The sequence below is a fragment of the Coregonus lavaretus genome, assembly GCF_964263955.1.
Source record: "Coregonus lavaretus genome assembly, contig: HAP1_SCAFFOLD_819, whole genome shotgun sequence".
Taxonomy (NCBI): Eukaryota; Metazoa; Chordata; class Actinopteri; order Salmoniformes; family Salmonidae; genus Coregonus; species Coregonus lavaretus.
In genome coordinates this window covers 136719-207456 of record NW_028160043.1, presented here as the reverse complement: position 1 = coordinate 207456, position 70738 = coordinate 136719, and the positions used below count along the sequence as shown (strand labels likewise).

The following is a 70738-nucleotide window of genomic DNA, read 5'->3' as shown; positions in this document are numbered from 1 at the left end:
GAGACTGTATTGAGACTGTACTGAGACTGTATTGAGACTGTATTGAGACTGTACTGAGACTGCATTGAGACTGCATTGAGACTGTATTGAGACTGTACTGGGACTGTATTGAGACTGTACTGAGACTGTATTGAGACTGCATTGAGACTGTATTGAGACTGTACTGAGACTGCATTTGAGACTGTACTGAGACTGTATTGAGACTGTACTGAGACTGTATTGAGACTGTATTGAGACTGTACTGAGACTGTATTGAGACTGTATTGAGACTGTACTAAGACTGCATTGAGACTGTATTGAGACTGCATTGAGACTGTATTGAGACTGTATTGAGACTGTACTGAGACTGCATTGAGACTGTATTGAGACTGTATTGAGACTGTACTGAGACTGTATTGAGACTGTACTGAGACTGTACTGAGACTGCATTTAGACTGTATTGAGACTGTACTGAGACTGTACTGAGACTGTATTGAGACTGCATTGAGACTGTATTGAGACTGTACTGAGACTGTATTGAGACTGTATTGAGACTTTATTGAGACTGTATTGAGACTGTACTGAGACTGTACTGAGACTGCATTGAGACTGCATTGAGACTGCATTGAGACTGCATTGAGACTGCATTGAGACTGTACTGAGACTGCATTGAGACTGTACTGAGACTGTATTGAGACTGTACTGAGACTGTATTGAGACTGTATTGAGACTGTACTGAGACTGCATTGAGACTGCATTGAGACTGTATTGAGACTGTACTGGGACTGTATTGAGACTGTACTGAGACTGTATTGAGACTGCATTGAGACTGTATTGAGACTGTACTGAGACTGCATTTGAGACTGTACTGAGACTGTATTGAGACTGTACTGAGACTGTATTGAGACTGTATTGAGACTGTACTGAGACTGTACTGAGACTGCATTGAGACTGTACTGAGACTGCATTGAGACTGTACTGAGACTGTACTGAGACTGTATTGAGACTGTACTGAGACTGCATTGAGACTGTATTGAGACTGTACTGAGACTGTATTGAGACTGTATTGAGACTGTATTGAGACTGTACTGAGACTGCATTGAGACTGTATTGAGACTGTACTGAGACTGTACTGAGACTGTATTGAGACTGTATTGAGACTGCATTGAGACTGCATTGAGACTGTATTGAGACTGTACTGAGACTGCATTGAGACTGTACTGAGACTGCATTGAGACTGCATTGAGACGGTATTGAGACTGCATTGAGACTGTACTGAGACTGTATTGAGACTGTATTGAGACTGCATTGAGACTGTACTGAGACTCTATTGAGACTGTACTGAGACTGCATTGAGACTGCATTGAGACTGTATTGAGACTGTACTGAGACTGTACTGAGACTGCATTGAGACTGTACTGAGACTGCATTGAGACTGTACTGAGACTGTACTGAGACTGTACTGAGACTGTATTGAGACTGTACTGAGACTGCATTGAGACTGTATTGAGACTGTACTGAGACTGTATTGAGACTGTATTGAGACTGTACTGAGACTGCATTGAGACTGTATTGAGACTGTACTGAGACTGTACTGAGACTGTACTGAGACTGTATTGAGACTGTATTGAGACTGTATTGAGACTGCATTGAGACTGTATTGAGACTGTACTGAGACTGCATTGAGACTGTACTGAGACTGCATTGAGACTGCATTGAGACGGTATTGAGACTGCATTGAGACTGTACTGAGACTGTATTGAGACTGTATTGAGACTGCATTGAGACTGTACTGAGACTCTATTGAGACTGTACTGAGACTGCATTGAGACTGCATTGAGACTGTACTGAGACTGCATTGAGACTGTATTGAGACTGCATTGAGACTGTATTGAGACTGTATTGAGACTGTACTGAGACTGCATTGAGACTGTATTGAGACTGTACTGAGACTGTACTGAGACTGTATTGAGACTGCATTGAGACTGTATTGAGACTGTACTGAGACTGTATTGAGACTGTATTGAGACTTTATTGAGACTGTATTGAGACTGTACTGAGACTGTACTGAGACTGCATTGAGACTGCATTGAGACTGCATTGAGACTGCATTGAGACTGCATTGAGACTGTACTGAGACTGCATTGAGATTGTACTGAGACTGTATTGAGACTGTACTGAGACTGTATTGAGACTGTATTGAGACTGTACTGAGACTGCATTGAGACTGCATTGAGACTGTACTGAGACTGCATTTGAGACTGTACTGAGACTGTATTGAGACTGTACTGAGACTGTATTGAGACTGTATTGAGACTGTACTGAGACTGTACTGAGACTGCATTGAGACTGTACTGAGACTGCATTGAGACTGTACTGAGACTGTACTGAGACTGTACTGAGACTGTATTGAGACTGTACTGAGACTGCACTGAGACTGTATTGAGACTGTACTGAGACTGTATTGAGACTGTATTGAGACTGTATTGAGACTGTACTGAGACTGCATTGAGACTGTATTGAGACTGTACTGAGACTGTACTGAGACTGTATTGAGACTGTATTGAGACTGCATTGAGACTGCATTGAGACTGTATTGAGACTGTACTGAGACTGCATTGAGACTGTACTGAGACTGCATTGAGACTGCATTGAGACGGTATTGAGACTGCATTGAGACTGTACTGAGACTGTATTGAGACTGTATTGAGACTGTATTGAGACTGTATTGAGACTGTATTGAAACTGTACTGAGACTGTACTGAGACTGTACTGAGAATGCATTGAGACTGTACTGAGACTGCATCGAAACTGCATTGAAACTGTATTGAGACTGCATTGAGACTGTACTGAGACTGTATTGAGACTGTATTGAGACTGTATTGAGACTGTACTGAGACTGCATTGAGACTGTATTGAGACTGCATTGAGACTGTATTGAGACTGTATTGAGACTGTACTGAGACTGCATTGAGACTGCATTGAGACTGTATTGAGACTGTACTGAGACTGTACTGAGACTGTACTGAGAATGTATTGAGACTGCATTGAGACTGTATTGAGACTGTATTGAGACTGTACTGAGACTGTATTGAGACTGTATTGAGACTGTACTGAGACTGCATTGAGACTGTATTGAGACTGCATTGAGACTGTACTGAGACTGTATTGAGACTGTATTGAGACTGCATTGAGACTGCATTGAGACTGTACTGAGACTATATTGAGACTGCATTGAGACTGTATTGAGACTGTACTGAGACTGTATTGAGACTGCATTGAGACTGTACTGAGACTGCATTGAGACTGTACTGAGACTGTATTGAGACTGTATTGAGACTGTATTGAGACTGTTCTGAGACTGCATTGAGACTGTACTGAGACTGTATTGAGACTGTATTGAGACTGTACTGAGACTGCATCGAGACTGTATTGAGACTGTACTGAGACTGTACTGAGACTGCATTGAGACTGCATTGAGACTGCATTGAGGCTGTACTGAGACTGCATTGAGACTGCATTGAGACTGTATTGAGACTGTACTGAGACTGTATTGAGACTGCATTGAGACTGTACTGAGACTGCATTGAGACTGTACTGAGACTGCATTGAGACTGTATTGAGACTGTATTGAGACTGTACTGAGACTGCATTGAGACTGTATTGAGACTATACTGAGACTGTATTGAGACTGTACTGAGACTGTATTGAGACTGTACTGAGACTGTATTGAGACTGTATTGAGACTGTACTGAGACTGCATTGAGACTGCATTGAGACTGCATTGAGACTGCATTGAGACTGTATTGAGACTGTACTGAGACTGTACTGAGACTGCATTGAGACTGCATTGAGACTGCATTGAGACTGCATTGAGACTGTATTGAGACTGTACTGAGACTGCATTGAGACTGCATTGAGACTGTACTGAGACTGCATTGAGACTGCATTGAGACTGCATTGAGACTGTATTGAGACTGTACTGAGACTGTACTGAGACTGTATTGAGATTGTATTGAGACTGTACTGAGACTGCATTGAGACTGTACTGAGACTGTATTGAGACTGTACTGAGACTGTATTGAGACTGTACTGAGACTGTACTGAGACTGTACTGAGACTGTATTGAGACTGTACTGAGACTGTACTGAGACTGCATTGAGACTGCATTGAGGCTGTACTGAGACTGCATTGAGACTGCATTGAGACTGCATTGAGACTGCATTGAGACTGCATTGAGACTGTATTGAGACTGCATTGAGACTGCATTGAGACTGCATTGAGACTGCATTGAGACTGTACTGAGACTGTATTGAGACTGTACTGAGACTGCATTGAGACTGCATTGAGACTGTATTGAGACTGTACTGAGACTGTATTGAGACTGTACTGAGACTGTACTGAGACTGTACTGAGACTGTATTGAGACTGTACTGAGACTGTACTGAGACTGTATTGAGACTGTATTGAGACTGCATTGAGACTGTATTGAGACTGTACTGAGACTGTACTGAGACTGCATTGAGACTGTACTGAGACTGTACTGAGACTGTATTGAGACTGTACTGAGACTGTACTGAGACTGTATTGAGACTGTACTGAGACTGCATTGAGACTGTACTGAGACTGTATTGAGACTGCATTGAGACTGTATTGAGACTGCATTGAGACTGCATTGAGACTGTACTGAGACTGCATTGAGACTGCATTGAGACTGCATTGAGACTGCATTGAGACTGCATTGAGACTGTACTGAGACTGCATTGAGACTGCATTGAGACTGCATTGAGACTACATTGAGACTGCATTGAGACTGTACTGAGACTGTATTGAGACTGTACTGAGACTGTATTGAGCCTGCATTGAGACTGTATTGAGACTGCATTGAGACTGCATTGAGACTGCATTGAGACTGTACTGAGACTGCATTGAGACTGCATTGAGACTTCATTGAGACTGTACTGAGACTGCATTGAGACTGCATTGAGACTGCATTGAGACTGCATTGAGACTGCATTGAGACTGTACTGAGACTGCATTGAGACTGCATTGAGACTGTACTGAGACTGTATTGAGACTGTATTGAGAGGTTAAGTGACATTCTAGATTTTGTTTCATTATGACACTTTTCTTCCTCCAGGGCTGTCATTTCATTCCTATATTTCGTATCCTTTCCTCTCCACTTCTCTCCTCCTCTCCCTCCCCCACCCGTTCACTCCTCTCCCTACTTTTTCTCTCTTCATTCCACTCCTTTTCTCTCCCCCACTCCTCCCCCCTCTCTCTCAGTTGGCTTCATGTGGGACTGATTGAGCTTGAGGATTCAGCCCTCATCAAAGGCAGTATGTGGTTGAATGCAAGCCACTGGGACTTCAAGCCACTGGGACTCCAAGCCACTGGGACTCCAAGCCACTGGGACGTCAAGCCACTGGGACTTCAAGCCACTGGGACTTCAAGTCACTGGGACTCCAAGCCACTGGGACTCCAAGCCACTGGGACTCCAAGCCACTGGGACGTCAAGCCACTGGGACTCCAAGCCACTGGGACTCCAAGCCACTGGGACTTCAAGCCACTGGGACTCCAAGCCACTGGGACGTCAAGCCACTGGGACTTCAAGCCACTGGGACTTCAAGTCACTGGGACTCCAAGCCACTGGGACTTCAAGCCACTGGGACTTCAAGTCACTGGGACTCCAAGCCACTGGGACGTCAAGCCACTGGGTCTCCAAGCCACTGGGACTCCAAGCCACTGGGACTTCAAGCCACTGGGACTTCAAGCCACTGGGACTCCAAGCCACTGGGACTCCAAGCCACTGGGACTCCAAGCCACTGGGACTCCAAGTCACTGGGACTCCAAGTCACTGGGACTCCAAGTCACTGGGACTCCAAGCCACTGGGACTCCAAGCCACTGAAACTTCAAGCCACTGGGACTCCAAGCCACTGGGACTCCAAGCCACTGGGACGTCAAGCCACTGGGACTCCAAGCCACTGGGTCTCCAAGTCACTGGGACTCCAAGCCACTGGGACTTCAAGCCACTGGGACTTCAAGCCACTGGGACTTCAAGTCACTGGGACTCCAAGCCACTGGGACGTCAAGCCACTGGGACTCCAAGTCACTGGGACTCCAAGCCACTGGGACTCCAAGCCACTGAAACTTCAAGCCACTGGGACTCCAAGCCACTGGGACTCCAAGCCACTGGGACGTCAAGCCACTGGGACTCCAAGCCACTGGGTCTCCAAGTCACTGGGACTCCAAGCCACTGGGACTTCAAGCCACTGGGACTCCAAGCCACTGGGTCTCCAAGTCACTGGGTCTCCAAGTCACTGGGACTCCAAGCCACTGGGACTTCAAGCCACTGGGACTCCAAGCCACTGGGACTCCAAGCCACTGGGACTTCAAGCCACTGGGACTCCAAGCCACTGGGTCTCCAAGTCACTGGGACTCCAAGTCACTGGGACTCCAAGTCACTGGGACTCCAAGCCACTGGGACTCCAAGCCACTGGGACTTCAAGCCACTGGGACTCCAAGCCACTGGGACTCCAAGCCACTGGGACTCAAGCCACTGGGACTTCAAGCCACTGGGACTCAAGCCACTGGGACTCCAAGCCACTGGAACGTCAAGCCACTGGGACTCCAATCTCGCCCTAGTTAATTAGCCCCCACCCCACTCCCCCCAACCTCCTCAACCGTCGTTCCCCCCGGCATCACTCCTCCCTAACCTACCATCCCATCCTCTCTCCCCCTCCCCAGTCCCTCCACACTCCGTCAGCCACAGTCCCTCAACAGGATCTGTTCCAAACCCAGCCTGGCGTCTGTCTCTCTGTGTCGGACCCCCTCCTTCCCACCACCACCATCACCACACTGATCATACATACTCCTTTGCTTTGCACACACACACAGGCACGCATACACACACACACACACACACACACACACAAGGTCGTACACTCTTGCAGACACACAGAGGCACACACACATCTTATACATGCAGAATCATACACACACTTCAGACACATGAGCACAGAAATATTCCCAGTCCTTTCCTTTCCCCTTGTAATTGCTTTAATATGAAACTTTGAAAGGGCTTTCTTGTCACTTCAGGCTTTCTGCAATAGTGATGTGGCGAGTATTTTGATGTTATCCTTGGAGTGGCAGTGGTGGGTACTGTTGGGTTTAGGTAGTCATGCTGTTTCTAAAGAAGATATTCCTAGAGTTTCCTACAGTTGGGTCATAAGAAATTAAATAATAACCAAACACTATAGAGACAGGGAGGACCTAACCTAAAGGAGGTTGTGTTGTGTCTTGTGTTTCTGTTGTGTCTTAGTGTTGTGTCTTAGCGTTGTGTCTTAGCGTTGAGTCTTAGCGTTGTGTCTTAACATTGTGTCTTAGCGTTGTGTCTTAGCATTGAGTCTTAGCGTTGAGTCTTAGCGTTGAGTCTTAGCGTTGAGTCTTAGCGTTGAGTCTCAGCGTTGTGTTTTAGCGTTGTGTCTTAGCATTGTGTCTTAGCGTTGAGTCTTAGCGTTGAGTCTTAGCGTTGAGTCTTAGCGTTGAGTCTCAGCGTTGTGTCTTAGCGTTGTGTCTTAGCATTGTGTCTTAGCGTTGTGTCTTAGCGTTGAGTCTTAACGTTGTGTCTTAGCGTTGAGTCTTAGCGTTGAGTCTTAGTGTTGAGTCTTAGTGTGTCTGGATGTGAGTGTGGAGGAAGAGATGAAATGGTGTTTCTACCTCGCAGTCCAACCAAGGTGCATGGAGGAAGGAAACAACTAGATGTGTGTCTGTGAGACATTCATACACTGAATTGTAAGGCTCAGTGGCCTCTAATGTTTATGTTGTGTGTCTGGATGTGAGTGCAGAGGAAAATAAACTGTTTCTACCAAGGTACTGTATACGTAGACTGGACATATGAGAGACATTCAGACACTGTCTGGACTGGATGTGTAGGAGTGAGTGGCTAAGGCCAGACAGAGGTGGAGGGGCCAGGGAAGAGCAGACAGCACTTAGGCCCATCCATGTGTTTCCAATTCCCCCTAGCCATCCCCTCCCCCTCCCCCTCCCCTCCATCCCCCTCGTCTGACTGTGGTGCTCTCTGCCTGGGCTGGGTTGGGCTGTGGTGACATCCTCACTCACACCTATTACTCCATGGGAGACCACTGCTGATGACATCCATCCCTCCCCCCACTTTACTGCAGGGGATTATATACAGGGGCAGACCAGACATTACAACCTACCCTCTAAATATTTATAATAACACACACCCAACGGTACTACAACCCACTTCAAAATACAACTACAGTTATAACAACTACACACAGCCAATGCAAAAACCCTAGGCACATGTACAGCTGTACACAAAGTATCAATCAAATCATATGTTATTGGTCGCATACACATATTTAGCAAATGTTATTGCGGGTGTAGCGAAATGCTTGTGTTCCTAGCTCCAACAGTGCAGTAATATCTAACAATACACAACAATACACACAAATCTAAAAGTAAAATAATGGAATTAAGAAATATAGAAATATTAGGACGAGCAATGTCGGAGTCTGGAGAATATATATACAGTACCAGTCAAAAGTTTGGACACACCTACTCATTCCAGGGTTTATCTTTATTTGTACTATTTTCTACATTGTTGAATAATAGTGAAGACATCAAAACTATGAAATAACACATTTGGAATCATGTAGTAACCAAAAATGTGTTAAACAAATCAAAATAGATTTGAGATTCTTCAAAGTAGCCACCCTTTGCCTTGATGACAGGTCGGGGGATTGTGGAGGCCAGGTCATCTGATGCAGCATCCATCACTCTCCTTGGTCAAATAGCCCTTACACAGCCTGGAGGTGTGTTGGGTCATTGTCCTGTTGAAAATCAAATTATACTCCCACTAAGCGCAAACCAGATGGGATGGCGTATTGCTGCAGAATGCTGTCGTAGCCATGCTGGTTAAGTGTGCCTTGAATTCTAAATAAATCACTGACAGTGTCACCAGCAAAGCACCCCCACACCATAACAACTCCTCCTCCATGCTTCATGCGTCTCCCAAAGGCATGGCGGTTGGAACCAAAAATCTCACATTTGGACTCATCAGACCAAAGGACAGATTTCCACCGGTCTAATGTCCAATGCTCGTGTTTCTTGGCCCAAGCAAGTCTCTTCTTCTTATTGGTGTCCTTTAGTAGTGGTTTCTTTGCAGCAATTCGACCATGAAGGCCTGATTCACGCAGTCTCCTCTGAACAGTTGATGTTGAGATGTGTCTGTTACTTGAACTCTGTGAAGCATTTATTTGGGCTGCAATCTGAGGTGCAGTTAACTCTGATGAACTTATCCTCTGCAGCAGAGGTAACTCTGGGTCTTCCTTTCCTGTGGCGGTCCTCATGAGAGCCAGTTTTATCATAGCGCTTGATGGTTTTTGCGACTGCACCTGAATAAACTTTCAAAGTTCTTGAAATGTTCCGAATTGACTGACCTTCATGTCTTAAAGTAATTATATACTGCCATTCCTTATTTGAGCTGTTCTTGCCATAATATGGACTTGATCTTTTACCAAATAGGGCTAATTTCTGTATACCACCCCTACCTTGTCACAACACAACTGATTGGCTCAAACGCATTAAGAAGGAAAGAAATTCCACAAATTAATTTTTAACGAGGCACACCTGTTAATTGAAATGCATTCCAGGTGACTACCTCATGAAGCTGGTTGAGAGAATGCCAAGAGTGTGCAAAGCTGTCATCAAGGCATAGGGTGGCTACTTTGAAGAATCTCAAATCTCAAATATATTTTGATTTGTTTAACACTTTTTTGGTTACTACATGATTCCATATGTGTTATTTCACAGTTTTGATATCTTCACTATTATTCTACAATGTAGAAAATAGTTTAAAAAATTTACAAAAATCCTGGAATGAGTAGGTGTGTCCAAACTTTTGACTTTTGACAAAAATATAAATGCAACATGCAACATTTTCAAAGATTTTGCTGAGTTACAGTTCATATAAGGAAATCAGTCGATTTAAATAAATAAATTAGGCCCTAATCTATGGATTTCACAAAACTGGGCAGGGCGACCCACTGGGGAGCCAGGCCCAGCCAATCAGAATAAATGTTTCCTTACAAAATTACAGACAGAAATACTCCTCCGCACCCTCCCTCCCCCCTCTGGCGATCCCGCAGGTGAAGAAGTCGGATGTGGAGGTCCTGGGCTGGTGTGGTTATATGTGGTCTGCGGTTGTGAGGCCGGTTGGACGTACTGCCAAATTCTCTAAAACGATGTTGGAGGCGGCTTATGGTAGAGAAATTAACATGAAATTCTCTGACAACAGCTCTGGTGGACATTCCTGCAGTCAGCATGCCAACTGCACGCTCCCTCAAAACTTGAGACATCTGTGGCATTGTGTTGTGTGACAAAACTACACATTTTAGAGTGGCCTTTTGTTGTCCCCAGCACAAGGTGCACCTGTGTAATGATCATGCTGTTTAATCAGCTTCTTGATATGCCACACCTGTCAGGTGGATGGATTATCTTGACAAAGGGTAAAATGCTCACTAACAGGGATGTAAACAAATTTGTGCACAACATTTTAGTGAAATTAGCTTTTTCTGCATGTGGAGAATTTCTGGGATCTTTTATTTCAGCTCAAACATGGGACCAAATCAAATCAAATCAAATTGTATTTGTCACATGCGCCAAATACAACAGGTGTAGACCTTACAGTGAAATGCTTACTTACAAGCCCTTAACCAACAATGCAAATGTAAGAAAAAAATACCAGAAACCAAAAAAATAAACTAAAAAAATAAAAGTAATTAAAGAGCAGCAGCAAAACAACAATAGCGAGGCTATATACAGGGGGTACCAATACTGAGTCAATGTGTGGGGGCACCAGTTAGTCAAGGTAATATGCACATGTAGGTAGAGTTATTAAAGTGACTATGCGTAAATAATAAACAGAGAGTAGCAGCAGCGTTAAGGGGGGGGGGGGGGGGGCAATGCAAATAGTCTGGGTAGCCATTTGATTAGATGTTCAGCAGTCTCATGGCTTGGGGGTAGAAGCTGTTTAGAAGCCTCTTGGACCTAGACTTGGCGCTCCGGTACCGCTTGCCGTGCGGTAGCAGTGAGAACAGTCTATGACTAGGGTGGCTGGAGTCTTTGACCATTTTTAGGGCCTTCCTCTGACACAGCCTGGTATACAGGTCCTGGATGGCAGGAAGCTTGGCCCCAGTGATGTACCAGCGCTTTACATGTTGCGTTTATATTTTTGTTCAGTGTATATATATAAATATGTATGATGGGATGTATAGACATTATGGACAGTATGTGGATAGAATATGTAGTATATCTGAAGAATACGTAGGATAAAATAGTATACAGCAATAGTTTAATAGGATGGTCTTGACCAGAATACAGTATATACCTATGAAATGGATAAATCAGTATGTAAACATTAATAAAGTGACTAGTGTTCCATTATTAAAGTGACCAGTGTTCCATGTCTATGTAAATAGGGCAGCAGCCTCTAAGGTGCAGGGTTGAGTAACCGGGTGGTAGCCGGGCTAGTGACAGTGACTAAGTTCAGGGCAGGGCACTGGGTGGAGGCCGGCTAGTGATGGCTATTTAACAGTCTGATGGCCTTGAGATAGAAGCTGTTTTTCAGTCTCTCGGTCCCAGCTTTGATGCACCTGTACTGACCTCGCCTTCTGGATGATAGCCGGGTGAACAGGCCGTGGCTCGGGTGGCTAAGGTCCTTGATGATCTTCTTGGCCTTCCTGTGACACCGGGTGCTGTAGATGTCTTGGAGGGCAGGCAGTGTACCCCTGGTGATGCGTTGGGCAGACAGCACCACCCTCTGGAGAGCCCTGAGGTTGCGGATGGTGCAGTTGACGTACCAGGCGGTGATACAGCCCGACAGGATGCTCTCAATGGTGCATCTGTAAAAGTTTGTGAGGGTCTTACGGGCCAAGACGAATTTCTTCAGCCTCCTGAGTTTGAAGAGGCGCTGTTGCTCCTTCTTCACCACAATGTCTGTGTGGGTGGACCATTTCAGATTGTCAGTGATGTGTACGCCGAGGAACTTAAAGCTTTTCACCTTCTCCACTGCGGTCCCGTCGATGTGGATGGGGGCGTGCTCCCTCTGCTGTCTCCTGAAGTCCACAATCAGCTCCTTCGTTTTGTTGATGTTGAGGGAGAGGTTATTTTCCAGGCACCACTCCGCCAGGGCCCTCACCTCCACCCTGAAGGCTGTCTCGTCGTTGTTGGTAATCAGGCCTACCACTGTTGTGTCGTCTGCAAACTTGATGATTGAGTTGGAGGCGTGCGTGGCCACGCAGTCAAGGGTGAACAGGGATGATAGGAGTGGGCTGAGCACGCACCCTTCTGTATCGAGAGGATCCAACGCATGTTCACTATAATATCCTAATCTTATCAGAAAAGAGAGAGAATGAAGAATGTATTTAATTACATGTTTCAAAGGGTGTGAAAGGGGTTCTCATTAGACTCAACTGACTCAATCAACCATGAGAAAGACTGAGAAAGACTGATAGCTTATGGCTTGTATTGTGTCTTTTTTTATATGGTGGTTAGTTTTACTGAATTCAAGTTACAATATATCCTTCCTTTCTTTAGTTCACTCAGTCAGCGAGGATGTCTCTTTGACTCAATCATCATCACTTCCATTCCATGATGTGGGATGAGGAGGAGGAGGAGTGAGAGCCAGAGTTGAAACCACGAGCCCCTGAGGCCCCGAAGGACTGGGGCCGCAAAACACTCGTCCTCGGCTGTAAAGTTCATTAAAATTAAAATAAACGTTTTAACCAGTCTGCTGCCCCCTTGAGGTAAATGTAATATGAGTAAAATTGCATTACCCCCGAAACGGGACACGGCGCCTTGTAAAACGAGCGAACCGTCAATCTCTAGCGGACCAATGAACAGTAGAGATTGAAATTATTCCCGGTGCGCATTGACGACGTCATAAAATTCGCCAAACAGATGCTGTTTTTTTTGGTGGGACAAGGAGAGCGAGGTGTCTCTTCACATGTCGCTGCCTCCACCGACTTGGAAAATATTAGCTAGCTCATGAAATCAAGTGTCTGTATTTGTGGGGGGGATTTGCAATCCTTGGCTTTATCTCTGTCGATAGGGAATGAACGACGAGACAACACCGGGCAGTTGCAAGATAAACTCTGGGTGCTCCAGGTAAGCGTGTAGCGATGGCTAGCTAGCATCTGTAGCTAACTAGGCAGTCCAGCATCTCACCTAGCTTAGCTAGCCAGTTAGCTAAATGTCCTCTAAGCACAACTTGTTAGTTATGTAGCAAAGTAAACCGATAGATTAATTTACCATTCAATGTCAGGCATTTTAATAATTGCATTTTGTAGAATTCTTTTTCAATAAACTAGCTGAGTTAGTTAGCTAACTAGCCAGCAGATCCGACCCGTTTGCTAACAGCTACACTGGGGTCGGACAGCATTCCTGTGTATATTAAGACACTGCGGAGCCGGTGCGACCTCAGAAAACGTACCTCAATCCAGAGGTGAAAAATGCATACTCTGAATTGTCCCAGTATCCCAAAAGTTACTCCAAGAAGATTGAAGGACTGTTAGTTTAAGTAAACAGCCGTTTTCGTCCTCATGCTAGCTAGCAGTAGCAATAGCAGCCATTGTGTTATGTCGCATGGGGCGTTGAACAACAAAGGAGCTGATTGGCTGAAACTGCCATTCCAAAATTGCCACTGGTTTCTCCAGATAAACGAGCAGCTGTTGGCTAACAAACCTCCCAGCTAGCCAACAAGTGTCTCTCTGTCTACCTGCCTGTCAATCACGTCATGTCATAGTTCCTTGGAGAGAGAGACATAACATATCATTCCTCTGAACTGCTGAATGACACATTTTTAATCTCGCTCTCTTTTCATCCTCAGTATTGAGCAAATGCTGGCTGTGAACCCCGGCAAGACACCCATCAGTCTGCTACAGGAGTATGGAACGCGGCTAGGTAAGGCAGAGATGATCTAGGAATGCTTCCTCTTCTGTCTCAGAGTCTGGGTAAGGTTTCATTCTGTTCTGTCTTAGCTAGCTACCTTACAACTATACAGAATGGACTGGTTTAAACTATTTAAGATGCTTATCTGCTCATTTATTAGAATTAACACACTGCATCAATACAGGTACGTGCTGGTCACTAGTCAAATGTATATTTAATACTGTAGTAGCCATAGAATTAGGAATTTGAAAACTAGAATGGGGCAGGACCCATCTTATGATGGGATAAAGGTCAGACATTTTGGTGAGGGAGTTGGTCAGCCATGGTTTGCCAGTGCTGTGATAAGATATTGTGTAAAATAATGAATTTGAAGAATTTATCTGCACTCTGTTTGTTAGCTAGGCAGCCAGTTTCAGAGGAATGATTCCATAGCTTTTTCAAATTAACTGCCAAGATGCCAACATTCCATTCAAACGATGCAGTGAGTCAATAGGCATTTTTCACGCCCCCAACAGACAACTTCCTCCCACGCCATCCGGTTGTCTGTAGTCTTCCGCGAAATTCAAACGTTTGAGTTTACCCAATCACTGCTCAATTTGCCAAAGTTCGGCATTAGTGATGTGGCTAATATCGTTCACGAACATTCCCAGACGAAGAGATCTAAACTTCATAAAGGATACAAGTTCTTCCACGAAGAATATCTTCAACTATCAAGGTAAGTTGGTACTTGAAGTGACCAGTTGAGATAGCTAGCTAGCTAACGGTAGCTAAGACGTTACCAAATTGGTTAGTGCTAACAATTTACATTTACATTTTAGTCATTTAGCAGACGCTCTTATCCAGAGCGACTTACAGTTAGTGAGTGCATACATTTTTTCATACTGGCCCCCCGTTGGAATCGAACCCACAACCCTGGCGTTGCATGCGCCATGCTCTACCAACTGAGCTACACGGGGCCGATTAGCTAACATTAGTTAGCAAACGTTATTTACGATTTGTCTGACTTAGTTAACGTTTAATAAGTTAGCTAGCTATTTGGCCAGCCACTAATCTATTATTTGTTTCTTGCTAGCTAGCTGGAGCCATCTCAGTAACGTTAAGAGTAGCAATGGTAATTTACTAGCATACATCAATTGAATGTTGTCACCTAACATTATTCTGTCTTGCTATGTTCTTGTGAATATGCAGTGTCAAACATGGCAGACATGAAGGAGGCAATGGTAGTAAGGGCAAGGTGTTACATAAGAATGAGGAGCCCTATTCACTGCAGGTTACGGGATATAACAGGCAGTGTAGTGCTTAGTGTTGTTGTGGTTGCAGTTTAGTTGGGTTTTGTTCATATGTTCAAAATAATCAAACCCTGTTGTATCTGTTCTCATGTCCCTGGACATGCAGTAGGCCTAGTTCCTTTATTACTGATCTGAAGCTGGATAACATTAAAATGTTGTAGTCAACTTGTATTACAGTTGGTCAGGTATGTTTTTAATGAGAGAATTGAAGAGAAGGAATCATGACCTTGCTGCCACAGATCTAAAACATTGTATGACAACTCTAATGATTTCTCCCCCACCTGTTCTTTTAGAAGCCTTTCATCGTAAACGGCTTATCCTGTTCAGCTGTGTGAGTTTTGTGCAATCTGATGGCTCTACTCTTCCAGACTGCACATTAAACCACAATGGGGTTGAAGACGTGCCAGCACCATTGCCTTGCACAGGTATATTGCAGTTGTGGCACAGGCCAAGGACTCGGGTGAGTTTTGAAATTGAGAAATTGTCATAGAGAACACACATTTTGCATTTTTGTAAACTCATATTACTGCACATCGTTATACATTCATCCTGAATCTTTTTTATGATTTTATTTTTTAACCAGGGGATTTGACCAGAGCCCACGGATTAAATGGTTCTGAGGAAGCCAAGGACATCAGGGTGGAGTGGTATAAAATCCACTCTTTACCAAGCATTCCCTGTGAGTTACAATTGTCTTTAAACAAGTTGGCATCCCCAGGATGTTCCCATTACGCTCACAAGTTGCCTTCACTCGTGTTTAAATTTATTGGACTAAAGGTTTACAATCTTGGCTGACACTCATCCCTTGTCTATGCTTCTTTTTATGTGTTTCTCTTTTTATATGTGTTTCAGGGCCCCTTCCTGACATGACGGAGCTGTCTGCTGACCATATCCTGGTTCTGCATGGACTGGAAGAAATTACTCTGGTTGACTCTAGATTTGGTCCAGTGCCCCGCGGGTCAGTGCTGTCATGTCAGTGTCCCCCAACTGTCACCAGAGAGATTCTAAAGCATCCAGATGCTCCTGCATTCCCCCAACTCCCGGTAAAAAGAAAGTCAATTGCATAGTAATTTAAACTTTGTCTCTACTTGCGCTCAGTTTTACCACTTGGAGAGCATAAAGGTGTCACCAGCATTGTCATCTGCTATTGAGAAGGGCACAGTCGAGCAGTCTGCCTGTCCACTATGGAAGAAAATGAGGAAACCACGTGTGACTGCTAGCCGGTTTAGGGAGGCATGCCATGTAGGTGGGGAGTCATCTAGCTAGGCCCTAGTCATGAGAATGCTTAAAGGTAAACGGCAAACCGAAGCTATGTGAAGGGGTCTTGCGCTTAAGCTAGAGGTTCTACAGAACTACTCTGAATGATTTGACGTCTCAGTCAAACCTTGTGGTTTCGTTGTGCGCCCAGATGCACCCCATCTTGTGGCAAGCCTGATGAGAAAGTGTATGACCCTTCTGCTGCGAAACCCTTCAGGCTAGCCGAGATCAAGTGCCCTGATGTTGAGTGTAACTGATGTGAAGCACATTTTAAATTTGTCAATGGCCAGGCCAAGCTCCAAAACAGCCACATATCACTAGCAAGTCCAGGGCCAACGGGCTGTAATGGGTTTAGATTTGTGCGACCTTACAGTAGAGGGCGTTTGGAGAGATGATGCTTTGATAGCAGAGATGAGACCTCTTCTACACCTACAGGGATGTGTAGACAACTAATCAAAATAGTATGTAGAGGAATTCATTTTAATGAATGAATTGTGTGATCTTTGTCTATCCCTTGTGGCTCAGTTGGTAGAGCATGGCACTTGCAACGCCAGGGTTGTGGTTTCGATTCCCACAGGGAACCAGTATGTAAAAGTATCAATGTATGCACTCACTACTGTATGTCGCTCTGGATAAGAGTCTGCTAAATGACTAAATGTAATTAACATTGAAATAGAGTAAATTATTCTACTGATTTTGAATTGTGTGATTTATTTTATGACTTAACATGTCAAAGAATAAATATTCAAATGTATTTATTGAATAAAATCTTCCAACAACAAAAAATCATGTTCTCTCTTTAACAGATGCATTATGCAAACACTACATTCCAAAACACCATCTTATTCATTAAAACCTATTTATCAGTACATATTCAATATAAATATTATCCCAAATTCATATCTTGTCTGAACAGATCAATTTATAATAATCACAAAAAACAGATGTACACAGGTATAAAGCTGTTATATATCATGACCTAATTAATTGAACTAAACTCATTATTTTGTGGTGTCTAGACTGCCGTGCTTGAGCATGTTTTCACACTGGCTGATCACCCTTGAGATCCAGAGGTCCCTGGTAGTTCACCAATAAGCAGCAGTTCGTCCACAGTTGATTGACAGCCTGCCAGCATGAGTGGGATAATCTTGTCCCAGATATGGTACTCTCCTCTAGCATACTCAGACGTGCAATGGCTTGCATTCGCTCGTGTCCTTCCATGTTAGCTGAGTTGCTCTATTAAATTGGGGCGGCTGGTAGCTTAGTGGTTAAGAGCGTTGTGCCAGTAACCGAAAGGTCGCTGGTTCTAATCCCCGAGCCAACTAGGTGAAAAATCTGTCTGTGCCCTTGAGCAAGGCACTTAACCCTAATTGCTCATGTAAGTCGCTCTGGATAAGAGCGTCTGCTAAATGACTAAAATTTAAAAATATACAAAAAAAATAGAAAAATATATATTAAAAATTGTAAAGTGGTTGTCCCACTGGCTATCATAAGGTGAATGCACCAATTTGTAAGTCGCTCTGGGTAAGAGAGTCTGCTAAATGACAAATGTAATGTAAATGAATGGGGGAATGATGAGCGTTGCCCCTAATCTGACAGCAGCCTCTCTATGATGAACCCCATGTCTGCCAAGCGTCCATCACCAGGCTTGAGGATTCCAGAGAGACTCGTGATCTCCTGATCAGAGATGGACCCAGTGAAAAGTTTGGATACAAAGGTGATGCCTCACCAAGGTGCAATCCCAATCAGGCACAGCTCTGTGCAGTCCAGGATAACTCGTACCTCTGGACAGTACACCTGGAACTGCTCCCTGGACATCCAAAAGGGCACAGAGCCCAAGACAAGATATGGGTAGTTGGTCCAGGTTATTAAAATGCGTCTCACTGTAGGGACACTCACGCCAAAGATGTCCGCCAACACCTTCTCCTTCAGCCCAGCTGCTACTCGACAGCAGTAAAGAAAGAACTCCTCAATGAGTGGCAGCTTCCTGTTGGGGCTTGTTGTTGCACTTCCCATTCCAGCCTTCTGGGCCTTGGACCAGCAGATTAACCTGGAGGCAGAGGGGGACAATGTACTCCCAGAACACCATGAAGATCTTCGAGTGGAACCGGCTATAGAACCTGAAGTCCTCATTGGATGCACAGAATCTTTGGAGCTGGAGGTGAACACAGAGCTGTTGGACTTGTAGCTCTTGTTCCTCGATTCCATCCAGTGCAGCATCCAACACAACTATAGAAAAGAAAGGGGTCATTTATATTGCAAAAATATAAGTGCAACATGCAACAATTTCAAAGATTTTACTGAGTTACAGTTCATATAAGGAACTACTATGGATGTGGAGGTCCTGGGCTGGCGTGGTTACACGTGGACTGCGGTTGGGAGGCCGGTTGGACGTACTGCCAAATTCTCTAAAACAATGTTGGAGGCGGCTTATGGTAGAGAAATGAATATTAAATTATCTGGCAACAGCTCTTGTGGACATTCCTGCAGTCAGCATGCCAATTGCACGCTCCCTCAACTTGGGACATCTTTGGCATTGTGTTGTGTGACACAACTGCACATATTTTAGAGGCCTTTTGTCCCCAGCACAAGGTGCACCTGTGTAATGACCATGCTGTTTAATCAGCTTCTTGATATGCCACACCTGTCAGGTTGATGAATTATATTGACAAAGGAGAAATGCTCACTAACAGTGACGTAAACAAATTTGTGCACAACATTTTGAGAGAGATTAGCTTTTTTGTGCGTCTGGAAAATTTCTGGGATCTTTTATTTCAGCTCATGAGACCAAATACTTCACATGTTGCGTTTTTTTAAAATATTTTTGTTCAGTATACTATTATTCAGTTTGTCAGTATCATGACACCGTAAACCAACTCTGACTTAGTCTAGGTCTCAGGACATACTCAATAATCCATCAAGTAATCCATTATGGTAGTGCTATTTGGTTTAAGAAAGGTTGGTTCAAGGATCTAAGAGGGGCTTAAGTTGGCGAGCAGAGTGGGAGAAGAGACATGCAACCTGGCTAGCCAGTTAGTAGCTTTCCTACTATTCCAAAAGCTTCATGCAGCTAATGCAATACCTGAACAATAGCAACTGTTTACAGAACTACAAACGCTGAGCTACAACACATCAACCATCTGGAAAACCTGAGTACGCGTTACTCACCAGGGAGAGGAGGGCGGGCAGAGTCATGGGCCACTGCAGTCAGTGCAGAGGCACCAACACTAGCTGAGACCTCCACCTCCTGTTTCCGGACGTTGGTTCCCAGTCACGCACTTGCTCTATCAAAGGGAGAGACCCAAGATCTGTAGGCTCTCCCCCCCCCCCCCCCCCCCCCCAGTTGTTCCATGAGAACCAACAGGGAACGGTCCCCGTCTTTAATGCGAGCACGGCCTTTTGGCGTTAAGTAGATGTTGGCCCGGGTTAAAATGCAAGCTATGGACGAAGGTGCTCCAAACACATTAAAATAGTGAAGTCTGGGCCCTCATCTCTTCTAATTGCGCTCACCCAGCTGTCACTTGGTCACATCCTTTGGGAAGTTGTGAAAGCTGAGGTATGGGTGTTTTTTTTGTTTTGTTTGTTGGAACAAAAAGGGACACTACAGTAGCATCAACGAGAGGATTGTGCCGCCATTATGCCGCCATTGTGCCGCCATTATGCTAGCTTGCTAACTCTGCGCTGTTGCTAGTGACTGGAGCATAAACCACAACATTCTATTCCAACGATGCAGTCAATCCATAGCCATTCGCTGGCTGAAATCATTTGCAGATAGGACAGACAAGTTGTAAATGCAACAGGCATTGATATTGTATCATATAATAGCACTCACAGCTTTCCAAGAAAACAAAAAATGTAGACATTTATATTTATGGTCTGTTTTCATTTATTTGAGGCTATTTATACAGAAATGGTATAAAAACCTGTATAAACTGTATTTCAGAAAGTATTCATACCCCTTGACATATTGCACATTTTGTTACAGCCTGAATTCAAAATGTGTCTGCCAATATGTCTGCCATTTTCACCCCATTCTGGAACTTTGAGGGTTTCACATAGCCCCTCCTAGTAATTTCAATATGATCTCTATGGTAGGATCAAGTGTTAAACTCAATAGTGTCCGTGCTGCAACACTACCAATCCTATTGTTCCAGGTAACACCCCAGTGTACGACCTGCTCAAGGCCGAGGGCCAGGCGCACCAACCCAACTTTACTTTCCGCGTGTCCGTGGGAGAGATCAGCTGCACCGGCCAGGGGCCCAGCAAAAAGGCTGCCAAACACAAGGCAGCAGAGGCTGCCCTGAAGATGATGAAACCAGGACTAGGGGGGCCAGTGGTGCTGGGAGAAGGATTTACTGGGGTGGAAGAGCCTGTGGATGGGGACAGGTGAGTGGATTGAGAGAGTGGCTTCTATAAGTTTGAATCCAGAGAAAATGAGTAGTTGAGTGCAGCGGTACTTGGCCCGAATGGCTTCTTCTGTGGTGAGAGTAATGTAGAGAGGGTATCTATTGGACGCCAGTACGCAAAAACACTGTAGACAAGTGGCTCCTTTTTTGGTAAAGTTGCAAAAACCTCCTTGCCAACCATCTTATAATTGTGATAGACTGTGTGCTCTTGGTCAGTCTGTGGTGTAAATACGGTCTTTCCCTCTGCTGTTTTCCTCCCCAGCTCTCCGTCAGAGATGAAGACTTCAGGAAGCAGCACGTCTCAGCAGTCAGAATGCAACCCTGTGGGAGCTCTGCAGGTGAGATGCGTCCTGGGACTCTGAGTTAATTCACGGACTGACTCAGTCCTCTCAGAGAACTACATTTTGAACCCCTTTCAACTCAATAAGCTTTATTGCTGTTAATGTGTGTACATATGTATACAGTGCATTCGGGAAGTATTCAGACCCCTTGACTTTTTCCACATTGTTACGTTTGTCTTATTCTAAAATGGATGGAAAATAAATATTAATTAATCTACACACAATACCCCGTAATGACAAAGCGAAAACAGGTTATTTGAAATTTTTGCAATGTATTTAAAATAAAATAAACAGACCTAATTTAAATAAGTATTCAGACCCTTTGCTATGAGACTCAAAATTGAGCTCAGGTGCATCCTGTTTCATTGATCATCCTTGATATTTCTACAACTTAATTGGAGTCCACCTGTGGTAAATTCAATTTATTGGACATGATTTGGAAAGGCACACACCTGTCTATATAAGGTCCCACAGTTGACACTGCATGTCAGAGCAAAAACCAAGCCATGAGGTCGAAGAAATTGTCTGTAGAGCTCTGAGACAGGATTGTGTCGAGGCACAGATCTGGGGAAGGGTACCAAAAAATGTCTGCTGCATTGAAGGTCCCCAAGAACAGTGGCCTCAATCATTCTTAAATGGAAGAAGTTTGGAATCACCAAGACACTTCCTAGAGCTGGCCGCCCGGCCAAACTGAGCAATCGGAGGAGAAGGGCCTTGATCAGGGAGGTGACCAAGAACCTGATTTTGCCAAAAGTTTGCCAAAAGGCACCTAAAGGACTCTCAGACCATGAGAAACAAGATTCTCTGGCCTGATGAAACCAAGATTGAACTCTTTGGCCTGAATGCCAAGCGTCACGTCTGGAGGAAACCTGACACCATCCCTACGGTGAAGCATGCTGGTGGCAGCATCATGCTGTGGGGATGTTTTTCAGTGGCAGGGACTAGGAGACTAGTCAGGATTGAGGGAAAGATGAACGGAGCGAAGTACAGAGAGATCCTTGATGAAAACCTGCTCCAGAGTGCTCAGGACCTCAGACTGGGGTGAAGGTTCCCCTTCCAACAGGACAACGACCGTAAGCACACAGCCAAGACAATGCAGGAGTGGTTTCAGGACAAGTCTCTGAATGTCCTTGAGTGGCCCAGCCAGAGCCCAGACTTGAACCCGACTGGAGAGACCTGAAAATAGCTGTGCAGCTACGCTCCCCAAATACAGGTGTGCCAAGCTTGTAGTGTCATACCCAAGAAGACTCGATGCTATAATCGCTGCCAAAGGTGCTTCAACAAAGTACTGAGTAAAGGGTCTGAATACTTATGTAAATGTAATATTTCAGTTTATTGTGTTTATAAGTGTACAAAAAATTCAGAAACCTGTTTTGACTTTGTCATTATGGGCTATTGTGTGTAGATTGAGGGGGGGAAAACTATTTAATCAATTTTAGAATAAGGTTGTAACGTAACAAAATGTGGAAAAAGTCAAGGGTTCTGAGTACTTTCCGAATGCACTGTACGTATAGATCAGGGCTTTCCAACCCTGTTCCTGGAGAGCCACACTCCTGTAGGTTTACGCTCCAACCCTGTTCCTGGAGAGCCACCCTCCTGTAGGTTTACGCTCCAACCCTGTTCCTGGAGAGCTACCCTCCTGTAGGTTTACGCTCCAACCCTGTTCCTGGAGAGCCACCCTCCTGTAGGTTTACGCTCCAACCCTGTTCCTGGAGAGCTACCCTCCTGTAGGTTTACGCTCCAACCCTGTTCCTGGAGAGCCACCCTCCTGTAGGTTTACACTCCAACCCTGTTCCTGGAGAGCCACCCTCCTGTAGGTTTACACTCCAACCCTGTTCCTGGAGAGCCACCCTCCTGTAGGTTTACACTCCAACCCTGTTTCTGGAGAGCGTTCTTGGTTTGGAGCGTAAACCTACAGGAGGGTAGCTCTCCAGGAACAGGGTTGGAGAGCCCTGCTATAGATGTATTGTATACTGTGTCAGTCAGTCTCCGAACCGCTTTTCCCAAACCCTCCTGCTTTACACAGGATAATGGCGTTAATTGTGAAGCAAAATGAAAGGTAAATGAATCTCCCACTTTATGGATACATGACTTTGTGTGTTTCACTGAAAGGAGCTGGTGGTTCAGAAAGGCTGGCGTCTGCCAGAGTACACCGTGACCCAGGAGTCAGGCCCTGCACACCGCAAGGAGTTCACCATGACCTGCCGGGTCGAGAGATTCGTTGAAATTGGTAAATCTAACTTGGGTTCTGCCCTTTCAATAGGTCATGTATTTGTTTATACGTTACACATTTGGTATATCGTATGTCCTTGAGTAGCAACATGATTCAATTGGTGAACTAATCATCAACTAACAATAAGTGGAATCAGGTGTACTAGTTCTGGAATAGATCAAATCCATGGAACGGCTGGGGGGTACTTGAGAGGTTTGGGAAACTGTTATATGAAACGATTCTGTGTCTTCGCACTAACATCCATCCTATCGCTCCCACAGGCAGTGGCACATCGAAGAAGCTAGCCAAACGGAACGCGGCAGCTAAGATGTTGTCCAGGATCCATGATGTTCCTGTGGACCTGAGGAGCAGCCATGAGACTGAGGCTGAGGACGACACCTTTAACATGGTGAGACAGAGCATGGTGCCTGTTGATGGCCTTTCTAAGACAATATCGCTGCTGTGCTCGCTTCCTGACAGGTCATCGTTGCAAATAAGTGTCTGTTATTAAGACTTTCCTGTAATAAATAAATCAAAATTTTATTGGTCGCATACACGTTTAGCAGACGTTATTGCGGGTGTAGCGAAGTGCTTGTGTTAAATGTATGTGAGCGTATGATGCCGGCGCGTCTGACTCGTGGTACCTTTGTCTCCTCTGGTGGGCAGAACATGGGCAGCAGGGCGGAGGCAGGGAAGTGTAAAGGTCTGGGCTGTACCTGGGACTCTCTGAGGAACTCTGCTGGGGAGAAGATGCTACAGCTGAGAAGCCACCCGCTGGGCATGCCTAGCTCTAACTTCTGCTCTCTGCTCCACGACCTTTCAGAGGAGCAGCGCTTCGACGTCAGCTACCTCGACATAGGTAAATAATATCCCCCCCAACCCCCCCGGGGCCAATTCACATAGATTCCTGTTTTCAAAAACTATCTCTGCGGTAGGAGTGCTTATCTACGATCACATCCCAGTCCATATAATATTTTTCATTGTGATCAAAAATGCTATTGGGCTCCCGAAAGGACTGATCTCTATAATATATAAACAACTTCTGGAAATTTAATTCTGAGCTAGCCAGTTAAAAATGTATGGTCCGCAGAACTAATTGAATCTGAACAACCCTTTAACTGGAACAGAATATATAAAAATATGACCTTGGCACCCCAAAATCCGAAACATCAATTTATACATTTTACGTTTTTTTGTTCAGACTGTATTTAACACCAAGGAAACGTTTTACGTTGAAATTGGCCCCAACTCCCAACTGTTCACTAAGTCCCCTAAATCAGGAAGGCACATTCCTTCATATGATGTGGGAGTGACCTGCAGTTAAATGCTTCTGGGGTAAAGTTGCATGTAAATATTAAATGCTTTTCATCTATTATGTTACTTAACTATGATAGCGCCTTGAATCTCTGAGACGATTACTACCTCACACTCGCAATTCGCTAGTGGATACACTTACTATTAGAAGTTATAACATTAGAATGATCGACAGCGAGAATGAATGGTGCTAGTCAAGAACAATTGAGGCCTGGAAAAAATATACTTGACCCTGTAAAGAGTAATCTCGGCTAAAGCCCCACACATACAAATAAACAATCCATAAAGCCCAACAAATACAAAATAGTCCCACAGGGAAGGGGTGGTATGGGGACGGTTTTATCTGGTTGCCGGGAGAGGTCTGGGGTGTAACTGACGAGCTACCCTAGTTGCTAGGGGTGGTGGGAAGGGTGGAAACATGGTTTCTGGGTAATGGGATAAGAGGTTGGGGGTGGAAACATGGTTTCTGGGAATGGGAGAAGAGGTTGGGGGTGGAGGTTCACTTTGTTTTATTCTTGTTTATACTGAATGTATTATTACCTAAACAGTAAGAAATACTTCGTTTTTCTTTTGAGTGGCAGCAACATGGTAGGTACATGTTTTACCGTATTGAAATGGATAATGGGATGGGTGGCCCTCTGTAGCTCAGCTGGTAGAGCACGGCGCTTGTAACGCCAAGGTAGTGGGTTCGATCCCCGGGACCACCCGTACACACATGTATGCACGCATGACTGTAAGTCGCTTTGGATAAAAGCGTCTGCTAAATGGCATATATAGATATAGATATAGATATATAGATATCGATAGATATAGATATATATAAATAGATATAGATAGATTCTCCCGAGTGGCGCAGTGGTCTAAGGCACTGCGTCGCAGTGCTAGCTGTGCCACTAGAGATCCTGGTTCGAATCCAGGCTCTGTCGTAGCCAACCACGACCGGGAGACGCATGGGGCGGCGCACAATTGGCCCAGCGTCGTCCAGGGTAAGGGAGGGAATGGTTGGCAGGGATGTCGCTCAGTTGGTAGAGCATGGCGTTTGCAACGCCAGGGTTGTGGGTTCGGTTCCCATGGGGGGCCAGTATAAAAAAAAAAATGATGTATGCACTCACTAACTGTAAGTCGCTCTGGATAAGAGCGTCTGCTAAATGACTAAAATGTAAATGTAAATGTAGATATATATATAAATAATGTACCTGTAACACCCCCCACCCCAACAAAAAATGACAAAACATGGTAAAATAATACAATGCTAAACTGATCCTAAACCAGCACTCTTTGTGAATACGTGACCAGGCTGTGATCAGAGTTCTTTAGTATATGAACCTAATGTGGGTTTCCTTGTTGTTCCAGAGGAGCGCAGTCTGAGCGGTCTGTGCCAGTGTCTGGTAGAGCTATCCACTCAGCCAATCACAGTGTGCCACGGCTTCGCACCCAATCAGGACGCTGCCCGCGCCAGCGCAGCCCACAATGCACTGCAGTACCTCAAAATCATGGCTGGGGGGAAGTGACCGTCTCCCAGACTGACCTCACTCTCCATGTCAACGACCTTAGACCCTGATCATATGACATCCACCACGGAGGGTGGAAGCATCTTCCAACCAATGGTGGTCAAGGGAAGTGACCATTGATTGACCCAGAATTACCCATGGGAATTGGAATTTGTCCCCCTACAGCCCACACACATCCCCGGAGTCCTCCTATCTGTGGGTTTGTTCATTCCTTAATGCCCCTGAAGATATGGGATAGCCCTAGATAATTTGTCCCTATGCCCTGAAGATATCCCACACAGCCCTTAATGCCCTCTTGATTGGCTACACTGGCCATTTATTTGCCTAGAGATAAACTCTGTAGGGAAAGAGAAATACATTTTAAAAGAACCCCAATTTTACTGTAGCCTCAATGACCCTTTTTTAGTTGCCTTTTCATTAGCTAGTACTTTCATCAACTAAACCCCCCCCCTCCCCTCCCCCTTCCCCCCCCCTCGTCACTTCACCTGGATAACGGGTGAAGAAATGGTCTTGGCCCGAATGAAGTCTAATTTTGGACATTGAAAAGTGGACATTTACGACGTGAATACTTTAAAATTGGAGCCTTGTGTACTTTTATTGCCAAGACGACAAGACTCACCCCACCTGTTTTACATGCCTTTTTGTTTTTGTTAGTTGGATGATACGGAAGTGTGTAGTAATTGGCCTTTCAGAAGAGTATTCTGATAACGTGGACACTTTTAATTGTGATTGCTTAACATCTGAAGTGCAAAATGTTATTTTATGAGTATTGGAATTACATTTTAAACATTGGGAAATTACCATTGAGTTTGTTAATTGTCAGACCTCACATGACATTGTGAATAAAATTGGTAATTTTAGGATGTCCGAAGTTTTAATAGCTGTTGAAGCAATGTTATCTTATGTTTGAGTAGCTGGTTGCGCTCAGAAACCATGTCAATGGCCCCCTCATTGAATTGAAATTGATAATATTACTAACCTCAACCGTGGTTGTGTTCATAATATCATGTCTGAAATGGACCATCTAATTAGCCTGGGTGCCAGTCTGTTGTTCATGGTCTCTTGCCAACTCCTTATGGAATTGCCATGTCAAACAATGGAGTATGCAAAAGCACAAACATCTGAGACCAGGCTAGCATCTAATTGAGATGGAACTGTATTGCTAATGTAGTCAATCATCTTGGATTCTCTTGCACACCGGCTGACTAATCTCCTCGTCTACCTCTGTTACATGCTAAATGTGTAGCCTGAACTCTCTATCCTCCCATGTCTACTCCCACCAGTTCAGATACAGAAAGTCAAGCCTTGATGTTTTCATATGGGAGGTAAAGTAAGAATAGTTGTGTCGGAAGTATACTGACCATAATAGGCCACATGGGAGACTGCTGCTACATCTCATGATGAGCAAGCAGTGAGATCGAAACAGCGCTGAAGGTAGAAGTACCCATGTTTGATTTTGTGTAAAGTGTTGTTGCCCAAATACAAAGTTGAACTGAAATGTGACCTATTATCACTGTTGAATTTGTTCCTTTTTGAATAAAATACTTGAGATTTCAGTGCAGATAAATGTTTATTGAAGTCACTTTAATATTGATTCTTAATTTTAAAACATTTCTTTAAAACATCCATAAATAACTTTCACAAAGGCACAGCAGTAGCATCTTGTGCATGGATTGATTGTCATCAACAGTAACACTATGGACATAGGACAGTCTCCACAATCAAACCGAAGGGTTGAGTTCCTGTCCGACTACACTGCCAGATCTTACGACGCCTGGGTAAGTATTTAACATATCAGCTAACCGCCACTTGACTGCATAGTCTGTGCGCCACAGGCTATGGTTGATGCAACGCAATGCCTGCACATCAAGTCAGGCTGCAACTTGACCTGTGTGTTAAATATACCTTCAGGGCAATGCGTTATCCGACGGAAGACAACTGTCTGCACTCAGTCAAAGCACCGGTGTTACGTGGGTGTATTCGGAATGACGCCACCCGATTCATGATGTCATTAACACTTAACAAACCTCTTCATAAATCAAACAATCCATATCTGTTGAATATATACCTTCAGTGGCTGAAATGTTTGTTTGACTCATTCAAATAAATAATTCTCAAGAGTTCCCTGTAGGGGCAGTGTCTGTCAGCTTGTCTCTGTCAGGGGAGTAGACGTCTTCATCAGCGTAGCCACTACTGTCTGACTGCATGCTGTCCCCTCGAATCACCAGACCTACAGAAAGAAAAACACAGGTCTACACACAGACGGCCATACTCTCACACGTCACTTAACTCTTGAACTACCGCCAGACCTACAACACCGATGGATACAGTCCTATTCTTCTCATGGCTTTCAGCATATCAGGCCTACACTACTTCCCAGAATAAAAAAACATGCAGGGTCAACCAGAAATCTGCCCATACTTTCCTCCGCTGACATTCTTGAAGAAAAATTAATGGGAGAAATGATTCTTACGAGAAAGTGTGGGTACAAGTTGTGAACACACCTTTCTTCACACACAGAGAGCAACTCATTCGCAGCTAATGTAACAGCAGCACTGCCCATTTCAGCTACTGTATCAACCACATTCACTTCAAACTAACTTGAAATGGGTGCATGTTCCTGTGAGATTAAACTAAAGTCACATTCAGCACTTTGGCTGCTCTGAATCACGCTAATCTGTCATCTTTCTCTAAACAACTACTTTGGTACTACACTCTTTAAAAAAAAAAAAGGGTTCCAAAAGGGTTCTTCGGCTGTCCCCATAGGAGAACCCTTTTTAGTTCCAGGTTTTACATGGAACACAAAAAGGTTCTACCTGGAACCAAAAGGGTTCTAAATGGAACCCAAAATGCTTCTTCAAAGGGTTATCCTATGGGGACAGCCAAGGAACCGTTTTAGGTTCTAGATAGCACCCTTTTTTCTAAGAGTGTAGTGAGCAGATGTACACTTAATATCACTCGGTTCAACTGACTATGACAATGATGTGTCAATCAAGACTGACCTCACCTTTGTTTTGATTGACAGTAGACCGTGACAAAGATATTGACCTTATGGTTTCTTGCTGTCCAAAGTCTTCCTCCCCTGCACTATGTACCTATTGGAAAACAGGTAGTCAGGAAAAACTCCTGGCCCAAGTATATGTCAGGCAGGCAAGGGTGGATAGGTAATGGACTACACCAGCTAGATGTGTGTATCAGCCCTAAGAACTCAGAGACTGGAGTACGGTGCGCCATATAGGTCAATCCAAAACAATTCTGTCACTTACCTCCTCTAGCTCAAAGGAGTTAGCCTGTTGAATAGTGTGGGAGACCTGCCCTTGCCCCTGGAGTGGTGGTGGTTTCAGAGGACTCAGGTACGTCTTGTTCCTCCATACACCTGGATAACACTGGGCTGCTGGAGGCAACGCTGTGGTCCCACCACAGGGAGGGAGAACCATCTCGGGTGCATCTGTGTCTAAAGAACTAGAAGGCATCACATCAGTAACAATGATGAGACAAGGGGACTTCCTGCAACTAGGGAGCTCTATGGGCACGAACGTTGACACCACCAGTGTTCCAGTTTCTCCCAAATTGGATTCAACCTTAGACTCAGCCTTTGAAATGGGAGTTACTGCGACCTCTAAACTCTTGGCTGAGTTACTGGTAGCTAAGCACTCCTCCCTGGGTTCGTGCAGTCTGTCTGATGTGGTGAAGGATCGGTCAGATCTGACGTTCTCAGAGGAGATAACAGATGACAAAATGGCCGCTGCCTGTGTGTTATTATTCCACTGTTGTAGTTGACTGCTGTACGGAGCCTGGTGAACACTCTCAACGATCTGAGGACGGGTGACGTCATGGGTAACCTTGGCGACCGGTGCCACTACCATTGCCCAGCCTGTGGGATGAATTGTGTTTTGAGTTTCTCCAACCTCACAAGTAGGACTCGGAGTAGTAAGGCAAAAGTTCAGCTTCTTCCTACTTCTGGGCTCTCTTTGATGACCGGATTCTGAAAGTGATGATGCCCCAAGGTTGGGTGTTCTGACAGGATCTCTATCTCGCTCTAAATCAGCCCTATCTGATGATGATCCCTGATCCAACTCCTTGTCCCCGACTGTGTCTCTATGTCCCGGTGTCTCTGCCTCTCTGTCCCTGACCATACGTGTGCCCACAGCACTTGTCGCATTACTATCACCATTGTCCATATCCTGTACATCGGACAACAACCGCTGCTCCCCCTCCCTGTCTACGTCTCCTTGTGTCTCTGTCTCTCTATCCTTTACCATAGCACTCGTTTCCACAGCAGCACTCGTCTCATTACTGTCCCCTGTATCCTGATTATCCTCCTCCACGTCTCTGGATACAGGCTCTGCCTTGGTGTTCTCCAGGACCAGTCCCATCAAGTCAGGCAGGCTGCTTCTCTTCTTGGGGGCCGACCCAGACCCGGGCCCGGGGGAGAGTCCTGGTCTGGGGCAGGCAGAGTCCGAGCCCAGCCGGGCGGAACCCCCAGAGCCAGTATACAGGCACATCTTAGAAACCGTGTCCTTGAGTCGCTCCACTGGAGACCTCGGTTCGCTGCGGACGCTTCCCATGAAACGCCGTCCAATCTGCCCGTCGGCGGTGGGAGAGAAGCTGAACTCGGGAGGGGCGAGCTTCTGGAGGGGCGTGCGGGACACGTGGGAGTAGAGGGAGTAGAAGGCGTTGGCCATGGCTGTCAGCACCTCCACCTGCCTGAAACGACCTGCAGGGGGGGAAGAAACGTTCATCAGGGAAATCGAAAGAGAAAGGACGAGTTTGTTTGGAATGTGCTGGCTGCCTAACACAGAGGACAATGAGAGATGTGAAATGTTGATAGGAAAGACTGAGTATGATGTATTGTATCAGTATCAGGACTGATTGGTGGAGCAACATACTACGGTGCCTTCAGAGAGTATTCTCACCCCTTGACGTTTTCCACATGTTGCTGTGTTACAGCCTGAATTTAAAATGGATTACATTTAGATTTATTTTGTCACTGGCCTAAACACAATACCCCATAATGTCAAAGTGGAATTATGTTTTTTGATATTTTTACAAATTAATTAAATACGAAAAGCTGAAATGTCTTGAGTAATCAACCCCTTTGTTATGGCGAGACTAATCAGTTCAGGGGTAATATTTTGCTTAACAAGTCACATAACACTGTGTGCAATAATAGTGTTTAACATGATTTTGAACGACTAACCCATCTCTGTACCCCACATACAATTATCAGTAAGTTGAGCAGTGAATTTCAAACACATGCCTCGCAAAGGACACCTATTGGTAGATGGGTAATTTTTTTTAATAAAAGCTGACATTGAATATCCCTTTGAGCATGGTAAAGTTATTAATTACACTTTGGATGGTGTATCAATACACCCAGTCATTACAAAGATACAGGCGTCCTTCCTAACTCATTTGCCAGAGAGGAAGGAAACCGCTCAGGGATTTCACCATGAGGCCAGTGGTGACTTTAAAACAGTTACATAGTTTAATGGCTGTGAAAGGAGAAAACTGAGGATGGATCAACAACATTGTAGTTCCTCCACAATAAAGAATACAAATATTCCAAAACACGCATCTGTTTGCAACAAGGCACTAAAGTAATACTGCAAAAAATGTGGCAAAGCAATACACTTTTTGTCCTGAATAGTTTATGTTTGGAGAAAATCCAATACAACACATTACGGGGTACCACTCTCCATATTTTCATAGTGGTGGCTGCATCATGTTATGGGTATGCTTGTAATCGTTAAGGACTGGGGAGTTTTTCAGGATAAAAAAATAAATGTAATGGAGCTAAGCACGGGCAAAATCCTAGAGGAAAACCTGATTCAGTCTGCTTTCCACCTGACACTGGAGATGAATTCACCTTTCAGCAGGACAATAACCATGTTTTGTCACGCCCTGGCTCTGGGGACTCTTAATTGTTGAGCCAGGGTGTGGATGTTCTATGTTTTAGTTTTTCTATGTTTTGTTCTAGATCGTTTAGTTTCTATGTTGGCCAGGGTGGTTCCCAATCAGAGACAGCTGTAGCGCGTTGTCTCTGATTGGGGACCATACTTAGGCATCCCGTTTGGCACTAGTCGGTGTGGGATCTTGTTCCGAAAGGTTTGTTTAGTGTAACCTAGGACTTCACGTATCGTTTGTTTGTTGTTTTGGTTCGTGTTGTGTACTAAATAAAGATGTACGCTTATCACGCTACGCCTTGGTCCGTATCTTCCTGTAACGATCGTGACAAGTTTCCATCCAACCTTTTTATGCGAGTAAAAAGTACGTTGGATAAAAAAAAAGTGTCACGACAGGCCTGATGGAAGCAAATATTTTTTCAAATGTCGACAAAACAAAATACACTAGACAAGGCGGGATCATTTTGTGTCGGTAAAATGAACTATGCGAGAAATGTCGGTGGAAACACTTTTATGCTCAAATAAGAGAATTTAACGTTTCTCTACCATAAGCCACCTCCAACTTTGCTTTAGAGAATTTGGCAGTACGTCCAACCAGCCTCACAACCGCAGACCCCGTGTAACCACGCCAGCCCAGGACCTCCACATCCGGCTTCTTCACCTGCGGGATCATCTGAGACCAGCCAGCCGGACAGCTGATGAAACTGAGGAGTATTTCTGTCTATAATAAAGCTATTTTGTGGGGAAAATGTATTTCAATTGACTGAGTTCCTTATATGAACTGTAACTCAGTAAAACCGTAGAAATTGTTGCATGTTGCGTTTTGTATTTTTGTTCAGTATAATTGAGATATTTCTGAATTACATTTCAATAAATGTGCTAAAAACATGTTGTTTTCACTTTGTCATTATGGGGTATTTTATGTCGATGGGTGAGAGAAAGAAATAGACATAATCAATTTTGAATTCAGGCTGTAACACAACAACATGTGGAATAAGTCAAGGGGTGAGAATACTTTGCGAAGGCACTGTATCCCATGCTGAATCATGTAGACGGCATCTGTCTGTAGATGTAGTTGTCCATTGTACACTTTGATTTAGTGATGAAACTTTTTGAACTGAAATGCATGAAAAGTGCTATCTACAGTTATGTAAATGAAGCTGAGTGCTACATAACTACAGTTATGTAAATGATAGCAGAGTCATATTCAGACTATCTATATCTTGACTGTGGGTGTTGTGTGATGGTGATGACCACAGTAGTGTGGGTGGGAGTCCGACACATTGGTGTGTGTGTGTGTGTGTGTCTTACTGGCCAGGGAGAGTCCTGGGTCCTCCTGTCGGAGCCGGCTCAGTTGGGACTGGAGAAAGAGGCGGAGGTTGATGCCGTGGGCATGGGAGGGGAAGTTGATGAAGCGGGTAGGGATACGGGCCGTGACCTCAGGCTCATCACAACCAAACCCTAATTGGTACAGAGTCTCCTCTGCATCCTCCGCACACATCTGCAGCGCCTCCGACACACTGGGGTGTGTGTGTGTGTGTGTAGGTGATGAGTCAGCGAGACAGATAGAAAAAAGAGAGAGCGGGGACAGAGAGATAGAGGAAGAGAGAGAGATCTACTGACTGAATTTATGTTTAAAGCATTCTCAGTGATGTTGTTCTATATCTACTGTTAGACTGAAACATCAGGCTGAGTGGTTGGTCCTAACTCACCTTGATGCTTTACAGGTGCTTTTGGAGACCCCACTGGAGGCCATACTGTGACCCAGGTGGAGAAGGGGCAGAGCCAGCCTCTGGCGGGGAGTACTGCAGATAGACAAAAATAAACTAAACAAACCAGAAAGGTTCTAATAACAATGTAATGGTTGGTTGATGCATGCTATTATTATGCCTGTATTCAACAGAAGTCATATCTTAATGTACCCGTATTTAATGTGCTAGTAGCTGGGTAAATGCATAAAGATGCATTGTAAAAATAAAAAATAAACTCCAGAATATAAAATGTACCTTGCCATGTGTAGTACTTTGTACAATTGACACATCTACTGTGGGTGGCCAGTGGGCACTGACCTGGTGGTGACTCCTCTGTGAGGATGCTTGGGTGGCGGAAGCAGCAGTGGGCAGCTCCTACACAGGCACCATTTAGCCAGCAGGCACCACCATGGGGAGATAAAAGCAGGTCAACTCGTGTCACTTCAACCATACTTGACTAAACCTCCTCTCTAAAATAGGAAAGACGTTTAGATATCATTTATGTAATGAATCCACATATTCTTCATGTTGATATTTTCTTACCCCAGTTCTGAGACTCCTTCCTCAACATTTAATGCTGTAGCTGTAAAACGTTTAAGAAAAGTAAAGTTTGAGTGAAAAGAGAATACTGGTTGTGTGTGTGTGTGTGTGTGTGTGTGTGTGTGTGTGTGTGTTTTCCCCCCCAGAAGATTTGGGAAATGTCTTTTGTGACATTTGGCCCTTTGTGTTGCGACTAGGCTTCAGTGAGCAATGGCTTATCTCGTTTCAGACACGCCCTCATCTTTGCTTTCTATAATCGGGCCAATCTTAGGGAGAGAGTCAGTCAGTCAGCTAAATAACATGCACGTCAGAAGCTCAAGGAAGGAGGTGAACGTTTGACACTACAATGAGCCTTTTGTTTTATTGCAGTGTAAACTACAGTAGGCTACACAGGCTTGATGTACTAGCAGTGAAGACGCAGTCCTATGCCATGAGGACGGGGTATCTCACCAACATGCACAGACCTGTACTCTGGATTTAAATGGCAGAAATGAAAGCTTCCACTATTCAAACAGGTATAATGGACTTAATAAAGGTCACACACACACACACGAGCAGGAACAAAGATTCAAATAACCTTTCCCAAAACATCCATGGTGCTCTCCTAATGTTCCTCAAAGCTATTTCCTGCTTTGATTATTTCCTATGGTGTGTTTTTATCTGTGTACGTGTGTGTACGTGTGTGGGTACGTGGGTACGTGTGTGTGTGTGTGGGTACGTGTGCGTGTGTGTGTGTGTGCGTGTGTGCGGGTGTCTGTGTGTCTGTGTGTGTGCCTGTGTGTGTGTGTGTGCGTGTGTCTGTGTGTGTGCGTGTGTGTGCGTCTGTGTGTGTGTGTGTGTACGTGTGCGTGCGCGCCGATGGGTTTATGTTCTCTTTCATCCTCACCCTCGGCCCCCAGACTCAGGTCATCTTCAAAACTGTTCAATTTCAGCAGAGACTCTGGAAGAGGAGGAGGGGACAGAAGAGGAGAGGAGAGAAGAGGAGAGAACGGGAGAGAAGAGACTAAAATCAGTGTTCTGTTCTGACCAGTAGGATATGATATCATGACTCCATGCTGACAGTAGAATTCAGTGATGGTGGCTTTGTTGTCAGACTTACCAACAGTCAGATTATGACTAGAGTTTTCTGAGCCTGTCTCCAGCCTAATGAGAAGATGTAGGTTACATGTTGTTACCAATCCTACACACCAAAACAAAATCTTTATTATTACAACATTCCACTATTTGCATATTCATATCTGACATTTTGCTACTAAGGCGTTTTTAAATCAGATTCACCCATTTTGGCCCAGATGTCAGCAAAGAGGATACATCAGGTTTTTAATCTTTGTGGTTGACAGCTCTTTATGTAGGCTATTTGCTCCCAGCATTATCGTCTTCCTGTTGTCTATACTGTCAGTTGTAATCTTATCCCCATTCATTTGAACTCCACACTTTGATCTGCTATTGTTAGCTCAAAAGAGGAGCCCTCTGTGGTCTGCTCATCCAGTGTTTTTAGTTCAAATGTGAATTCCATAAACTTGAATACCCCCCTCGGTTTTCAAATCACGTAGAGGGCTTGGGCTGTTGCACATAGCAACCACAGCCCATGTAAGTCAGTTTATAACATTCCATCATTATATACACATCCCTGATAGTGAGCATTTCCTTTGCCAAAATTATCCATCCACCTGACAGGTGTGGCATATCAAGAAGTTGATTAAACAGCATGATCATTACACAGGTGCACCTTGTGCTGGGGACACTAAACGGCCACTAAAATGTGCAGTTTTGTCATACAACACAATGCCAAAGATGTCTCAAGTTTTGAGGAAGCGTGCAATTGGCATGCTGACTGCAGGAATGTCCACCAGAGCTGTTGCCAGAAAAATGAATGTTAATTTCTCTACCATAAGCCCCCCTCCAACGTCGTTTTAGAGAATTTGGCAATACAGTAGGGCCTAATTTATTTATTTCAATTGGCTGATTTCCTTTTATGAACAGTTACTCAGTAAAATCTTTGAAATTGATGCATGTTGTGTTCATATTTTTGTTCAGTATCTCTTTAAGCCTTTGTCTGAGGAAAAGTGTATCCATAGCTGTTATAGGGGTCTACCATCCTCCCTCGGCTAACCTTTGTGCACTCGATGAGTTAACTAGTTTGTTGTCTTCTTTTACTAAAATCAGAAGTTATTATCCTGGGTGACTTAAATTATGATTGGGAAATGCAGGCTTCAGACAATCTAAAAGTAATGTGTAATGATCTAAACCTAACCCAGCTGGTGACTAAGCCTACATGGCCCAACCCTAAAGATCCTTCAAAGTCAACTCTGATTTTATTTTAACGAATACACCAGATAAATGTTTCTACTGGTGTTTTCACCCAAGACATTAGTGACCATTGCCCAGTTGTTTGCGTTAGAGATGTGAGAATACAACAATCTAAGCCTTGTGTCATCAAAAGAGGAACTTTAAAAACTTCATTAAAGCAGGCTTTTTTTTTTTGTGTGACCTTGATTGCATTTCAGCTATCCCTGAACCTGATGTAGCTTTGAGCCTCTTTGCAGAGGTCTTACATTTTACATTACATTTTAGTCATTTAGCAGACGCTCTTATCCAGAGCGACTTACATGGTCCAGAGCGACTTACCAGCCCGGCCCGGCCTGTTCCTGCCACTCGCACCAAGCCTACGGTGCGCGTCGCCAGCCCGGCCCGGCCTGTTCCTGCCACTCGCACCAAGCCAGGGGTGCGAGTCGTCAGCCCGGTAAGGCCCGTTCCTGCTCCACGCACCAAGCCAGGGGTGCGCATCGTCAGCCCGGTACGGCCCGTTCCGGCTCCACGCACCAAGCCAGGGGTGCGCATCGTCAGCCCGGTCCGGCCCGTTCCTGCTCCACGCACCAAGCCAGGGGTGCGCATCGTCAGCCCGGTCCGGCCCGTTGCTGCTCCACGCACCAAGCCTGGGATGCGCATCGTCAGCCCGGTCCGGCCCGTTCCTGCTCCACGCACCAAGCCAGGGGTGCGCGTCGTCAGTCCGGCACAACCTGTGCCTGGGTCACCGGTGCCTGGTCAGGTACCGGTCAGCTGCTCCACACCGGAGCTTAAGCAATCCGCTCCTACGATGTCCAGTCCAGCTCCAGCCAGCGGGGCCAGACCGGACCAGGGGCGCTACGGGGGGATTATTGGAGGGTGGTGGGCAAGCCCGGAGCCGGAACCGCCTCCGAGGAGGAATGCCCACCCAGCCCTCCCCTGTTTGGTTTATGTGGAGGCGCGGTCGCAGTCTGCGCCTTTGGGGGGGGGGGGGTACTGTCACACCCTGGCTCTGGGGACTCTATATGTTGAGCCAGGGTGTGTAGTTTCTATGTGTTCTAGTTCTGTGTTGTAGTTCTATGTGTTCTATTTCTATGTTGGCCAGTGTGGTTCTCAATCAGAGGCAACGAGTGTCAGCTGTGGCTGGTTGTCTCTGATTGGGAACCACATTTAAACAGGCTGTTTTCCCACAATAGTTGTGGGATCTTGTTCCGTTTGGTTTGTTCCGTGTTGGTTGTTTAACCTAGGATGTCACGTCATCGTTTATTGTTTTGTTGTATTATCACTAAAGATAATAAAGAATGTTCGTTCTTCACGCTGCGCCTTGGTCTACTCCGTTCAACGATCGTGACAGTCTCATAAAGACACGGCGGTTGGAACCAAAAATCTCAAATTTGGACTCATCAGACCAAAGGACAGATTTCCACCTGTCTAATGTCCATTGCTCGTGTTTCTTGGCCCAAGCAAGTCTCTTCTTCTTATTGGTGTCCTTTAGTAGTGGTTTCTTTGCAGCAATTTGACCATGAAGGCCTAATTCACGCAGTCTCCTCTGAACAGGTGATGTTGAGATGTGTCTGTAACTTGAAATCTGTGAAGCATTTATTTGGGGTGCAATCTAAGGTGCAGTTAACTCTGATGAACTTATCCTCTGCAGCAGAGGTAACTCTGGGTATTCCTTTCCTGTGGTGGTCCTCATGAGAGCCAGTTTCATCATAGAGCTTGATGTTTTTTTCGACTGCACTTGAAGAAACTTTCAAAGTTCTTGAAATGTTCCGGATTGACTGACCTTCATGTCTTAAAGTAATGATGGACTGTTGTTTCTCTTTGCTTATTTGAGCTGTTCTTGCCATAATATGGACTTGGTCTTTTACCAAATAGGGCTATCTTCTGTATACCCCCCCTACCTTGTCACAACACAACTGATTGGCTCAAATGCATTACGAAGGAAAAAAATTCCACAAATGAACTTTTAACAAGGCACACCTGTTAATTGAAATGCATTCCAGGTCACTACCTCATGAAGCTGGTTCAGAGAATGCCAATAGTGTGCAAAGCTGTCATCAAGGCAAAGGGTGGCTTTGAATATATTTTTGATTTGTTTAACACTTTTTTTTTTGTTTACTACATATGTGTTATTTCATAGTTTTGATGTCTTCACTATTATTCTACCACGTAGAAAATAGTAAAAACAAAGAAAAACCCTGGAATGAGTAGATGTGTCCAAACTTTTGACTGATATATATATATTTCCTGACTGGCTATCTAGCCCCAGTGATCAGCTGCAGTTGGAATGAATAAATACTACTGTCTGTTAGATAGATTGTTAATGGTTGCTTAAGCTTTGCCCTCTCTGTGTTAAACACATCCAGGTCAAACCAGACCTACTGTATCTTTACTACATTTACGTCATTTAGCAGACGCTCTTATCCAGAGCGACTTACAAATTGGTGCATTCACCTTATAGCCAGTGGGATAACCACTTTACTATTTATTTATTTATTTATTTTTTGGGGGGTGGGGTGGGGTAAGGGGGGGGATTAGAAGGATTACTTTATCCTATCCCAGGTGTTCCTTAAAGAGGTGGGGTTTCAAATGTCTCCGGAAGGTGGTGAGTGACTCCGCTGTCCTGGCGTCGTGAGGGAGCTTGTTCCACCATTGGGGTGCCAGAGCAGCGAACAGTTTTGACTGGGCTGAGCGGGAACTGTGCTTCAGCAGAGGTAGGGGAGCCAGCAGGCCACAGGTGGATGAACGCAATGCCCTCATTTGGGTGTAGGGACTGATCAGAGCCTGAAGGTACGGAGGTGCCGTTCCCCTCACAGCTCCGTAGGCAAGCACCATGGTCTTGTAGCAGATGCGAGCTTCAACTGGAAGCCAGTGTAGTGTGCGGAGGAGCGGGGTGACGTGAGAGAACTTGGGAAGGTTGAACACCAGACGGGCTGCGGCATTCTGGATGAGTTGTAGGGGTTTAATGGCACAGGCAGGGAGCCCAGCCAACAGTGAGTTACTATACAGGGTCAAACCTATAGGGATCATCTCTAGCCAGCTATCATCCCAGTCTGTCCAGCAGAGCTATAGCTTTTACAAGTTTGTTCACTTCCTACAGAGGAAATGCTCTCAAGTGGAGTGTCAGATAGTTAAGTCAAGTTAATCTGATGTTTTAAGAACACCCCATCATTTCTTATCTAATTTATCTGACAAACCCCCCCCCCCCCCCCCAAAGTAATAATCCAAGTTCACATGTCCCTTTAAGCCACGTTTTCAGACTACTTGAGCAATTCGACTTGCGTTCATGACATCATGTTGCAAATAGAGTCGCGACCAAGTAATCTATGATCATTGGTAATACATATGTAATTATACAATACTAAAGTTTCCATCCAGTTACACAACAATTGCTTTTCTGTGCTAACATGGCTGCTATTTACCGTTAAACATAACTGGAGGAATCAACAGAACAAACAGTACTATTCTACCAAATATGATGGAAACCTGAGACTATAAACACCAAAAGGAAGTTCGGAAATAGAATGTCCAACATTATAAATAGAACACAACTAGTTCTAGAACCAAGGTGTTTTGGAACTGACTCAAGAATCCCCTTTGGGCCATGCCATTGACCTGTATCCATATCCTAAACAGAAGGCATCTATTTTCAAGCACAACCGAATACTGGCAATTCACGTCTGTAACATTTCCCCCCACACTGTGGGCGGTTTCCCTCAACCTTTAGCTTCCACTGACGCATCATCCTTGCCTACTGAGTCTTTCTCTGAAGTTTTTTCATTTCAAAGTCAAACCTTGCACGGCATGCTCACTCACCCACAGCCCAGCAGCCAGCTCTCAATCTTTCCTGCTGAGCATCCTGTGGAAACAGATATAGAACAGTCTGGGTGAGCATTCAGCAAATTAACACTTCTTACACTGTTTTTGCTCTGTTTTGTCGTAAAGCTGTGATGCACCATACAGCGGCCCACATATTGTGACTTGTAAATATACTAGACTAAACAGTGTTGTTGTTAGGGAGTTTTAACCTCCTGCCTGTTGTTGTTGTTAGGGAGTTTTAACCTCCTGCCTGTTGTTGTTGTTGTTAGGGAGTTTTAACCTCCTGCCTGTTGTTGTTCAATAGATATTATGCAGTAATGCAGCAATGCCACTCAAATGTAAACTCTTTATCAAAATACCGAAATGAGAACTGACCATCTGAGAAGACGTCATCCTCTGATGCAGACTGGTGTGGAACAGACGGATGGGTGGATGGAGGTCCCTGTGGATCTTGTTCTTTCAGGGTAGGCCACTGGCGACCGGTCTGGAACCAGGCCTGACGCCTGGTTGTAGAAGACGACCTCTCCATCAGACGGGGGCTGCCTGCATGGGGACAACAAACAGAGACACTGTTTTACAATATGCATAACTCTAAACAGGTACAAAATGATCTATATCCACAGTAAAATGAGTCCTACATCGACATAACCTGAAAGGCCGCTCAGCAAGGAAGAAGCCACTGCTCCAAATCCCCCATAAAAAAGACAGACTACAGTTTGCAACTGCACATGGGGACAAAGATCGTACTTTTTGGAGAAATGTCCTCTGGTCTGATGAAACAAAAATAGAACTGTTTGGCCATAATGACCATTGTTATGTTTGGAGGAAAAAGGGGGTTGCTTTCAAGCCGAAGAACACCATCCCAACCGTGAAGCACGGGGGTGGCAGCATCATGCTGTGGGGGTGCTTTGCTGCAGGGGGGACTGGTGCACTTCACAAAATAGATGGCATCATGAGGAAGGATAATTATGTGGATATATTGAAGCAACATCTCAAGACATCAGTCAGGAAGTTAAAGCTTGGTCGCAAATGGGTCTTCCAAATGGACAATGACCCCAAGCATACTTCCAAAGTTGTGGCAAAATGGCTTAAGGACAACAAAGTCAAGTTATTGGAGTGGCCATCACAACGCCCTGACCTCAATCCTATAGAAAATGTGTGGGCAGAACTGAAAAAGTGTGTGCGAGCAAGGAGGCCTACAAACCTGACTCAGTTACACCAGCTCTGTCAGGAGGAATGGTCTAAAATTCACCCAACTTATTTAGGGAAGCTTGTGGAAGGCTACCCGAAACGTTTGACCCAAGTTAAACAATTTAAAAAGGCAATGCTACCAAATATTAATTGAGTGTATGTAAACTTCTGACCCACTGGGAATGTGATGAAATAAATAAAAGCTTAACTAAATAATTCTCTCTACTATTATTCTGACATTTCACATTCTTAAAATAAAAGTGGTGATCCTAACTGACCTAAGACAGGGAATTTTTACTAGGATTAAAATGTCAGGAATTGTGAAAAACTGAGTTTAAATGTAGTTGGCTAAGGTGTATGTAAACTTCCGACTTCAACTGTATATCATTTCATCAATAGACTTATATTGACATAATACTAGACATTTCCGAACCATCTTAATGATCATTTCAGTAAAGCTGCTAGATCCAGCAGGAACACATTATTCTCTGATTAATAATCTAGTACAGCTGGTTGGAAGTGCTTGGAATAGCAAATTATCACATAATTCGAATAAACAGTTGCTTTTTCAAAACATAATTGACACCCCACACTCACTCAAATCAATCTATAAGTAGATTTAAGTTTATTAATTCGACCATTTTTAAAAAGACAAGCACACATAAAACAAGCCATACATGGACATGAGTAAAATCATAGAGGATAACATAATAGTCTGGGACATATTCTATTGTTATTGTCAAGTCTACTCCCGCATGTCTACTTCCGGTCTTGGCAACCCATCATTACGCGCACCTGGCAACCCATCATTACGCACTCCTGGCAACCATCATGAGGCAAACCTGGACTCCATCACTCCCTGATTACTTCCCCTTTATCTAGCACTCCGTTGTATCACCCATTAGGTCGTATTGTTTCCTTGTTTCATGTTTAGACGCTACTCCCGTTTTTTGTATTCACGCCATGTTCGTTCCTATTAAACTCACCGACTGCACCTGCTTCCTGACTCCCTGCGTCTCCGTTACAGTGATCCTCTTGAGACAAGATGGCTAGGCAAGATCGACACGATGGAACACAGTATGGCAGCGTGATAATACAACATAAAAACAAAGGAGAACATCTATCTAATCGTTGCAGTTACATCATAGGGGACATTCAAATGGGCACAGAAGACAGACAGTTTTTTAACTTTATTTTTAAAGCTGCCCAGAGAGGATGTCGTTTTTATGGGCAGAGGCAACTCATTCCACTCTGAGGCTATGCAAGAAAGTACCTTTCCCAGCATTACTCCTGAACCTGTATAAGCACATTAGCAACACCTGATCTGGTGCTGTGGTTGTGTGCATCCCTAACATGGGAAAAGTAACCAGTCAGATATCTGGGCGCAGAACCATAAATACTCCTGTAAACCAGACCCAGTCTAAATCTGGGACACCCTAATTAAACCAGACCCGTGTCTAATCTGGGACACCCTAATTAAACCAGACCCGTGTCTAATCTGGGACACCCTAATTAAACCAGACCCGTGTCTAATCTGGGACACCCTAATTAAACCAGACCGTGTCTAATCTGGGACACCCTAATTAAACCAGACCCGTGTCTAATCTGGGACACCCCAATTAAACCAGACCCGTGTCTAATCTGGGACACCCTAATTAAACCAGACCCGTGTCTAATCTGGGACACCCTAATTAAACCAGACCCGTGTCTAATCTGGGACACCCCAATTAAACCAGACCCAGTCTAAATCTGCGACACCCCAATTAAACCAGACCCAGTCTAATCTGGGACACCCTAGCCTCAACAGGCAGCCAGTTCAGTTCCTGAAAGCAGCTCCTGCCTATGTGTGTACATGGACCCTCCTTCAACACTACCCTGATCAGTTTATTCTCGGCTATCTGGAGCTTCGCCTTCAGAAGTTTTAGATGAGCCCCCAAACCAGGAAGTACTAGAGTAGTCAAAATTGAATGAAGGCAGAGGCTAGCACTCTCGTGGAGTCCTTATCAAGCAGCTTGGACTTTCTAGCTAAAACTTGGTCCTGGCATTAACCTTCCCTAGCACGTTAGTGGCCATGCTCACACCCCCTCCAAGCTTCCATCAAGCATGCATCCCAGGTAGCTAACAGAGGTTTTAGTATTCAGCACCTCACCCCCTAACTCCAATCTGATTAGAAGAGGACCTACACAATTTAGGTCGGGAACCAAAAATAATTGCCTCAGTTTGACCTAAGTACAGATATATCTTATTATCTCCAAGCCATTTGCTAATGTTAGTAAGCTCTGTGCTAAGCATGCTCTCCAACATAGTTGTACTTTTATGAGACACCAGAAGTATTTTAAAAAATGTTTTGTAAATTATGCACTCTGGATAAGAGCGTCTGCTAAATGACTAAAATGTAAATGTAAGAGTAGAGTCATCCACATAAAGGAAAAGACGTCAAGAACAAGCATCTTTCATATCGTTAATATACAGTAAAAACAGTAGAGGCCCAAGCACACTCCCCTGCGGAACGCCACAACTCATTGGTCTTGCCTGAGACAGTGAACCATTAACCTCTACCACTTGCTCCCTACCTGACAAGTAGGACTTTACCCAGCCTCGAGGGATACTGCTTAACCCCAGTGCCTCAAGTTTGGAGATTAGGAGACAGTGGTTAACTGTATCAAAGGCCTTCTGTAGGTCAAGCAGCACCATTCCACAAATATTTCCCTCATCAATCTCTTCCCTGATGAAGTCAGTCAAGTAAAGTAGACCTGAATCAGTGGAGTAAATTTTTCTAAACCCTGACTGAAAATTATACTTTAGAATTTGTTTGTTGACACATTCATACATTTGGTCATGTACAACTCTCTCCAGGATCTTTGATGTTACACTGAGGATAGATACAGGCCTACAATTCCCTGGGTCAGACTTTATCCCCTTCTTATACAGGGGTATAACTTTAGCTTGTTTCATGCCCTTGGGAAAGATGCCTTGTTCAAAAGAGAGATTAACGATATGGGTAATACAAGGAAAAACAGAAAACCTTGATAATCATCATAGTCACAAGCTCACAAAATGGTTGCAATTATGTTAATGTTGACCAGTGCTGAAAAATCATAGCCTACATGACAATCACAGAAGTTCCCTCTTAGAAAAAAGTTATTATATTATATAGCCTAACTGCCGCCAGTATTGGTAGAAACCTTTCAGTACACATCATCAGTCTGACGTAAAATGTTATACAACTTTATTGCACTGCCTATTTGCTCAAGCAAAAACAAGGACATATTTAGAAAACATGGTTGAAAAACAAACCGCATGCAGATGCCGACACCAAACTACAGTATTTCAAGGACAAATTTAACAAAATAAGCAAATCTTCATTCCAAGCCTACCTTCACTGAAGCACCGCAGGTTTCAATTCTGGTTTCTCCCACTGTGCTCACCGGTCTCGACTTACATCTCGTTGTCAGCATAGCACTGCATACTTCATCCAGGTTCTTTTCTGTTTTTCATATGACGATTTACTGGAACGGTTCATCCTGGATAAATGTTTAGACCTTTATCAACACAACGCGTAGGCTACATGTTCGCGCCTCTCTTTCGCAACCAATGTGTATACTATATACATAATTGCTGTCAACTCCTCTGACTGTCTCTTAGCGCGCAAATACAAGGAAGGTAAAAAAGGAAGTTCGTGTGACTTCAACTGAAAAAAAAAAGAACGCGTGAAACACTTGCGACACACATCCTCCCTGCAGTAACAGAAGCCGACACACACTGTAGGCTAATGAAGAAGAGCTCACAGTATAGCACCGTTTATACCTGGTGCTAACATGCGCCCTTTGTCCTGATAATTTCCACATTCTGATTGTACTTGATTAGATAGTGATTGGATCATTGTGCTTGATCAGATAGTGATTGGATCATATTGATCAGATTACAAAACGTACATGTTAACACAAGGTGTAAACGAGGCTAGTGATTGTGACCTGTGCACAGGTCATCTATTATGTATCCCATCAAGTTCTATTCCTTGAAATGTCTAACAACTTGGCAAACATATATTTTTTATTATAGGGAATCTACAGGTAACTGCCAAAAATAATGGAAACACTTGAGTAAATGAGGGCTACAAAGTATATTGAAAGCAGGTGCTTCCACACAGGTGTGGTTCCTGAGTTCATAAAGTAATTAATATCCCATCATGCTTAGGGTCATGTATACAAATGCTGGGCAGGCCATTATTTTGGCTACCATGGCTATGCCCCCATAGGATGACAATGTCCCCTATCCACATGGTACAAGTGGTCACTAAATGGTTTGATGAGCATGCCAACGATGTAAACCCAATTGAAAATAGCGTTTTCCACCACCATTAACAAACAATACCAAATTATGGAATTTCTAGTGGAAGAATGGTGACGCATATCTCCAATAGAGTTCCAGACACTTGTAGAATCTATGCCAAAGGTGCATTGAAGCTGTTCCACCGCCCTATTAAGACACTTTATGTTGGTGTTTTCTTTAGTTTGGCAGTTACCTGTATAATAACAACACTATTTTAAAGATCATCAAACAAGACTGAAATATAGGCTACTTTCAAACGGTAGACCTATTTGTATTTATTTATTATTTCACATTAAAATCAGTAGGGTTAGGCATAGATCAGATGGGCTGTGATGTGATGACAGGTGTTCTGCTAAACTTGGGAGGTTGGTGGCAAAATTAAAATATTTGGCCGTTAAAACCTATTTATAACCTAAATATTATTCTCAATATCCACTGTGAGGATATCAAAAAAGGCTACTAAAAACAGCGTCTATGTGCTTCTGGATACCTACAAGACGGGCTTGAAGGAGAACAGTTGGGGATGTACCACTGAGCGATGGACTGGGGGTGGAGTGTGGACTGGAGGGGGTGGTCCACTTCGATAGGAGGGCGGAGGGTGTGTGGCTGTCCAGCATGGCAACTCCACACTCCATCCAAAGGGGACTGAAATGTTTACCCCGGCCACATGTGTTCCGCTGACACCCCCTCACATATAAAAACCCTCCCACCCACGACAAATCTCCTCCCAGCGCTATCAAAACGAGTCCCTACACATTGAAAGGTCTCTCCAGGTCTCTCCACCCACCCCGGTCCCAGCCCTCCCCTTGCACGTTCCCCAGCCTACACTGTTCAACCAGGCAGGGAGTGGCCAGCGAAAAAGTTTAGCCCCATCTGTTGCTGAGCGATTTCTAAACCTCCCTCCCGTATTTTCATTATGTTGTAAAGGATGTGTGAAACATTGTGTGATATGTTTCGTTGTGAATGTGGCCTATTTTTGTTGCTGTTGGACTCGTCAACAACAATTTATTTAGGTCATGTTTGTCAATGGCGCCTTTTCCGCCAAAAACACTCTAGTCAACGTAACTGCCAAAAGGTACAACCTACCTTTTGTTGACCCCACCCAAATACCCGCCCAGGGCCACATCCCCATTGGTCAGTTCTTCCCATTTTAGAACAACTACAACTCTCATTGGTCAGCAGTCGGTGTCACTCAAATATTGGGTGCACTTGATTCAAGTTGCACGGCGTGCCGTGCGTGCACTTTAGGAGCAGGATAAAGTCGTTCCATTGGTTTTTAAAGCGCAAATGTACAAGCCGATGTAGCTCAGTTACTAAATCAAGCTCACACTACTCAACGTAGAAACCCCCAGCGAATGAGTATAGTTATGAAATAAAACAGCATTTCCATTGGCCAACAACAACACAATTTGACATCTGATTGGATAATATTTGTTCCTTCTTTCTCCTTCCTAGCAGGGCCATCACGTTTGGTTGATGAGCAAAAAGTTGATGTCAACCTAAAAGAAGCCCGAGAAACTCCTCCCGTCTCGAAATTATGAGTGGTAGGTAAACTTTTTTCTTCAAAAGTAGCTACAGTAGTTTGTAAAAGTGTATGAAACTAGCTAATAGTAGGTTATGGAGCAGATGAAGCTAGGCAAATATGAAATTATAAGGTCTCAAACTCTTCAGCTATTTAGCCCTAAAGTTGATTCCCATTTAGTCAATCTTAGCTAACGTTAACGAGCTAATGGTTAGCCAACCACTTAGGATGCATTTTCGAATGAGGTAGCTAGCTGGCTAAATTAGCTAACAACTAGATACGGTTGGCAAACATGAATTTGTTAGTCCAATGTTCAACTCCTCGAATATATCTCACATGTCATGAGCTAGTCAGTCAGCTAACGTTAGTTAGCTCTTGTGGTTGTGTAATTACTAAGACTCACTAATCGTTCCTATGCTATGAGCTAGCTATTTAGCTACTTTCTTTAGCCAGTTAGCAGCTGTTTACGGTTGTTTGTAAAACGTACATAACTAGTTAGCTAGTTCGTGGTATTAGCAGTGTTTTTATTTAATGAAAGTATCATAGTCGTGTCAGCTGTATTAGCTAACTAGCTTGTTTATCTGGCAACTAATATTAGGTAGTTAGCTAATGTTAGCAGCTAATCCATTTGCAACGTTACATTTACAGACCAACAGGATGAAATGGCCGCGATGGTGGAGAGCGGTGGAGGCTTCCTTCAAAAGCGAAACACAAATACCGGACAAGTATGTTTGCCAGTCGAATACACATTCCCAGATAACGTGCATTCAATGTATTCCTCTGATGTTGGCTAGAGACGTTACCCCTACCCCCCCTGACATCTAACGTTAACTAGCTAGAAAAGTAGCAAGCATGAGACATTTTTAGCTAGCTAGCTATGGATAATGCGTAGCTTAACTGTGGTGGGAATGGATTTTGATCAGTGTTGTTGATTTCTCTCAAGCACATGTCACTGGGGTGGGGATATAGGCAGTCATAGAGGTGGATGATCCCACACGGGGAGTTCCTGCCAGCCCCATACTGCAACTCGCACATCCCATTTAGGCTGGCTTCGGAGGGGGGTGGCTTCGGCTGAGTGAGCTAGTTTATAGGGCAAGATAAAGGTGTGGGTGGGTTGGGGGAGGGGAAGCTTAGCCCGCCGCTGCTCTTGAAAAAATGTGATCCCACCCATTTGCCACTGGCGCTCCTACATTTCCTCTCCCTTGGCTCTCTCACTCTTGCTGGAATAGCAGTGTGGTACTGTGTCACACTCACTGTACGTGTGATGTTAAAACCATGGCAAATGTGACAAGAATTGTACATTATTATGTTAATGGTTGTTTGCCTTTCACTGTGGTTTAATTTGTTTTAATTTAACCCTTTCGGCCTAGTTTTGGTTTCTCTTACGATCACTTTGAAAAGCAGATCACAGGGTCACATCAAACAGAACCCCATTGGTAACATTTTGTTAGCTATTGAATTATTTATTACATTCCCATTAGCTGTTGCACATGCAGGAGCTACTCTTCCTGTGAACATTTTGTTGAGTTTGTATACTGTACTAGTAGTTTCACAACACAAATCAAACTTTTTTTTTTATTGCAGGACTCCCAGCAGCCTTCTCCTCTAGCTCTGTTGGCAGCGACCTGTAGTAGAATCGACACCCCGGGTGAGAGTGACTCCGGCTCCGAACAACAACAGTTAGACATAAGCCAAGCCCATCTGACCCAGACAGCCAATGGGAGCTGGCAGATCATCCCGGTCAGTCTCGGTAGCACCAGTGGTTCCAACACCCTCACCACCGACTCCACTGGCATGGTCATGACCGCGGGCGACGCAGGGAAGAACAGGGGGCAGCAGGTGTTGACGTCAGTCTCCAGTGGGCACCAGGGACAGCAGCAGTATGTGCTGTCCTCAGCTCCTTCTCTACAGGGCCAGCAGGTCCTCACCATGTCTGGGGGCCAGGTTGTGTCCATGCCCAACATCCAGTACCAGGTGATCCCTCAGTTCCAGACGGTGGATGGCCAGCAGCTACAGTTCGCCCAGGCAGGGGTGCAGCAGGACCCTAATGCAGCTGGGGCCGGACAGTTCCAGCTAGTCTCCTCGCCTAACGGTGGTCAGCAGCTGGTTAGAGCAGGGAGTGGAGGGAATATCCTAACCATGCCCGCCGGGCTCCTACAGCAAGCCATCCCCCTACAGAACCTAGGTCTGGGTAACAGCGTCCTGCAGAACAACCAGGGCCAGTTCCAGTTGGCTAACATGCCTGGGCTCCTAAACGGCAATATCACCCTCCTCCCGGTCAGTGCAGCTAGTGGCTCTGGAGGGGAAGGGAGCGGAGGGGACGGAGGCTCTAACCAGCAGCTGATGCAGCAGGTAGTGTCAACCTCCGGCGCTTACTACACCAACTCAACCACCACCACCACTCAGACAGGCACCTCGTATGGAGGCATGACACAGCAGACTCAGAGCACCAACGGCTTCCAGAACTCTGTTGGCGGGATCCCCATCCAGCCAGACAACAGAGATCAACAGCAGCCGCAGCAGATCCTCATTCAACCCCAGCAGCTCATCCAGGGAGGGACCTCCCTGCAGACAATCTCAGCCGGGGGACAGGTGTTCGCGGCCCCAACACTCACCCAGGATGCCCTGCAGAACCTGCAGATTCAGACCATCCCCAACACCTCTCCCATCCTGCTGAGGACCATCGGGCCCAACGGACAGGTGAGCTAGGAGTTCTACTCAAGCTTTTCAGAATGTATTGATTGGTGCTGACGCCCTAGTTACAGGCTCTGACTAGGTTATTATAAGGTGATTATCAGGTCTCGGGTATAACATTTACATTTATGTCATTTAGCAGACGCTCTTATCCAGAGCGACTTACAGTTAGTGCATACATTATTATTTTTATTTTTTATTTTCATACTGGCCCCCCGTGGGAATCGAACCCACAACCCTGGTGTTGCAAACGCCATGCTCTACCAACTGAGCTACCTCCCTGCCGGCCATTCCCTCCCCTACCCTGGACGACGTTGGGCCAATTGTGCGCCGCCCCATTGGTCTCCCGGTTGCGGCCGGCTACAGCAGAGCCTGGATTCGAACCAGGATCTCTAGTGGCACAGCTAGCGCTGCGATGCAGTGCCTTAGACCACTGCGCCACTCGGGAGGTTAACCCCTGGCCCTATTGCTTACATTTTACATTTGTCACTTAGCACATTGGTTCTCAACCTTTTTTTAGTTACTGTACCACCTACTGAATTTTGCTCTGCCCGGAGCCTATGGTCTCATGAGTCATCTCAAGTACACCCTGTGGATAGGCCAAGTACCCCCCAGGGGTCATAGTACCCCTGGTTGGGAACCACTGATTTAGCAGACACTCCTGTCTTTCTCCTATGGTCCAACAATGACCTCTGTGCAGATGATGTATGATGTTTTAATTTCTGAATAATGGTGATGAAAGAAACCACTGATGCCAGAGAGAAAATAAAAGGTTAAAATATAATGTTTTATGTAAACTCATTTGTCCAACAATGGAAAATATCACTTAAATGTTTTTTTTTTCGATTCCCAAATTTCCCAATCGATCAATACGGACTTCCTCAATCTGCCAATCAACGAATCAATTCCTCTACCTCGTCCCTCCAGGTGAGCTGGCAGACCCTCCAGCTGCAGAGCCCAGCGGGGACCCAGATCACCCTGGCCCCCATGCAGGGTCTCACTCAGCTGGGCCAGGCCCAGGGAGGCACCATGCAGCTCCCCGGCCTGCACACCATCAACCTCAACTCACTGCAGAACTCAGGCTTACAGATGCACCAGCTACAAGGGGTCCCCATCACCATCTCTAACACAGTTGGTACGTGTTCTGCTGAGGACTGCCTTAACACTTATCCTATTGAATTTGTATTTTACTACTTACTACAACCCATAGAAACGCATTGAATAACACATTTCATAAATGGCAAAAAAGACAGTAAAAAATAAACCATAAGGTTTTGAAGTGTCTGTCCTATATCTAGGAGATGTAAGAAAGTTCAGGAAATATTATTATTTAACCCCTTATTTTTTGGGGGGCACAAAAGTACTTCCATACTTCTGTTGGTTTGTATGTGTTGCCTTCAGACGAGTCCCGTGACACTTGTGGGGGTTGTAGAGCAAAACGGAGAACACCATCGTGTTTGTGAGAGTCTCTTTCTATAGAGTGGTCATAATAGTTTTCTAAGCCAAACCATTCAGACGCTACAAACGTTTTCGCGAGAACCCGATTTTCGGGATGTCTCCTGGTCTGACAAACACCGCTGTAGCTCGGCCACCTTCCACCGCAGATCCGGAAGGCCGACATCGGCGGATACGGTGGATTGAGACGCAGCCCACATCTTAAACTGACCGATGTTGATGGAGATTTTTTAAAATGTTACTTAGCTTGACGCACGGGTGCGTCTAGACTATTAAGGATTAATTCAAATCGATACATTTTCTTGCTTGCCTTGGTCACAGTTGTAGACCTACCCATATCTGCACTTTAATTGTTGTAACCAGAAAGGTTTTCATTCAGTTGGTTGGTTTGAATTATTTGATGTCGACAAACAAGCATGTATGTAGCTTGATGCCTGGAATGCAAAGTAGTGTTGTTTTAAAGTAAGCTAACTGGTTTTCCTAGTTCACGCTACATATCTGCATGGTGTGAGCCAGCATCTACATGGTGTGAGCCAGCATCTACATGGTGTGAGCCAGCATCTACATGGTGTGTGTTCAGAGTAACAGACAGTTGGTGTGCATTGACTAAGAATTTCCTTTGTGGGTCAGTGACAATCAGCTAGTAAGCGGTTTGTCTGGTCTGACAGTCAGCTAGTAAGCGGTTTGTCTGGTCTGACAGTCAGCTAGTAAGCGGTTTGTCTGGTCTGACAGTCAGCTAGTAAGGGGTTTGTCTGGTCTGACAGTCAGCTAGTAAGGGGCTTGGTTTGTCTGGTCTGACAGTCAGCTAGTAAGGGGTTTGTCTGGTCTGACAGTCAGCTAGTAAGGGGCTTGGTTTGTCTGGTCTGACAGTCAGCTAGTAAGGGGCTTGGTTTGTCTGGTCTGACAGTCAGCTAGTAAGGGGCTTGTCTGGTCTGACAGTCAGCTAGTAAGGGGCTTGGTTTGTCTGGTCTGACAGTCAGCTAGTAAGGGGCTTGGATTGTCTGGTCTGACAGTCAGCTAGTAAGGGGCTTGGTTTGTCTGGTCTGACAGTCAGCTAGTAAGGGGATTGTCTGGTCTGACAGTCAGCTAGTAAGGGGCTTGGTTTGTCTGGTCTGACAGTCAGCTAGTAAGGGGATTGTCTGATCTGACAGTCAGCTAGTAAGGGGCTTGGTTTGTCTGGTCTGACAGTCAGCTAGTAAGGGGCTTGGTTTGTCTGGTCTGACAGTCAGCTAGTAAGGGGTTTGTCTGGTCTGACAGTCAGCTAGTAAGGGGTTTGGTTTGTCTGGTCTGACAGTCAGCTAGTAAGGGGCTTGGTTTGTCTGGTCTGACAGTCAGCTAGTAAGGGGCTTGGTTTGTCTGATCTGACAGTCAGCTAGTAAGGGGCTTGGTTTGTCTGGTCTGACAGTCAGCTAGTAAGGGGCTTGGTTTGTCTGGTCTGACAGTCAGCTAGTAAGGGGCTTGGTTTGTCTGGTCTGACAGTCAGCTAGTAAGGGGCTTGGATTGTCTGGTCTGACAGTCAGCTAGTAAGGGGCTTGGTTTGTCTGGTCTGACAGTCAGCTAGTAAGGGGATTGTCTGGTCTGACAGTCAGCTAGTAAGGGGATTGTCTGATCTGACAGTCAGCTAGTAAGGGGCTTGGTTTGTCTGGTCTGACAGTCAGCTAGTAAGGGGATTGTCTGATCTGACAGTCAGCTAGTAAGGGGCTTGGTTTGTCTGGTCTGACAGTCAGCTAGTAAGGGGCTTGGTTTGTCTGGTCTGACAGTCAGCTAGTAAGGGGCTTGGTTTGTCTGGTCTGACAGTCAGCTAGTAAGGGGCTTGGTTTGTCTGGTCTGACAGTCAGCTAGTAAGGGGTTTGTCTGGTCTGACAGTCAGCTAGTAAGGGGTTTGGTTTGTCTGGTCTGACAGTCAGCTAGTAAGGGGCTTGGTTTGTCTGGTCTGACAGTCAGCTAGTAAGGGGCTTGGTTTGTCTGGTCTGACAGTCAGCTAGTAAGGGGTTTGTCTGATCTGACAGTCAGCTAGTAAGGGGCTTGGTTTGTCTGGTCTGACAGTCAGCTAGTAAGGGGCTTGGTTTGTCTGGTCTGACAGTCAGCTAGTAAGGGGCTTGGTTTGTCTGGTCTGACAGTCAGCTAGTAAGGGGATTGTCTGATCTGACAGTCAGCTAGTAAGGGGCTTGGTTTGTCTGGTCTGACAGTCAGCTAGTAAGGGGCTTGGTTTGTCTGGTCTGACAGTCAGCTAGTAAGGGGTTTGTCTGGTCTGACAGTCAGCTAGTAAGGGGTTTGGTTTGTCTGGTCTGACAGTCAGCTAGTAAGGGGCTTGGTTTGTCTGGTCTGACAGTCAGCTAGTAAGGGGCTTGGTTTGTCTGGTCTGACAGTCAGCTAGTAAGGGGTTTGTCTGATCTGACAGTCAGCTAGTAAGGGGCTTGGTTTGTCTGGTCTGACAGTCAGCTAGTAAGGGGCTTGGTTTGTCTGGTCTGACAGTCAGCTAGTAAGGGGCTTGGATTGTCTGGTCTGACAGTCAGCTAGTAAGGGGCTTGGTTTGTCTGGTCTGACAGTCAGCTAGTAAGGGGATTGTCTGGTCTGACAGTCAGCTAGTAAGGGGATTGTCTGATCTGACAGTCAGCTAGTAAGGGGCTTGGTTTGTCTGGTCTGACAGTCAGCTAGTAAGGGGATTGTCTGATCTGACAGTCAGCTAGTAAGGGGCTTGGTTTGTCTGGTCTGACAGTCAGCTAGTAAGGGGCTTGGTTTGTCTGGTCTGACAGTCAGCTAGTAAGGGGCTTGGTTTGTCTGGTCTGACAGTCAGCTAGTAAGGGGCTTGGTTTGTCTGGTCTGACAGTCAGCTAGTAAGGGGTTTGTCTGGTCTGACAGTCAGCTAGTAAGGGGTTTGTCTGGTCTGACAGTCAGCTAGTAAGGGGATTGTCTGGTCTGACAGTCAGCTAGTAAGGGGTTTGTCTGGTCTGACAGTCAGCTAGTAAGGGGCTTGGTTTGTCTGGTCTGACAGTCAGCTAGTAAGGGGTTTGTCTGGTCTGACAGTCAGCTAGTAAGGGGCTTGGTTTGTCTGGTCTGACAGTCAGCTAGTAAGGGGATTGTCTGGTCTGACAGTCAGCTAGTAAGGGGCTTGGTTTGTCTGGTCTGACAGTCAGCTAGTAAGGGGTTTGTCTGGTCTGACAGTCAGCTAGTAAGGGGCTTGGTTTGTCTGGTCTGACAGTCAGCTAGTAAGGGGATTGTCTGGTCTGACAGTCAGCTAGTAAGGGGCTTGATTTGTCTGGTCTGACAGTCAGCTAGTAAGGGGTTTGTCTGGTCTGACAGTCAGCTAGTAAGGGGCTTGGTTTGTCTGGTCTGACAGTCAGCTAGTAAGGGGATTGTCTGGTCTGACAGTCAGCTAGTAAGGGGCTTGGTTTGTCTGGTCTGACCCTCCGTAGGAGCAGCGTAGGGGTGTAACTTCACCCCACCCACCCTGTAAGTGTCTTATCAAGGCCCCCACAGACACACACACACCACACATGTTAGGTGGGTGTGGCCAAGTTTGCCCTCTTCCTACCAGCATTTATATTTTATATTTTGGCTATAGTCTTTCTCTGTCCTGAAATTAGACAGGAAATTCAACATATATTTCCCAATATGTCTCAACCCGACATTACTGGTTGGACTTCTAATTACATACGGGTTGGCAATAAGTAGGGTGTTTTTCAACTGGTTTAGCCTCCACAGTACAGTAACAGAATAATAATCACATGCTATTGGGTCTGTTGACTGTCATGAGGTTCTCTTTATGCTAAGCATTTCTCTTTATGCTAAGCATTTCTCTTTATGCTAAGCATTTCTCTTTATGCTAAGCATTTGTCTTTATGCTAAGCATTTGTCTTTATGCTAAGCATTTCTCTTTATGCTAAGCATTTCTCTTTATGCTAAGCATTTCTCCTCATGCTAAGCGTTTCTCTGCACCCGCTAGAACATCTGCTAAACTGTGTACGTGACCAATAAACTTATATTTTACTTGAAGGTGATTCCTATCTGTAATGTCCAGTGGTTGTAGATACACACCTAAACCAATTGATTTGTCAGTCCAGTAAGCTTTTACAAACGGGAAGGCCAATTTATGTTTTTATAAACACTGAATGTACTGTATGTCTGTCTGTAAAGGCTGACCTTCCTGTTTTATTCCCCTACAGGAGACCAGGGTTTGCATACAGGGGGGGACAGTCTGGATGACGGCACAGCCATGGACGAGGGAGACACGTCCCCTCAGCCTCAGAACCGCCGGACACGCCGGGAAGCCTGCACCTGTCCCTTCTGTAAGGACGGCGAGGCACGGTACGTAACATCGGAGTCTGTCAACACTACTGCATTATCGGGAAACGTCAAGAGCTGGGGTCAAATGTTCGTTTTATTACCTGGAAGCCTTTCTGTTGATTTATGATGATGGAACCAGGTTATATGGTTAAAACCAAGTCTCAACAAGAACCACTGGCCCTATTGCTTAAGACTTACTTTCTCCTGTGGTCCAACAATGACCTCTGTGCAGATTATATTTACATTTTGGAATAAATCCTGATGAATAAAAACTCTAATAAAAATAAAAGCTAATCAGAGACCGGTTGGGGAAGTATATTTGAGCGAATGACCGTCAATTCCCCCTTTCCTTTCCTGTTCAGAGATCCCAATAAGAAGAAGCAGCATATCTGTCACATGCAAGGTTGTGGGAAGGTGTACGGTAAGACATCTCACCTGAGAGCCCACCTCCGCTGGCACACTGGAGAACGACCCTTCGTCTGCAGCTGGTCCTTCTGTGGGAAAAAATTCACTCGCTCAGACGAACTGCAGCGCCACAAGAGGACACACACAGGTGAGACGGCCAATCCGATAAAATACATCTTTATTGATCCGTTATACAGAGACAATAGACGTGTTGGTTGTTTAGCAACAAAACCGAGGCGTGCGCAACTATGGGGGAAAACAGACGGGGTTGGTTTAGATTGTTGACAACATGTAAACTACATTTCATCTCCAATGTTTATTGAAAACATACATTAAGTTGCACAATGAGCACTTTTCTCTCTACTACATCATTACAGTTGTTAGCTAGCTAGCTAATTTTAGCCATATTAGCTGTGACAACCATCAGAACATCTCAAAACAAGGCATGGTATCAAGAACAAGATGAAACTAGCTGAAACCAGTCACTTACGATTCCCCACATGGCAGCTTCTTGTCATTGTTGGTAGCTATCTGAACGTCCAGAATCACAACACAAGGCCTTCTGGCCCATTGAAGCGCACGCATAATTTTCGTGACGCTGTCAGCTAACCCGTCTATCGAAGTTGTCAATTTAGCTCTCACCGTACCCAGCCTCATCACACAACAGAGCTGGAGATAGTGTTGTGACTGTCACCGTACCCAGCCTCATCACACAACAGAGCTGGAGATAGTGTTGTGACTGTCACCGTACCCAGCCTCATCACACAACAGAGCTGGAGATAGTGTTGTGACTGTCACCGTACCCAGCCTCATCACACAACAGAGCTGGAGATAGTGTTGTGACTGTCACCGTACCCAGCCTCATCACACAGCAGAGCTGGAGATAGTGTTGTGACTGTCACCGTACAGAGCCTCACCACACAAGGCTAGTTTGGATTTCTCCCTGACCAATATGGCTGCCATTTTCACCCCGTTCTGAAACTTTGAGAGTTTGACATAGCCCCTCTGTTAATTTAAAGCTGCAATATGTAACTTTTGGGGCGACCTGACCAATTTCGCATAGAATTGTGAGTTATAGATCTGTCATTCTCATTGAAAGCAAGTCTAAGAAGCGGTAGATCTGTTCTATGTGCGCTATTTCTATGCTTCCTGTTAAGTTTAGTTTTTGCTTCTTTTACTTTCAGTTTTGTACACCATCTTCAAACAGCTGAAAAGACTATTTTTGGTTATGGAAAATATATTTCATAGCGGTTTAGATGGTACAATGATTCTCTACACTATACTTTCTTGTTTTGTCACATAAACTGAAATTAGGTGAGCTATTAGAATTTTAGCAACCAGGAAATAATGGAGTGATATCTGCATAGTGCATCTCCATGGTTGTGACTGTCACTGCTGACTAGGACAATGAGTTTTCCCTGACCTTATGATGACTGGACCAGGAACAACTCTGGGCTCTAGCTACAGGCTCTGACTAGGATATTTAAATGGTGATAACCAGGTCTCAGGAATAACCTTTGACCCTATAGCTTATGATTTACATTTCAGTCATTTAGCAGACACTCCCGTCTTTCTCCTATGGTCCAACGTAACAATGACCTCTGTGCAGATGATGTCCGTTTTAATTTCTGAAGAATCATGATTAAATAAACCAGCGATGCCAGAGAGAAAAGAGAAGGTCAATATTATTAAAGGAGGCATTTTCTCTGTTGTTTTGAAGGATACACCCTCTAGGGTAGATCTCAATGACTTGATCGTTGATTATCTCTGCAAGTGTCAGCAGGGAGTTACAATATGGATCAGTACTAACCTGTAACATCCCGTCTAGGTGAGAAGAAGTTCCAGTGTACAGAGTGCCCAAAGCGCTTCATGCGCAGCGACCACCTCTCCAAACACCTCAAGACCCACCTCAACAAGAAAGCCACCACCGGTGGCGCTGCGGCCTCCGATAACTCCGCCCCTCAGTCGGGTGGATGCGGAGCCGCGGATGGCGGGGCCGGGGTCAATGACCAGCACGCCCTCATCGCCATGGAGACACTGTCGCCCGAGGGCATCGCCCGATTGGCCAGCAGCGGCATCAACGTGATGCAGGTGGCCGATCTGCACTCCAACAGTAACGGATATTGATTACTGATTGGATGTGGGGGTCAGGACAGTAGTGGAGGAGTGGACATTGATCTATCTAAGGGCTAATAAAAGGGCTATGTGTTTCTAGATGATATACAGTAAGACTAAAGGCTAATGATGGGAATGGAGGGAAGAGCCCTGTTAGATAATATCTTTGAGAGACAGGATCCAGGGAGTCCCTGTCCCTTTTATTTAGATAAAGTACTATGGTGTCTTTCCATGGACTTCAAGCCAATGAAATAGGGAAAATGGGGTGGGTCAGGTGGAGAGTAGTCAGCTAGATCCGATCGATGATGGAAGGGAATTAATGGGACTGCTACAGTGGTTATCATAGATTGCCGTAACTTTAGTAACACGATCACAAAGGCCCTTCTGGATCTGGTGTCGGTCTGTGGGTGTGTCGGGGGGTTTCCAGTTCACAAAGGCCCCTTCCAATACAATACAAATCCATCACTTCCAATCTCTATTTGTACAGAATACAGATACACACTACTGCTACTCAGTCCAGTGTCCTGCTTGCCTCCCTACTCCCCCCCCCCCCCCCCCCTCTCACCTCTCTCAGGTCTCTTCTTTTCCAACCCCCTCTCTCTCTGTCTGGGTATAGTACACTATAGTACAATATACACCAGGGCTACCTTCAATACTCCACTGTACTAGCTGGTTGAGTGGGTTGGGCCTCGCCTGGTCACTCACGCCCTCTCTAGTCCCGCCCAGTATCACCATTGGTTCTTTCTCATTGGAGGCCAGTGTGGATGGGGGGGGGGAGTGGCTCATTATTAGGTCACTAGTGACTTCTGGGGCCTGTTCAGGAGGATGTAACGTTACAGAACGTTCAGATGGAAACATGGTGTAGAACAGAAATTAATGTCGGATAAAATAGGGGAATCGTGTCAGCTCTGTATTTTCTATCTGCAACGTTCCGGCACGTTTCATGTCCCTGAAGACAGCCCAGACCTAGGAGCATTAATCCTCGGGATGGAGGACACTCTCTGGTACCCTATTACCTACATAGGGCACTACTTTCAACCAGAGCCCTATGGGTCCTGGTCAAAAGTAGTACACTACATGGGGAGCCATTTTGTTTTTAGATACAGATCTAAAATCTTCATGAGATATCTCCTTGTTTTCTGCCTTTTTATATGATTATTATATAGGTACCCATTCAAGCCATCATGCTTTGATATGTTTATTATCATAGCCAAAAAAAAATATTTGGGATAACTTTTTTTGTATGTACATATGTTTTTTTTCTTCTTTTCTTCAAAAAAATGTGTAAAGCTACAGAAATTCTTACCCTAGGAAGGATCAACTGAACTTTATATGGTCGCAAGAGATTGCCTTTCTGTTGAGTCTCTCATACACAATCAATCTTAAACTTCTATTGTTATTATCAACTTTTATATAAATGTAGATTTTGTTTGTAAACTCTATTTCAAAAGTGTTCTGTCTATAGAATGAACTATGTATGTATTCAATACGGTCCAGTTCTTCCCAGTACATATTTACTTTTTCTGTGGTATATTTGTCAACTTCCTTCATACTCCAGCCGTTTTCTCTGATGCATTTGGAAATCAAATTCCTCCTTGACTACTTTTGATTTTGTTTTTTTGTTAGTCATATTTCCAAATAATGCAAAAATAAATTTAAGCTAAAACCAAAGTCCATATTCTGTTTAAGAGGACTCTGGAATGGAATGTTTTGTCCTCAGTTCTAGAACAGTTGCAGACAGTGCCAACATAACCCGAATCCGGCCATGGTTCTTTTGCATTTTAGTCATTTAGCAGACGCTCTTATCCAGAGCGACTTACAGTTAGAGTGCATACATTTTCCTACTGGCCCCCCGTGGGAATCGAACTCACAACCCTGGTGTTGCAAACGCCATGCTCTACCAACTGAGCTACACGGCTATTACAGCTTGGTTTTGTGTATAGGGTTGCAAAATACCAGTAACGTTCCCAGGTTTTACAGAAATCCTGGTTGTACTTAAAGGATTCCTGGATTTCCTACTTATGCAATCCCTTTTCTAGGAATTTTAACCATTTTCTGGAAAACCTGCATTTTTTTTTTTTTACTGGCATTTTACAACACTATTTCTGTAACACCACTGGCCTGCATGTTTTGGAAGAAAGAGGTTTCATAAGTTGTCTTGAACAGAAAGCCAGAGTCTAACAAACTTGATCAAACATTTTAAAATTGACCTCTTCATACTATTTAATCCAGTCAGTTTCAGTAGTCTAACAGAAGGGCGGTCAGTCACAGTGGAAGTTGTATTGCAGGAGACTGACTAGATGGGGGTTCTAAAAGTGCGTCTCAAATGGTACCCTATTCCCTACGTAGTGCACTACTTTTGACAAGGGTACTATGGGCCCTGGTCTAAAATAGTGCACTATTGTAAAATCGGGTGCCATTTGGGACAGAAACATCTGAAGGGTGTTTTAAGGTTTTTTTTCTAAAGACGTTAACTACTTAATGCCCGATTGTTGACTTGACGTCCACTTCGAGCTTGATCAACTACAAGTTGTATGGGGAAATGTATTTGAATTAAGTGTTTCAGTATTTGGTTGTCAACTCCTGTCCTTCCTTGCAATTGTTATGTTTATTTTCAGACAAGTGCCCTTAAAACATGTTTTTATTTCATATAAGGGAGTTGGTTTTGGTTTTTGAATGTTATTACTACAAACGCCAACAGCTGGATTAAAATGATGAATACAAAATAAATGTGTGACCTGTTCTTTTAGATGTATGGTCCTATTGGTGTTGGTTGAGCAGTGCACTTGCAATGCCAGGATTGCGGGTTTGATTCCCACTGGGGCCAACCATATGGAAATGCGTGCACGCGTGACTAAATCGCTTTGGGTACAGTGGCTTGCGAAAGTATTCACCCCCCCCCCCGGCATTTTTCCTATTTTGTTGCCTTACAACCTGGAATAAAAATAGATTTTTGGGGGGTTTGTATCATTTGATTTACACAACATGCCTACCACTTTGAAGATGCAAAATATTTTTTGGGGTGAAACAAACAAGACAAAATGTATTCAACCCCCCTACCCCCTTTTGCAGCAATTACAGCTGCAAGTATCTTGGGGTATGACTATAAGCTTGGCACATCTAGCCACTAGGATTGTTGCCCATTCTTCAAGGCAAAACTGCTCCAGCTCCTTCAAGTTGGATGGGTTCCGCTGGTGTACAGCAATCTAAGTCATACCACAGATTCTCAATTGGATTGAGGTCTGGCCTTTGACTAGGCCATTCCAAGATATTTAAACGTTTCCCCTTAAACTACTCAAGTGTTGCTTTAGCAGTATGCTTAGGGTCATTGTCCTGCTGGAAGGTGAACCTCCGTCCCAGTCTCAAATCTCTGACGACAAACAGGTTTCCCTCAAGAATTTCCCTGTATTTAGCGCCATCCATCATTCCTTCAATTCTGACCAGTTTCCCAGTCCATGCCGATGAAAAACATCCCCACAGCATGATGCTGCCAACACGCTTCACTGTGGGGATGGTGTTCTCGGAGTGATGAGGTGTTGGGTTTGCGCCAGACATAGCGTTTTCGTTGATGGCCAAAAAGCTCAATTTTAGTCTCATCTGACCAGAGTACCTTCCTCCATATGTTTGGGGAGTGTCCTACATGCCTTTTGGCGAACACCAAACGTGTTTGCTTATTTGTTTCTTTAAGCAATGGCTTTTTTTCTGGCCACTCTTCCGTAAAGCCCAGCTCTGTGTGTACGGCTTAAAGTGGTCCTATGGACAGATACTCCAATCTCCGCTGTGGAGCTTTGCAGCTCCTTCAGGGTTATCTTTGGCGTCTTTGTTGCCTCTGATTAATGCCCTCCTTGCCTGGTCCGTGAGGTTTGGTGGCCCTCACTTGGCAGGTTTGTTGTGGTGCCATATTCTTTCCATTTTTTAAATAATGGATTTAATGGTGCTCTGTGGGATGTTCAAAGTTTGATATTTTTTTATAACCCAACCCTGATCTGTACTACACAACTTTGTCCCTGACCTGTTTGGAGAGCTCCTTGGTCTTCATGGTGCCCCTTGCCTGGTGGTGCCCCTTGCTTAGTGGTGTTGCAGACTATGGTGCCTTTCAGAACAGGTGTGTATATATATACACTGAGATCATGTGACACTTAAATAAAGTCCACCTGTGTACAATCTAACTTATTATGTGACTTCTGAAGGTAATTGGTTGCACCAGATCTTATTTAGGGGCTTCATAGCAAAGGGGGTGAATACATATGCATGCACCACTTTTCCGTTATACATTTTTTAGAATTTTTTGAAACAAGTTATTTTTTTTCATTTCACCAATTTGGACTATTTTGTGTATGTCCATTACATGAAATCCAAATAAAAATCCAGTTAAATTACAGGTTGTAATGCAACAACAAAAAACGCTAAGGGGGATGAATACTTTTGCAAGGCACTGTAAGTGTCAGCTAAATGGCATATTATTCTTTAAATCTGATGTCAAATTGTTGATGTCATATCCAATTTTGTCCGCCCCTTTAGCTAGCATCTCAGGAGAGCCGACCGGTGTTGTGCCAAGTCCTCAGTAAAGTGAACGACAAGAACCTTCAATTATACTCAGTTTTCAATGTAACCTTCAAAAAATAAATCAGGATTTGACTAAACTCAGACATCGTCAAAGGTAATTTATTATAAAAAAATAAAAAAATAAAAAGATTAAAATCAACATCAATATTCCAATCAAAAACCGTAACAACAATATTGCAGAACATAATAAACCTCATCTGGATAGGAGTCAAACTGCTGTATTCCCAGACCAGTGATTCACAATATGGGCAATAGCAACAGCTCCCCCTGGTGGCCATATAAGGACATTGAAGAGACTCCCTTCAGACTCCCATTCATAAATCCTCAGTCCTCCTCCCCATTTTTCAGTTTACTGCGAAGACTAGAAAAAAAAAAAATGTGTCAAGCATAATGATTCATAATTGCAATACAATGAGGGAGAAAAACCCTTGCTATTCAAAACTACAAGTGGCTAGGTCCTAGGAAGTAGAGGTTGCTTTGTTGAATTTCAGGGGCCGTATGTATCAAGCGTTTCAGAGTAGGAGTGCTGTTCTAGGATCAGGATCAGGTTCAGGTTCAGGTTCAGGTTCAGGTCCCCCCCCCCCATGCAATCAAACTTAACTGATCCTAGATCAGTACTCCAACTCAGAGGGTAGATACATACAGCCCCCCCGGACTGACCTGCTGAGGTAAGAGTGGACATCAGAGAAGCCGTGGTACTGAGCCAGAGGGAACAGGATTCCGGTTGGGCAGCGTCCGTCTCTGGCACGGCAGAAACTGCAGTTACATATGCCTCGACACGGTGGGCACCGCCAGTCCTGCAGCAGGGGACAACAAGAACAGTTACATGAAAAAAATAAAAAATATATATATTCTACTTCAAGACTTTCATATCCTCCTAGAGAGTCTGAATGCCTCATAGCGCCACCTCTACGACCGCAGTAGGCTCTAAACATAGAGAGAGTTGTCGCTGCAGGCAACTAGGCACCCAAAGGTCCTGTTAATTAATTAATGTGCATGCTACCATGTGTTCAGGTAATGTACGTGGCCATGAACACAGTGCTGTAGACTACATCCTACTGATAAGGGAACCTGAAGACTTTTAAAACGTTGATGAATCATTAGCGCTTTTTCACACAACAGAGCTGAACCGAGCCAGGCCACACCAAGCTTTAACTGTGCTGGCCTGGTTATGCATCCACCATAGTTGTCGGAACCGTGTTGGGAAAGAACTATGAGAAAATAAAATATCAGCGCCAGCGTAGTAAGATTTAAGGTTGACACGATAGTGTGAAAAGGGTATAAGACAAGCGACGGGGTTCCTACCGGGTCGAGCAGGGCTTTCCTCACGTCCTCTCCATATCGGTTCCTCAGACACGGACCACAGAACTGTCCCGCTACACCACGACACTCCTCGCTACGGCAACACGTCTTGGTGTCGGTGGTCTTTTGGCGACACTGGTGACATGTTGAGCCCTGAGAATCAGACAGCAGAAATACATTAAATGATGCAAATTGGTCAACAAAATTGTATTGCATCATACACAAGACAACACAACACCCCTTAGACTTTGGTGAGACCTAACTTACTGTGGCGCTGTTGTACACCTTCTCCGTTGTGTGGTCTGCCACCTGGAGTAGCTCGTCCTCAGTGATCTCCCCCACAGGTCGTATGTTGTGAGGTTTGGCCTGTTTGGGACGTGGAGCACCCCTCCGCCTCGGATCACCACGTACCTGGAACAGAAGACAGGCCGCTCATTGAGAATCTATTACCAGAATAAATCTCTATACAAATCACAATCTACATTAAAATTCTATGTGAATCTATATATATATATATTTTTTTAACCCTACTGGGCCACACAAAGCTGAACTTAACCTAGACATACTGAGCTAGCTTAGTTACGGCATCCACCGTAGTTGTGGTACAGTTTGGTTTGGGTCGGCATGATCGTGTGAAAAGGGTATTTGTTAACCTCCAGCAGTTCCTCCTCCAGACTGAGCTCCAGCTCTCTCTCCTCCTGGTGGGCCTCCAATCCCTCAGCTCCCCCCATGGAGCGGGTCTGTCTCCGGGAGGATCTCATAGGGTTCTTCCTGGACTTCGCTGCTGCTCCCTTGGAGTGGGGCGCTCGCTGCAGGGGAATAGGAAGAGGTCAAGGGTCAATGAAGCTTCACTGGCCAATAGAAAACCTGGAGAAAGCTGCGCTGGCCAATAGAAAAGCTGGTGAAGCGATGATGAACAATAGAAAAGGTGTTGAAAGTTGAACATCTCTCCCACCCCATCTCCCTCACTCCACTGCATCCTCTCTAGGGACATGAATACACTGAACATGCCCTGGTTTTAAACCAGCCCAGTGAAATGTTGAGATGCTCATCCATGGTGAGCCAGAATCATGCAATCAACTCACAGAGCCTTTCTCCTTTTTAAGATTGCCTTCTCCGTTACCCTTCAGCAGGGCAGCTCCTGGCATCTTATGCAGGTCTGCTATCAACTGAGCCAACTGCAGGAGACGGGAGTTAAAAACAAGGAATACACAGCACAGCATTAGTTGTACAGCTAAACGTGACAGATTGATTGTCATCTCTCAGGACTGTGTGTGTTAATATCAAAAAGGCAGGTTTACCATAGCTTTGTTAGCCTTGATGTTCTGGGCCCTCTTGGCCAGAAAGGAGTCGACCTGTGGTAGATCATCAGCCTCAGAATCAGAATCGGACTGTTGTTTAACAGGCTGTGTTGCTTTGGTTACCGGCTTCTCTTCTACTTTAAATGTTACTGTTCCCTTCTGCTCAGCTTTCACCTTCCTCTCCTCTTCTGCACTGGAGTGAGGGGTTGGTGTGGCTGGCTTACGGGGACGCAGTGCCACCCGTAACGTGAAGCGATAGGGCGCAGGCTGTTTCAGTGGGCTGCCTTTGATATCCACTGGATTGCCACTGTCTGAACTCTGGTGGGAAGATAGGTAGATAGATAGATGACATAAGAATAACAGTTGATAACCAGATATACCTGTATGTTTGAATATTATCACGTTTTTTGACACCATATTAGATCTACATATGGAACCACTGGAAGAGAATGAGGTCCATACAAATACACATCTGATTCTTCCGATTACCTCTAAAACAGTACATTTTAAAATTAGGCCTATTATTAAAGTAACTTGCTGTGGGTAAATCAGGATTTTACATGGACCCGATTAAATAGCACAAACTCAGTGACTGGATAATTTGTAAACAGGTGCAAATAATTAATAAAAAAAATACACTGATATCAAACCTTATCACATATATCGCTTTCACTGTCAGAAAACCCATAGAACGTTCTCTCATTGTCCGACTCCTCTGTGAAAATCTCAGCGAGTTTAATAGAGAGCGAAGACATTCCCAAAACACCAGTCTAGAACACGAAAACAAAACAAATCAAAAGTTAGTTCAGTTAAACATTTTAACTGTGTAACTAGAATCAATTTAGAGAAGAAGAAGAAACAAAGTTACATTGTCCATTGTGTTTCTGGTCAAAGGCGTACTCACAAAGGCGTACTCTTGACTGTAGCTTATTGATCAGCCTAGCAAGGTAGCCTATCCAATTATTCAAATTAATCTAATCAGGATCGTGTTTATTAGGCACCAAACGGAAGAAAACGAACTGAAACAGAGAGGAACTATCTAGCGTCCAATAAAAATACGCTCATGTTTGTTTTCCGTTGCAAAACGTTTTCCTTTGCTTGCTCTAATGAACACGACCCAATATTCCATCACGTGATACAATATATCAGCGTTCAAAATAACTGGTAACTCGGAAATCTCCGACTTTTGAGCGTTCCAAAAACTGGGAACTCGGAAAAAAACGAGCTCCGAGACCGTATTTAGTTTATGTCAGACTATAAACTAAATATCGGTCCTTTAACAATAACATATTGATGATGATTTGGAATGGGACAATTTTACTCTAACCTACCTCTTTCCAACAGTACAGTCAAATATATTTATCACTAACCCCAAATAGTTTATCTGTGTTGTTTACAGTGGGAGCAAATAAAGCATAGCGGGCAGAACAAGAAGGAAGTGGGAAAAGCCAAGCACGAGCTAGCGAGATCCTATTGGCACGTTGTAGCATGTATTTGCATATTTCCTCCTCTGTGAAGTGCGCGTGTGCACAAACTCAATTCGACCTTGCACTGCTTCTGAACCACGCAAAAACAATGTTTACTTTGTCAAATAGTCAAATATGTCAAACCTAGTGCACTGTGTTCGTAACAGATTCTAGTTTTTGGAACAGAAAAATATATTGAGATCAGATGTTTCATCGATGAGAAAATAAGCAGAATGTTGGCCCAGTTTCTCCTAGTTCCATCCTCTCCCACTACCCGCGACTGGACTTCCTATCACCACCAAATATGGTTCTAAACGGATGCTTCAGCTTTATAGCCCCTGTGACCTATCTGGGTTACCCCTTCTGTCTGTGGTACAGTTGACAGGGATGCGATGTTTATGAGGGGGCATACAGGAGGAGAGGGAAATATTTAATATTAATAAAGTACTTACACTAACAAATGAAATGTTCTCCCAAGTGGCCAGTGGTCTAAGGCACTGCATCGCAGTGCTAGCTGTGCCACTAGAGATCCTGGTTCGAATCCGGGCTCTGTCGTAGCCGGCCGCGACCGGGAGACCAATGGGGCGGCGCACAATTGGCCCAGCGTCGTCCAGGGTAGGGGAGGGAATGGCCAGCAGGGATGTAGCTCAGTTGGTAGAGCATGGCGTTTGCAACGCCAGGGTTGTGGGTTCGTTTCCCAAGGGGGGCCAGTATGAAAATGTATGCACTCACTAACTGTAAGTCGCTCTGGATAAGAGCGTCTGCTAAATGACTAAAATATAAGATTGTGTGTAATGAAATGTAACACTTGTTATGTACAGAATATCACACATACTTGTTAACAACGAGGACATGAAGGCCTACAAATGTTTTTTTTTTAATTAAACACATAATAACCTAAAATAACCTCTTATCCAAAGTTATTTTCATAACTTTTTGAATAACCTAAAGTTACTTTAACGAATAAATAAATCGTCTCTCTAGGCTATTCATTCCAGTTGCAATGCATTTGTTACAATTTAGTGTTTGTGTCCTCCTTATCAGCCAGTGTGTGTGTGTGTGTGTGTGTGTGTGTGTGAGTGTGTGTGTGTGTGTGTGTGTGTGTGTGTGTGTGTGTGTGTGTGTGTGTGTGTGTGTGTGTGTGTGTGTTTGTGTGTGTGTGTGTGGGTGGGAAAACTCAGCTTGCGTTATCATCTTAGCTCACACACATCAGACCTAGCCTACAGCCAGCTCACAGAAAGACAGAAATAAGTGGAAGTACCGATTATAGCTATGTGCCTGTGGCTGTATTTAACCATCTTTGGTGAGTTATGTTTTTAATCAAATTGAATTACTGTGCTACTAATTTGAAGTTGGCATGGAATTTGGGATACTTAAAATGTTATACATAATTCAACTCCTGAGTGGCGCAGTGGTCTAAGGCACTGCATCGCAGTGCTAACTGTGTCACTAGAGATCCTGGTTCGAATCCAGGCTCTGTCGCAGCCGGCCGCGACCGGGAGACTCATGGGCGGCGCACAATTGGCCCAGCGTCGTCCAGGGTAGGGGAGGGAATGGTCGGCAGGGATGTAGCTCAGTTGATAGAGCATGGCGTTTGCAACGCCAGGGTTGTGGGTTCGATTCCCACAGGGGGCCAGTATAAAAAATATATATATATATATGTAAGTCGCTCTGGATAAGAGCGTCTGCTAAATGACTAAAATGTAAATGTAAATGTATGTGACTATCAGTTGCCATTCACTGATTTAATTGTTTCTATCTGAAAGCCTTGAAGTGTTTATGGTCTTATGAGAGGCGCTAGAAATATTGTTTCCATTGTGTACTTTGTGGATCACCAAAGACCTTCAAGTTTAGCCTACATACCTTTACAGAAATGAAAATGGATGAGTATGTTTTGAAAGCAATTCTCATGGGAAGAAGTTTCTCCATTTTATATAATTTTATCCCTAGGCCTATTCCTGAATTTCAGCGAGTTTTTCCCTGATTTAACGTAATTTAATAATTATATTCTATTCTGTTCTGTTCTGTTTCGTTCTATTCTAGTCAAGTGAAATAATATTTTAAGTGTTTCTATCTTAGTTAAATCATTACACACTGAGTGTATAAAACATTAAGGACACCTTCCTAATATTGAGTTGCTCCCCCCCTTTTGCCCTCAGAACAGCCTCAATTCGTCAGGGCATGGACTCTACAAGGTGTTGAAAGTGTTCCACAGGGATGCTGGCCCTTGTTGACTCCAATGCTTCCCACAGTTGTGTCAAGTCAGCTGGATGTCCTTTGGGCGGTGAACCATTCTTGAAACACACAGGAAACTGTTGAGCGAGAAAAACCCAGCTGCGTTGCAGTTCTTGACACAAACCGGTGTGCCTGGCACCTTCTACCATACCCCGTTCAAAGGCACTTAAATGTCTTGTCTTGCCCATTCATCCTCTGAATGGCACACATACACAATCCATGTCTCAATTGTCTCAAGGCTTGAAAATCCTTCTTTAACCTGTCTCCTCCCCTTCATCTACACTGATCTGAAGTGGATCTAACAAGTGACATCAATAAGGGATCAAAAGCTTTCACCTGGATTCACCTGGTCAGTCTATGTCATGGAAAGAGCAGGTGTCCTTAATGTTTTGGACACTCAGTGTATCTTTCCTTTCTCCTATAGGATGTCTGTCAGTGTCTGCCCCGGCTCCAGCGGTGGAGCAGGGAAGGAGCTGTGTGTTCCTGACCAGCACCCGTAACTCCAAGCAGATGGAGGCGGGCCGCGTTAACGGGACAATCCAGTACTGTGCCCACACTAACTGCTGTGCCGGCTTCTTCAAGCTTATCAGGGGCCAGCCAGTGGCAGAACTACAAGGTGATATGGGTCCACAGACCCTTCATACACCAGACACAATTAGACCAGATACCAGATTGGAAATTAAAGGCACAATGTGAAATTTCAACATCCTGTCCCTGCCTCTTTGCTCGATAATCTGAGGAATGGGGCAGGGGAAAAGTAACCACTCTCCAACCAATTCATAGACAGTCTAAAATAAATCCAAATAGCTTAAAATGTGGCATTTATTGACCCCTCTGTTTATCTGTCATTCTCTATAGGTTGCAATCCAGTAGTCGGTGACTGCCCAGACAATGCCTGCTTTACGTCAACCACCAACTATAACTACATCACATGTGTGTGCAACTCAAACCTCTGTAATGGCAACATCACCTGGAACCCAGAAGAGAAGCAACCTCAACTCAAACACTCCTCTTACTTTGTGGGTATGGATACTTTTTTTGTTTACTTGTGATATAATAATCTACACGCCTAATAACGTTCGTGTTAACGTGTGTTTGTGATTGCATCATTATTCATTTCCCTGTTGTCTGCCCATTCGCCTTGTGAGATCACTCCCATCCACTCCTCTTTTCTGTTCTGTTGTTTAACCTTGGAGCCAAAGCCCAGCGTGTGAAGTCCCCGTCGCCTCACTCCCTGTTCCTCACACCCCGTCCCCACACTCCCTGTTCCTCACA

The 70738-nt window shown here is 44.6% G+C and overlaps 5 protein-coding genes and 1 long non-coding RNA gene across 9 annotated transcripts in view; 4 read left to right on the top strand and 2 right to left on the bottom strand.

Moving 5' to 3' along the window:
- The first annotated feature begins 12965 nt into the window (after positions 1–12965).
- LOC311122245 (RISC-loading complex subunit tarbp2-like) lies at positions 12966–27847 on the top strand. 3 transcript variants are annotated; one of them, XM_084196634.1, is made up of 8 exons: positions 12966–13174; positions 13896–13969; positions 20658–20889; positions 21172–21247; positions 23366–23480; positions 23744–23871; positions 24129–24321; positions 26130–27847. In XM_084196634.1, the coding sequence occupies exons 1-8, from the start codon at positions 13122–13124 to the stop codon at positions 26285–26287; spliced, it is 1029 nt and encodes a 342-aa protein (XP_084052760.1). In that variant the 5' UTR covers positions 12966–13121; the 3' UTR covers positions 26288–27847. The 3 variants fall into 3 exon arrangements, with proteins under 3 accessions (XP_084052760.1, XP_084052759.1, XP_084052761.1); XM_084196633.1 differs by having other exon boundaries at positions 23363–23480; XM_084196635.1 differs by having other exon boundaries at positions 12972–13174; positions 13896–14019; positions 23363–23480.
- On the top strand, positions 15540–17277 carry LOC311122246. 2 transcript variants are annotated; one of them, XR_014612404.1, is made up of 3 exons: positions 15540–15671; positions 15830–15925; positions 16099–17277. It is a non-coding gene; the product is annotated as an uncharacterized lncRNA (long non-coding RNA). The 2 variants fall into 2 exon arrangements; XR_014612405.1 differs by having other exon boundaries at positions 15540–15706.
- A 500-nt stretch (positions 27848–28347) lies between the features above and the next one.
- Positions 28348–35619, bottom strand: LOC311122240 (uncharacterized protein). The gene is made up of 9 exons (XM_084196627.1): positions 35584–35619; positions 35371–35424; positions 34488–34527; positions 34263–34319; positions 33906–33998; positions 33505–33713; positions 29554–31004; positions 29295–29382; positions 28348–28517 (listed from the first exon to the last, which is right to left on the bottom strand). Exons 5-9 carry the CDS (start codon positions 33947–33949, stop codon positions 28402–28404), a joined length of 1908 nt encoding a protein of 635 aa, XP_084052753.1. The 5' UTR covers positions 33950–33998; positions 34263–34319; positions 34488–34527; positions 35371–35424; positions 35584–35619; the 3' UTR covers positions 28348–28401.
- An 11971-nt stretch (positions 35620–47590) lies between these two features.
- On the top strand, positions 47591–59867 carry LOC311122248 (transcription factor Sp1-like). Its single transcript, XM_084196637.1, has 7 exons — positions 47591–47659; positions 48286–48362; positions 49222–50337; positions 51259–51466; positions 55953–56094; positions 56436–56626; positions 58307–59867. Exons 1-7 carry the CDS (start codon positions 47653–47655, stop codon positions 58603–58605), a joined length of 2040 nt encoding a protein of 679 aa, XP_084052763.1. The 5' UTR covers positions 47591–47652; the 3' UTR covers positions 58606–59867.
- A 3616-nt stretch (positions 59868–63483) lies between these two features.
- On the bottom strand, positions 63484–66639 carry LOC311122238 (cell division cycle-associated protein 7-like; the record flags this gene model as incomplete). The annotated part of the gene is made up of 9 exons (XM_084196625.1): positions 63484–63520; positions 63820–63956; positions 64465–64614; positions 64729–64872; positions 65115–65270; positions 65547–65639; positions 65763–66080; positions 66413–66532; positions 66631–66639. The coding sequence occupies 9 exons, from the start codon at positions 66637–66639 to the stop codon at positions 63484–63486; spliced, it is 1164 nt and encodes a 387-aa protein (XP_084052751.1).
- Positions 66640–68500: 1861 nt separating this feature from the next.
- Positions 68501–70738, top strand: part of LOC311122247 (anti-Muellerian hormone type-2 receptor-like) — a gene marked incomplete at both ends in the record, with an annotated part of 8815 nt that continues 6577 nt past the window's right edge. The window contains 3 exons of the mRNA XM_084196636.1: positions 68501–68531; positions 69888–70079; positions 70322–70486. Coding sequence (XP_084052762.1) covers positions 68501–68531; positions 69888–70079; positions 70322–70486 — 388 coding nt within the window. The remainder of the gene's footprint in view (positions 68532–69887; positions 70080–70321; positions 70487–70738) is intronic.

Bases quoted from the DNA above. Each gene is read 5' to 3' on its own strand.
- LOC311122245 (XM_084196633.1), top strand. From the start codon at position 13,122: ATGAACGACGAGACAACACCGGGCAGTTGCAAGATAAACTCTGGGTGC. The intron at 20,890-21,171 runs GTGAGTGGATTG...TTTCCTCCCCAG, and splicing joins GAGCCTGTGGATGGGGACAG to CTCTCCGTCAGAGATGAAGA. The intron at 23,872-24,128 runs GTGAGACAGAGC...TCTGGTGGGCAG, and splicing joins AGGACGACACCTTTAACATG to AACATGGGCAGCAGGGCGGA.
- LOC311122240 (XM_084196627.1), bottom strand. From the start codon at position 33,949: ATGGCCTCCAGTGGGGTCTCCAAAAGCACCTGTAAAGCATCAAG. The intron at 33,714-33,905 runs GTGAGTTAGGAC...CACACACCCCAG, and splicing joins AGCACCTGTAAAGCATCAAG to TGTGTCGGAGGCGCTGCAGA. The intron at 31,005-33,504 runs GTAAGACACACA...CCCCCCCTGCAG, and splicing joins CCCAGGACTCTCCCTGGCCA to GTCGTTTCAGGCAGGTGGAG.
- LOC311122248 (XM_084196637.1), top strand. The intron at 50,338-51,258 runs GTGAGCTAGGAG...TCGTCCCTCCAG, and splicing joins CCATCGGGCCCAACGGACAG to GTGAGCTGGCAGACCCTCCA. The intron at 51,467-55,952 runs GTACGTGTTCTG...ATTCCCCTACAG, and splicing joins CACCATCTCTAACACAGTTG to GAGACCAGGGTTTGCATACA.